Raw genomic sequence first — 72,089 nt, forward strand, 5'->3', positions numbered from 1 at the left:
GATCTTGGAGCCATCGCCACACACATGGTCATTGACTCCTGGGAGTGATAGATCCCTATGCCGTGGGAAGAGCCAAGGGTTACCACACCAATATGTTTGCGTGGAAGATGTGGTACTCTATCTTGGACCCTTGCTCTGTGTAGCTGTGGATGGCATAACCAGAGTCCAAAAGTTCCAGCAGGCAGATTATCACTTGGCAGTAGGTAGGACTTTTGCATGAATACAAATGCCCAGAAATGCATGGGTTCCTTGAAAGGTGGTGAGTTTCCTGTTATCAGATGTATTCAAGAAGAACTTCATGACCACTTGCCTGGGATCCTGTAGAAGGCATTCACGTGTTAGGTGGGATTGTTACCAAAGGGACTTCTAGATACCACCCTGGTCTGATTACTACAGTTACGAAATTGCCATTTTGGATGGAGGTGCCTATGTCAAGATCCTTATGTTCAGTTTGCTGTCTGTCTGGTCCTTTTACGACCTTTCCTTTCCAAGTCTGCATGGATTCCACAGTCCTCACATCTGCCATTCTCCTTCCTGAAACCCTAGTTCCCTTCTCCTCTGTCTCTACCTCGAGCCCAACACCTGGACAATTCTGCTCTTTTTCTTCTCTCCCTTTTATCAGGTGGCTGGATGCTGTTGGCAAAATTCCTCAAATCTTAAAAATGTGGCCTCTGTAAATGTATCATCCCTAGTCTCATCTGGGCCTGCAGGTTGGCTCCATAACTTTTCCCTGTGCCTGGTCGACATTTTCCGTCTCCTCTGTAGTCTGCCACATCTTCTTCCCTGTCTGCCAGAGGTCTCTCTTCTCCTTCTCAGAGAAAACACCAGGCATCAGATGAGAGTGCCCTCCATGTCCTGCCACCAGCTGTCTGGGATGCTGGCATCTGAAGCCCCCCTTGGCTCTATAGGACAAGATATGTGTTCTATCAGGTTTCCTGTCCCTGGGAACTTGAACTTCAGGAGTGTTTCTACCATTCCCTAACTGATAAGACTGACTCACTGTGAGTAAGTGTTTGAACAAAGTGTCAGTTATGCTATGTCTGTTTTCCTTCTGGGAGTCTGGAATTTCGGAATGTGCTAGGCAGGGGGTGCTTGCATGACCACCCCCCGATAAAAACATTGGGCACTGAGTCTCTAATGAACCTCCCTCACAGATAACACTCTACACATGTTGTCACAACTCATTGTTGGAGGAATGAAGTGCATCCTGCATGACTCCACGGGGCCAGGACTCTGGGGAGCTTGCACCTGGTTTCCTCCAGACATCACCCCACGCATCTTTTCCTTTTGCTGATTTGCTTTGTGTCCTTTCACTGGAATAAATCACAGCTGTGCGTGGACTCTGTGCTGAGTCCTGTGTGTCCTCCAGTAAACCATCGAATATAGGGTTGGTCTTGGGTTCCCCCAAGGCACTTTCCCTCCAGCATGTATATATGTTCAACTAATTCGTCTTAGTAAGTGAAGAAGCAAGCAAAGACCCCACATCTTCTCCTGGCCACTGCCCCACGACCTTCCATGCTGTTGACCAGTTGCTCTTCCTCCAGCGGCTGCGTTGGCCAGGGGTTCTGGAAGCTGCTTTGCAGCCTTCTCTGTGGGCTTGTTCTCTCAGCTGAAATTGACTGGGGTTCTGGTCTAGGTTAACTTCTCCGTCTCTACTTTGCACGTGTTGGTGGCTCTTGGTGGGCTGAGATGGGGAGATTGCATGGGGAATTTTGCAAGCTGCAGTACCCATTTCCTGCCTGACCAGAATCACTGGGGAGAAGAGCCTGCACAAAGCTTCCCAAGGAGTCTGGATCAGATTCTGCCCTTCAGTTGAGAGCTGTCGCCCTATGGGATGTCCGCTGCACCCAATACATTTACATGACAGGACTCCCCTCCTCTGTATCTGTGGCTGGGACTCCTCTTCTGAGATTTGAACCCAAATCAGAACAGATCCTACCTGCTCTTCTCCATCCCTGTTATTGCCGCCTTTGTCCAGGCTGGCATCTCTCGTACCCCATCCCCCTGTTCTCCTTTTTCCCACAAGGGGCCACAGTGACATTTTTACATAAGTGTAATCATGTCACCTCCCTGCATAAAACTCTGCAGCATCTCAGTGCACTCACACTGGGCCTGGAATTTAGTGGGTGCTTGTTTTGTTGAATGAATGAGTGAATGCATGAATGTGTAAGTGTTAGATTTTATTCAAGTGCCGAGTTAGCAACCCCGTGAGCCCTTTAGGCAGATAAAGAGCCAGGGCTGAGAATTAGAGCCAGTGAGCTGTTGAATTTATATTAGATCAATTTGCTGAAGACTCTGGAAAAGTCCAAAGGAGGAGGGAGAGGGATTGCAGAAATGGGCGCCACTTGCCTTTGTCTAAGAGGCTTAGAAAGGGAAAGTGGAGGGGATTGTTGAAAATAACCATGGCAAGGGGGAGGAGAGGCTTCTGATCCCACCTGGGACCCCTGGGTGCTCCACAGGACCCCTCCTTACTGGGAGAAGAGGAGCTCTTGCTACGGTCCCCCAGAACATGGGATTCTCCTTGGTTTGAATCCAACTCTGCCACCTGCAGGCTGTATGCTCCTGGCCAAGTTCTATGTGCCTCAGTTTACTTATTTGTAACATGGAGTTCCCAAAGCCTATCTCTAGTGGTAATCATGGAAGTCGCCGAGAAAATGTGAGTAAAGCTGGCCTGTGGCGATCCGGTGTGGTCTTTTGTTGCTGGTGTGGTGTAGGCAGCAATGGTGTCATCAGTGGTTGTGATCGCCCCCTAAGGCTCCATTGGGCACTGTACCTGCCACATAGAATTACTGCTTCTCTGGCCCCTCACATGGAATCTAGCACTTACTTCATGGGTACTCAAAGTCATTGAATGGATAATCATGGTCTGAATGCTAATTATTTAATGTAGGTCGGTTGACTGGCAGTATGTGCCATATGGTTGATATTCAACAAATTGTAGTTATTGCTCTTGTTATTTACCTGGAAATACAAAAGTGGTTGTGATGGGGTGTGTATTTCCTTTCATAGAGGGCAAGCAGCATGATTTCTTCTGGCCTTTAATGGAACCACATGTACTCACGTGCCTTTCTTTCATCAGGTAGAACTCTTTTCCTAGCAAGGACTCCTGGGGACTCACTCTCCTTTGGGAAGAAGGAGCGTTTAGTGCAAGACCCAGACCTGGCCATTTCCATGGGGGTCACAGAGAACACGCAGCTCTGCCCTCTTTAAAATTTCCCATCCTGACTGGGGTGCAGCCCTGTGTCCCATGGCCACACTTGTTCCGTTTCCCTTGAATGCCAGCTTATAGCCTTGGCCTTCTTTTGAGCCTCCTGCTCACATAGATCATTTTTATTTCAGTAATCAAGTCTTTTTAGAACTTGGGGCCCAATTCACTGTTTCAAGTCTTCTGCACACAGTCTTGGGCACTTCCAGGCCCCTGAGGCCTAGGCAAAATGTTGTTTGCTTTGAAGCCTTGCCACAGCCCTCTCTGCGTTGCTTCTGCCACCCCTGTGATGGCAAACGAGGGAGGGGAGGGCACGTGGAATTGAAATAATTTGCTCTGAGCACTGAGGTTAATCTTAAGTCTCTTGTACCCCATGGGGGGGTGCCCTTTCTTCTGTGCCACGGTGGCCTTGAGGACAGCCCTTCAGAGGCCCGCCACAGCTGGATCAAGGGTATCCAGATGCTCATTGTGGGATGACTTGGTGTTGGGGGTCTCTCCAGTGGTTGCTTTCGGTGGATCTTGTTTGAGGAAACGGTTCTAGGAATAAAGTCCATGTGAGTGAGAGCAGCTTGATATTATAAAGCCCTATACAAGTATCATTTAGGTTGGATGAGTCTCTAAACAGTTGATGTGGTCAGTTCTCCCCCTTATCTGCATCTGTGCCTTTGCATTATGACATTATGGCTCCTTCTATGAAGAAGTGGCATCTGTTTCTCTACCCTTGGAATCTGAACTTAGTTATGTGACTCCTTTTGACCAACGGGACAGGAGTAAATGTGACACTGGGCTGAGGTTTGAAAAGTACTTGTGCATTGAGGCATGTTCTCTTCTCCTGGGATCCCTGCTGATACCTCTGCGTGAGGAAGCCCACTAGCCTGCTGGATGATGACACACACATGACCCAGGTACCCCCATCGCCCCAGCTAATAACCAGCTAACTCTAGAAGCAGAGCCCCTGAGCAGCTGCTGATCATCAGCCTAGATCATTAGAAGAATCACCCAGATGAGCCTAGATCAAAGTACTGACCCACAGAATCATGAGGTAAACAAATGGTGGTTGTTTGAGGCCACTGAATTTGGGGGGTAGTCTGTTGCATAGCTAACTGATAGAGTTAAATTAATGGCCAGTGATTTTTTTTTATTATTAATCAAAAGGATTTAAGAAAAAAAATTACAAATGGATTTGCTACAGGATTTCTTAAGTTAACTCTTTATCAGGGGCTCTGAAATGTCATCCAGTTTATCAGACCAGTATTTGTACTAAAATTTTCCTGAATACCTGTGGCTTCTGAGTATGAATTTCCCAGTTTGCAGAGAATCTTTGGCCTGAGTGTGAGTCCTAATATGTGGCCTCACCAGACACGAGGATTAGTCGTGTCTGAGAATTCATGATCCAAGAAGAAATTTAGCCAGAAATGTTATCCTGAGCACAGCTCTGGCAGTTGGGAGTAATTGACTGAAAACTATAAACTGCTTGGATTCAGCATTGTAAAAGATAATTTCACACACGGTGGTTCTGTAAGGGTATTAAGCCTCAAAAAAGTAAACTGGATTAAGAAGGCCCAGCGAATATGAAACACTGAATGGGGGCATTAATAACCAAAAGCATGGATGAAATTGAGGAACAAGAGACCCAAAGAAAAGCAGAAGAATTGAAATAGGATGAGTTCCAATTTAGCTTTGATATTCTACAACCGGAAGATCTCATCCCATTAATACACACACACACACACACACACACACACACACAACACACACACACACACACACAGCCCTAGATAAGATTTGCTGACTCTTGTCCATTTAAAAGTAGTTCCACTTGTAGGATTTCCACCTGCTGCATCGTTGTGTGTGTGTGTGTGTGTGTGTGTGTGTGTGTGTGTGTGTGCGCGCGCGTGCGTGCTCACGTGCAGGAAATGTACATGCTAGGATATTCATTGCAGCTTTCCTCATACTTGCAAGAGACCGGACATAAAGGTAATTGACTATACTATGGAGTAAAATTAAAGAGAAAGAGCAAGATGTCTAAACATTAATATGGAACAATATCCAAGATTTATCAATTGAAAAAAGCAATGTATAGAACTTTGTCTAGTGGCTTATCAGTTGTGTAACAAAAGGACACACACAACACACATACACAGGTTTGTATATACATAACCTGCATAGATTACCACCAGAAGAAAACACAAGAAAGTGCTAATATTTCTCCAGGGGAGGAAACTAGGTGGCTGGTGGGCAGGTGTAGGAGAGAGATTTTATTGTATGCTCTTTTGCTTTACATTTCACTGTATTTCTGGATTATCTTTACAAAAATCTCCTAACGCATATTTAAAATGTTTCTTCTGTTCTTGTGAAGTCCCTTGAAGTCTTTTGTGTCCTCATCCTGCCCTGAGCATGTGAAAGGAGGAAGAGGAAAAAGCACCCCCCGTGGCAGAGGAATTGGCAACGCCCCTTTGGTGTCTTTTCTGGGTTCTTGGCCTGGTGTGGCCGTTTTCTAACTCCGGCCACCGTGAATGCTCAGCATTTGGGTTCCTCAGCAGTGAGTGGGCAAAGGACACCCACAACCCTTACAGGAACAGGGACGAATACAGTGCGTGGCTCGTTCTGGTTTGGTTCTAGGGCTCCCAAGGTGCCACCTCATGCCGCCACGTGGAAGTGGATGGGGGCCACTATGGGGGAGATCATGGTGGTGGGGACAAGCTCCCCTGGGTGGAGGCGTGCTCCATGCAGGGGGAATAAGCTCCCAAGTGGTGGGAATGAGCCCCCCCATGGTGCAGGGGTGTGTTCCACATGGTGGGGAATGAGCCCCACTGGCAGGGATGAGCGCCACAAGGCGGGGAGGAACCCCACATGGCTGGGGCATGCTCCACCTGTGGAAAACGAGCCCCACGTGGCGAGGACGAGCCCCACCTGGCTGGGGCGTGCTCCACATGGTGGAAAACAAGCTCCACGCGGTGGGAAACGAGCCCCACATGGTGGGGGCGTGCTCCACAGGGCGGGGAATGAGCCCCACGTGGTGGGCGTGCTCCACGGGAGGGAGACGAGACCCAAGAAGAGGGGGCGTGCACTCAGACGGCCGTGGCTCACTGGGGCTCCCGGCAGCGTGGCAGGGTGGCAGGGTGGCAGCGAGGCCTGGCGGGGCCCTGCAAGCCGGCACAGAGGCTGTGGAGTCCACACGCGAGGAAAGGCTCAGTAAGTGGTTCGGGGCAGCTGGGGTGGCGATGGGTTGGGGGGGGGGGGGTCGCCGCGGAGTCCATCAGCAGCGTTCTGGCGAGAAAGCTCCTGGCCGTTCGGCCACGGCTGTGGGCCAGGTGACGGGTTTACTTTGGTGGGAAGGGCGTGCGGTACTCAGGGCGGCCCTTCCATGGCGTCGGAGCCGCGCGTCTGCGGTGCTGGCGGGGAGGCACGGACGCGGTGGTTAACCGAGCCGAATCCGGCGTTTTCCGAAGTGAGTGTGTGCCCAGACCGGGTGAGCCGCTCCCCCGAAGCTGCAGGGGAAGGCTCGGGCCCCAGCGCGTCTGTGTTGCGTGACGGTGGCCTTGCGTCCTATGGTTGGGGCGGGTCTCATGTTGACATAACCGCGCAGAGAGCGGTGTTGATGGCAGGTGTCCCCCGAGGGTGTGTGGGGCTGCGCTGGGGACCGGCAGGGTGGGAGACTCGGGAAGGCAGGGCCTTCCGTGACTGAGGGGGGTGGTGGAAAGCAGGGTTAGTGCCCTAGTCACAAGCCAGGGCGCGTTGTGTCCAGGACAGAGAACCAGGGGTGGTCGGGTGGGCAGCACGTTTCCAGGTTGAGGTGTTATTGTTCTAAATGACAGCAGCAGCCCCGCCCCCCCCCCCCCCCCCCCCAGCGCAGTACAAAAGCCCTGAGGCATGGCATCGGCCAGAGTCTTCACAGAGACTATTGTCATCCCTAAAAGAGGAAACTGAGGCTTAGGGAGATCAGCTGGCGTCCCCAGGGCCACGTGGCTTGCATGTATCACGACCCGCCAGGGAAGGAGGAACTCAAATTGGCTTGACTCCAGTGCTGGCTTTCTGCCTAGTTGCCGAGTCCTCAATCCCTGTGTTCCAGGCCACACAGGGCAACCAGTTCCGGTCTGCTCGGTTGTCCTCTTGCTTTGCGTTTTTGAGCAATGCCCTTGGAACGGAAGAAGCCCGCTCCAGGCTCTGTGTGTCGGAGGCTCTTCTGGATACTGGAATCTTGCATGCGTTACCCTGTTGTCCACGTGTCCAAGGCAGTCCTCCCAGAGCTGCTCCCCAGTGCCCCGACTCAGCACCGTGTGGCAGGCACTGCATTCAGAACCCCATGCACATTGCCTCAGTAAATCCTTACTGCTGTTGGCCACCTTTAATTTCCTGGTGAAGAGCCATGGGCTCAGAGAAATAACTGCAGGTCTCCCAGAGGTGAGGGCTCTAGACAACACTTGAATCCAGACAGCCTGACCCCCGACCCCCAAAACCACGCTTTTTCTTATGAACTGGAAAAGGTTTCCTCACTGCAAACGTCCCATGTCTCTCTGCCTTTCCTGCCTTGGGGAATTGAGAGGCTCTTTTTTGTGCAGGCTGAAGTTAGTGTATTCCAAACCTACTTGTGGAGGCCACAGCACACTTGGAACTCATCATGTATGGGTCAGGGGGGAGGGGAATGTGTGTGGGAGCGTTGGCCCAGCAGCTAATGGTGCCGGACGGTGGGTGGGGCTTCGTCTCTGGAAGGGGTCTAGTAAAATGCTCTGGGTAGTGTGGGGGAAGAGGTGTTCGATGACTGGCTCTGTCCTGAGGAGTCCCTCATGTGCCTTTTTTGAGCTGCTCACGTTTTAGGAGACTGGCAAGGTGCTCACCTGGCATTTCACAGGGAGTCTTCATCTGCCTTTTCTCTCCTACTTCCTGTTCTTTTGAACTTTGTGTCGGAGAGGAGTCAACTTTTTCGATAAATGGGAAGGTAGTAAAAACTTTAGGCTTATACTTTGTAAAGTCTTTGTCATAGCTAGTCAATTCTTTTGTAATCCAAACTAGTCCTAGACCATATGGAAATGAGTGGGTATTGCTGTGTGCTAATAAAACTCGATAGAAGTAAAGGGCTGGGGCGCCTGAGTGCTCAGTTGGTTAAGCATCTGACTCTTGATTTCAGCTCAGGTCATGATCTCTCGGTTTATAAGCTCGAGCCACACATTGAGTTCTTCGCTGATAGCGAGGAGCCTGCTTGGGATTCTGTGTCTGCCTCCCTGTCTGCCCCTCCCCCACCAGTGCTCTGTTTCTCTCAAAATATTAACAAAAAAGGGCCAAATTTAGCCTACAAGGGTTGGTTTGCTGATTCCTGGAGAAAGAAAACTGGGCTTTTGGGGGTCAGGAAACCCTTGGTCACAGTCCCTGCACTGCTCCTCACCATGTTACCCTGGACATGCTGCTTCACATTCCTGGGCCTCAATTTCCTCTTCTGCTTCAGAGGAAGTTGGACTAGATCTCTAAGTGGGGGGGGGGAGGGTGGTTAGGAGAGGATTTGGGGTGACCTTGTGGGGATCCTGAGTGGATATCGGCAGGTCAGAAGACAGGAGTGGGAGGGTATTGTTGAGTTGACTATGATTCCAGAATCTGATGTTCATTCTCACACCAAACACTAGAGTGAATTGAGAAAATGGGAGTAGCAGAAAAATCTGTGGGCTGCTGAGGACCTGGAGAAGGCTGTAGGAATATGTTCAAACACACTCAGGAGCCTGTGTGGGCAAAATAAAGTCGGCAGCCAGAGGGAATTCAGAAGTGGCTATAGATGTAGATGTTACATCCGCTGCCTCATGAATTTTAACTCTGGAAATTAATTAGTTTTATTAGAACACCATGAGATTGTGCATAGACTGGCTGAGGCACTAGGAGTAAATGGGAGGTATCACCAGGGCTGAGGGTGTGGCAGAGTGTGTGTGCGTGTGTGTGTGTTGGGGAGGGGGGTACCGGGGATGGTGGGTGGGTCTGTTAACATCTTCGTTAATTCACTGGTGGTGAGAGTAAGTAGCGTGTTAAGGGAATCTGAGCCTGCTGATCATTCTGGCCACTTGGTAGTCCCAGAAATAATAGATCTTCCCTGAGAAGGCCAGATCTCAGGAAAAGGGAGGGAAACACGATTGAATTGTTTTTCAGCACTTACTTAGTGTGCATCTACTATGAACGAGGCCCTCTTCTAGGCACTAGGGACGTAGCATTGAAGAGGGCAACGTCTTTGTTTTTATGGGCTTCATCTTGTGGAAGGGAATGATCGTGAAAGTGGACATGATGATACAGCAGACCATGGGAGGGTTGAAGACAAGGCACTGAAATGTAGCCACACACTCTGGAAGGAATCCTAACATCTGGAAATCAGGCTCATGGTTATTTACTGGTGTCAGGGTCAGGCTGTAGCCACTTAGGTGAGCCAAACAAAGCAACAGGTGACTAAATAGCAAATAATTTGTTTGTTGAAAAGCAGAATAGCCAAAACCCTGCTACCCAGGACCTTTGGGGGCACGAATCCAGCTTAATAGCTGAGTTTTCCACTTGGCTCTGGATTTAAGCACCATCGTGATTATTTAAAAAAACAAAACAAAACAAAACAAAAAACCTTGAAACATTTGCCTGTCAGGGAAAATACCTTTTTTTTTTTTTTTTTTTTTTTTTTTTTTTGGTTTGAGAGCAGTCTTTCTAAAATGTATTTCATGTGACTGCCTTCTGAGACCGGGAGATCAAATGGAATTGTAGAGGCCCAAGGTCAGAATGAGGAAGCACCCCTTCCCCATCACACCCACAGATGTACATTCATGGATTTGCATGCTGTAATACACCATTTCCTTAGGGGCTTTAAGACCCTAAATTCAATGCCTCCCTGGTTGTATTTTTTGAGATCTTGTGTTTGCTTTGGATAGTCTTTTTCTTGCCTACATTGTGTCTCTATAACAATACTTTTCTTTATTAGTCTATTTGTTTATATTAAATATACATATTAGGTAGAAAGCTTTGAAAACTGCAGATTGGAAGAAAATGATTATCTACAGTTGCATTACTTGGGGACAGTTAACATAATGGATGCCTGTTCTCTCTGAGGATCTTTGTGTTCCATCAGAATGGGGTCACAGTGTTCACAATGCCTGGTGATCTGTTTTTTTTCCCCCCCACTTAATGTCATGAACATCTGTAAAAATTAAAAAATATTTCTACAGTATTTGTGCACATGTGTTCTTATAAAGCTTTTTATCAGGAGTATTCAAACGTACATTAAAGCCTAGAATAGAATAATGATACCCATGTACTTATCACCCAGCAATTGCCAAAGTTGTGTGATTCTAGCAACATCTCCCCTCCCTGTAGTTTGTTTGGAGTATTTTAAAATGAGGGGCGCCTGGGTGGCGCAGTCGGTTAAGCGTCCGACTTCAGCCAGGTCACGATCTCGCGGTCCGGGAGTTCGAGCCCCGCGTCAGGCTCTGGGCTGATGGCTCGGAGCCTGGAGCCTGTTTCCGATTCTGTGTCTCCCTCTCTCTCTGCCCCTCCCCCGTTCATGCTCTGTCTCTCTCTGTCCCAAATAAATAAATAAACGCTGAAAAAAAAAAAAATTAAAATGAAAAACCCAAACCTATCCCTTCACTTGCAAATTCTTCAGAAGACAAATCTATAAGTTTTCAGGGCAGTTTTGCCCTCCAGGAGACATGTGGCAGTGGCTGGAGACCTTTTCAGTTGTCACAACTGGGGGTGGTAATGGTGGTGGTTGCTGGTGGCCTTGAGCAGATAGAGGCCAGGGGTGCTGCTATCTGTCCTACATTGCACAGGACAGCCCTCCAAGACCAAGAATTGCCTAGCTTGAGATATTTTGTCAATAGTGCTGGGGTTAAAATAGAAGCATAATTCTATCACCATGTGTAACAAAACTGACACCAGTTCTTCCATAGCACCCTGTTTTCTTTGTCAGTGTTAAAAAAAAAAAAAAAGTTTGAATCCATACCCAAAAAGGACTTTTAGTTTCCTCTAATCCATGACTGTTCCCCCTTAGCTTTTCTTCATGACATTTATTTGTTGCAGACTCTGGGTCATTATTTTCTGTAGATTTCCCCATATGCTGGATTTGGTTGACTGTGTCTTTCTGGTATTGGGGTATCATGTCTCCTGATTCCCCCCACGTCCTGTAAATGGAAGTTGAGCTTGCTCGGTAAGTTTAGATGTTGTCCACGGGATTTTATCCATTGTAAATTTCCCCGTCAACCTTTTGTCTAATGTTGGTTTTCACAGTGTGGTTCCTTGTCCCTTAACTAGCAGCACCATTTTCAATTGGGAACTTGTAAGACCTGCTAATTATTGTGTCCTACCTCAGGTCTGTTGAATCAGAAACTCAGAGTAGGACCCAGCAATTTGTATTTCACCAACACACTCCTACTCTCTAGATACAGGTATTTATGAGAAAGAACTGGCTCGTGTAATTAGGGAGGCTGGCAGGCTGGAGAACCAGAGAGAGATGATTTTGCAGATGAAGCCCAAGGTAGCTGGCTACAGAGTTTGTCTTGTTTGGGGGGTTGGGGAGGATGGTCGGCCTTTTGTTATGTTCAGCCCTTCAGTGGACTGGATGAGGCCCACCCGTGTTATGGAGACCGTCTGCGTTATTTAGTCTTATTTTAATGTTAATCTCCTTCAAAAACACCCTTAGAGAAACACCCAGAATAACGTTGACCAAAAATATCCAGGTACGTTTTGGTCAGTTAAGTGTATACAAAATTAACCATTATACCAGGTGATTCTGATGCATGATGGAATTTGAGAACCACCACCCTAATGGTTTTAATAGCCATTGTTGGACATTTTCTAGACCAGTTATTTCATCAGCAGTTGCAAAACGACTTTTGTTCTTTTTGCATTTATTAACTTTTATGAGGAATATTCCCTCATAAGTCTTTGCTGATAAGTCTTTAGGAATGATAGGATAAATGCTTGATTTATTCCCTTTATTTTTCTATTAAGGTATAGCATGCACATGATATGCACAAATAATTACAGCTTAGTGAATTTTACATGTGCATACACCCATGCAGCCATTCTAGAGAATTTCCAGAATTTCCCCTTGTGCCCCCTTCTAACAGATGCCCACTCTTCCTTCACCAAAGTAAAACAGTTGTATTTAAAATGTATTTTTGCCGTTTCTTTGTGCACAGTTTTATTTTTTATATAATTAGCCATTCATTTTATTCAGTTTCTGGACTTGGGTTGGATAATGCCATTCTTAACATAAAACCAAGATAACGCCTTTTCCTGTAACCTTTATGTATATATATGCTCTGGATCCAAGTTTTCCAAATGACTAGCTAGTTCTAACATCATTGAATCCTTCCTATCCTCCTTACTGATCTGAAATGTCTCTTATCTTACATTAAATTTCCATGTAAATTTGCATCTATTGTTATGTTCGTCTCTTCTTGTACTATAGCATTATAGTATGTTTTACTATCTGGCAGGTTAACTCACCCCAAATCCTTAAAGTAATCACATTTTCAGATTTTTTTTTTTTCCCCTGACTATTCTTGCGAGTTCATTCTTCCAGATGAATTTTGGAGTCATGTTGTCAAAGTTCATAAATTGGAATTTTTCTCATTAGAATTACTTCTACAATATCACACAATTGGATATTACAGAGAACATAAGAACAACATATTTGGTGGATTCAGTAGTTCCTTTTCGTCCTCCAGTAAAACTTTCTTCCAGGGTTTTGTGTGTTTTTGTAAAATTCATCCTTACTTTGTTTTTCTTTTGAAGTATTTCTTCCTGTTCTTTCTATGTAGTTATTCTTAGCGTAAGAAGCTATTGGCTTTTTTTTTTTTTTAATCTTAGTAAAATTTTAGGTTTTTTGGATAGGCTTCTCAGTTGATGTTGGGTTTTTCAAGTATACAATCAGCTAAAAATAAAGAGGATTTTATCTCTTTTGATAGATACCACTTATTTTGTTCTTTAATTGCATTGAATAGCACTTAGAATACAATGTTAAGTAACAATGTGATAGTGGGCATTCTTGTTTTTTTTTTTTTCCTTTAATGGGAACACTTACAAGGTATCATCTTTGAGTGTTCTGCTGATTATGGTGTGGTGTGTGTGTGTGTGTTATGTGTGTTATCCTTGAATGTTCTGATTATTTTGTGGGGTGTGTGTGTGTGTGAGAGACATGTGTTATGTGTGTTAAGCTTTCATTGAATTAAGCCTGGGTTCTGCTTTACCAAGTTGTTTTTTTTTTTTTTTTTTTTTTTTTTTTTTTTTTTTCCTCCCCTCAAACTCAGGCCAGAGTGAGGAATTTGGTTAAATGCTTATTTGGTGTCTACTGAGTTCACAAAATGTTTGCTTTTTAGTGTGTTAACATAGTGATGATTTTTAATAGCCTCTGTTTTGGGGATGAAGTACATTAGGACAGTGTTATTTTAAAGGTTTTCTTTTGCTTAAGTACTTAATTAGGATTTTTGTTTATGTTCATAAGAGGTTGATCTCAGGTTTTTGTTTTTTTTTTGTTTTGTTTTGTTTTGTTTTTGGTCTTTGTCAAGTTCTGTTATCAGTCTTTTGCTGGCTTTGTTTAAAAAAACAAAACAAAACATAAAAGCTTGTTGGGTGCCTGTGGCTCAGTTGGTTAAGCATGTGACTTCTGTTCAGGTCATGATCTCACTGCTAGTGAGTTTGGGCTCTGTGCTGACCGCTCAGAGCCTGGAGCCTGCTTCAGATTCTGTCTTCCTCTCTCTCTGCCCCTCCCCCTCCTTGTGCTCTGTATCTCTCAAAAATAAACATTAAAAAAAAAAAAAAAAACTTGTCTAAATCAATCCACCTCTATATCTAGGCCTAAATGTTTCTTTGAGGGATAATTCCTTGACAAGATATTTTTACTTTAAATAGAAAATAAGTTACTTAAAAAAAATCGTGAAATTTCATTAAGGTAAATTGTTTCATTTTCTGTCAAGTTAGTTTTAAAAATTCTGTGGAAATGATTGCATAATCATAAGCCAATTTGAAAATTCCAAAAAAGTGGGAAGAATGTAAAAATCACTTTAATGTCCATAACATACGGACAAAAGCAGGGCAGCTCTGGAGCAAGCCTAACAGTGGAGGTGGGATAGAGGTGGTGTTTCCAATTTTGGCATGAAGAACAGATTTGTGGAGTTTGCTTCTGGATCCTGTAGAAGGTCTGTACCTGCAAGGTCCCTTGATGCTATTCTCTTCTTTGTTTTGCAGTATGTAAGAGATCCTGGTTTTCTTTCTTTTTTTTTTTTTTTTCCTTCCTCCATGAACAGGGTGCACTCTGTTCAGATACTATGTTAGTAAGAAATAGGAAGGGGCAAATACATTACCCATATGTGGTAGTTGAATGTTGTCTATGGTCCTGTGACTCTCAAATCTGTAGTTTTATTTTGTTAGTTTTTTTAAATGTCTTTATTTTTGAGAGAGAGCGAGATGGAGTGGGGGAGGGGCAATGAGACACACACACATACTCACCCCCACACAATCTGAAACAGGCTCCAGGATCCGAGCTGTCAGCACAGAGCCCGATGAGGGGCTTAAATCATTGACCTGAGCTGAAGTTGGATTCTTTAACTGAGTCACCCAGGTGCCCCTGTGGCTCGTTTTAAATCAATTCCCCTTGTACTGGTACCAGACTTTCAAAAAAACTTCTCCTACCTGATGTTCTTTATTCCAGGGGTGGGGTTGGGGTAAAGGAGAAGGTAGTCAATTCCTGTGTTTTCCTCTTTCCCCCAGTATCTGTCAGGTTTTCTGGGATTCACACTCTTTCTGGATCAGTGAAATATAACCCTTATAAACCTGTAAGGCCATGTGGTTCAGTCTCTGAATGACTTTGTGTTCTAGGAGCAAAGATCATTGAAGGACATTAAGTTATTTACATCTATTAGAAACTATTTATGGGAGTCCAAATACATCACAACTTTCTGTTCTCCTTTTTTTTTTTTTTTATTTATTTTTGGGACAGAGAGAGACAGAGCATGAACAGGGGAGGGGCAGAGAGAGAGGGAGACACAGAATCGGAAACAGGCTCCAGGCTCTGAGCCATCAGCCCAGAGCCTGACGCGGGGCTCGAACTCACGGACCGCGAGATCGTGACCTGGCTGAAGTCGGACGCTTAGCCGACTGCGCCACCCAGGCGCCCCACTGTTCTCCTTTTTCAACTGCCCTTGTCTTTAAACCTAGATCAGCTTTGTTTTTTGGCCTAAATTCTTTCCTTTTGTCTCTGGCCTCTCTATTTCTATCTCTGTGTTCCCTTGATTCTGTATCACAAAATCCTTAAAAAAGAACTCTTTGGAGTGAGGAAGGGGAAGTAGGGGTGGAGGAGAATAGCAGCTAAAGGCAGGGGAAGGGAGGAAGTTGGCAGAGAATCAGTGTCTTTTCCCCATCAGAGTAGAAAGATTATGGGGTCAGGAAAGGCATGTGGGCAGAGCTTGGCCAGCTATGTGGTTGTGAAAAGTAGAAAAAGGTGCTTCCCCTCTTGCGGCTGAGTACTTGGAGAGCGGGGGATTTCAGACTCCACTTTTGCAGGGCACCCTGTGAAGAATCACCTCCTCATGCACTGAGGATTAGACCCTATTTGAAAGGCTGGGGAAGCCACCTTGCCCTTCAACTGCTAAACCTTCCTCCTTGGCCAGATTCATTGAACTAACTCATGAACGACCTGGATAGGCTCAGGATGAGGTGGGAGTGAATAAGACAGATAAACAGGGTCCTCCTGGAGCTTACAGCTTTATAGGGTAGATGGACAGAAAATCTTGTATATACACATACATACTATGTATGTGCCTGTATAAATGTGTATACTATCAAATTATATGTATGTACATCTACATGTTTAAAAATATGTAAAATGAGGGTGAAGGGGAGCTTCTCCTGATATGCATAGTTTGAGAAGGTATTGGGGTACTTGTCCTAGGCTTACAGCATGGGAGCTTTGGCAGAAAGATACAACTCCCTAACTTTGAAAGTCCTACCCCAGCCAGGTGTGAATTTCAGCCCATGGGTTTATGGCTGGTAGGCTGCAATCTCTTTTTTGGTTTTCTTTCAAATGTCCTGGAGGCCAGCAAAGCCAAGGGCTTGGCATTTCCCTGGTCTTAAAGCCCAGATCCATTTATTCAAGTGTGGTAATAAAAATGGGGAGCCTAATGAGGACCTACATCCTTTACTTCTTAATAGAGCTGTCTCTTCTTGGTACTGGAACTTTCTTGTTTGGTGCCCTATCCAGTGAAGGATGCTGTTCTGCCTTCTGTCCTTCTCTTATTATGGTATCCCCCAAATGGTCATGCTGGGACAGGCTAGAAAGAGGGAGTTGGCAACCCAAAGATTGTCAGGAGCACAAATGTGTGCCTTGTAGGAGCTTGAACCTTGCAAAGCTCTTCATTTTTGTCATCTGACATAGGATAGGATAGCACTTGCTCCGAGATTAGACTAAATGCAGATCAGTCAACAACTGGTCATTTTTTGCATCTTTTTTATAAAAAAAATTCTGGCCCTTTTTGAATCTATTTTTTTTTTTTTTTTTTTTTTTTTTTTTTTTTTTTTTTTTTATAGCTAAGTGCCCTGTTGAACACCTCCTCGCCGGCCCAATGGAGGATGTGAGGCTGTCTTCATCTGCCTGTTCTAGGATTACCTGATCCAGACTTGTTCTGCTTCTCATGATTTAACAGTAGGCATCATTGTCTTCATACACACCCCTAACCTTGGCTTCCCATGGTCAATGCTTGAAAATACAGTATAATTCTAAGCAGGGCCCTCACCACTGCTGTGAAAGGGTGAAACCCCTCTTAAGCTCCTATTATTCCATGACTCTTGTCAGCATGGAAGTGCCAGCAATATTTTGAAGTACGAGATGTGTGGCTATTGGAAGAGCATTGGGGAAAGCAATCAAGGGGAGACTCCTCAAAAACCAACTGAGAGGTGGAGGTTAGTGCAAATCTGGCATACAAAGAAGGGGCTTCCTTTGCCATCAGAAACAGAGCAAGGCCCCAGGTTTTCTCTGTTCAGACCCTACACCCTTCCATGGGGAAATTCCCTTTGGAATGCCAAGCTGGAGGACATGTCCATGACCATCCACCCTGGACTCCTTGACCTCTGTGGCCTAAGTTGGCCATAGGAAGCCACATCTGCACTGAATTGCACCTTACTGTGATGGCTTGCTTGGGCTTTCACCTGTGCTTGTGGCTGTCGTAACATGGCTACAGGATGGCCAAGGACTGTGCTAGGGGTGATAAGCCCTCCAGGCTTCTTTGGCTTTTATTAATGCCGGTAGGTGCATTAGGGTGTTGATGTGTCCTGGCTGTGTTTTGTGATTAGCCTTTTTTGATTGCAATCTTTTTTTTTCCCATGTAGGGTTTGGGAAGAATCCAAAGGAGGGAGAAGTTGTTTGTAACCACAAGGAATTCGGCCCCACAGCTCACCCTTGCCATGTCTCTTTTCCTGTAGCATTGGGAAGAAGGAATGAAAATCATCATAGGTCTATTTTTGGTTCATGCAAAATCCAGTGCAGATGGTGCTGGTTGGGTGACTGTCCTGGGCAGCCCTCCTTCAAGTGATGATCCAGCTTGGAAGGTGCTCTCCATGTGGTTTACCACCTACTGTGTGTAGCATTCCTGCTCTGCCTGCTGCGCTTTGACTGTCACAGGATGCCTCTGTCACCTGCCTGCGAGTGGAAGGGAGATTTAGGAGGACTGAGGGGTTGGCGTCATTCTTAGAACCAAAGTTCATCTTTAAGTGTAGAAATAGTGGAGTGTTTCTAAAATGTGTGCTGTCACTTTTGAAACTTCTTTCCATATTGTTGAGAGATCTTAGCATCTCGGGTTGAAAAGGGGTAGCTCAGGAAAATGGCAGCATTCGTGTGAAATCTTCTTATGTGAACTCTTCCTTGGAACATTATAAACAGAAGGGTGATGGGGGGTTTGTCGCCAGGCAGGAGGTCCTGCCAGCGGGCAAGCCCTTTTTACAGTATAAACAAACTTCCTTTCCTTCACGTTTGGTCAGGTTCTACCAGATTTTCAGCTACTTTTCATCTTCAGGCATCATATAAATAGCAGGTACACCATTTTCAGTTGTTTAAATCTATTTTTGACAGACCTTCTAAACGCCATTCAGTTTTTAAATCAATTACTTTATCCAGAATGCCTCCCTAACCTATTTCATTAAATAACCATCTTTCTATGGCTTTCCTTTTTAACAACATAATTTACCTTTAATAATTAATATAAAAGAATTCTAAATGAAATCACTGAGCTCACTTGAAAGTTCTCTAATCAATTACCAGAATCTGTGGGTTTGTGACCGGAGTCTCCCCGAGGGTTTCAGTATCCCCTTTTACCAAGCTTCATTCCAATAGAAGCCAAATTTATAATGCATTCTCTTGTAGTTGGCTAGCTCTATGAAGACCAAGAAGGATTTTCAAATGAACAATGATCCACACAATTGCTTTTAAGTTTCTTTCAGAGTGAAAATAATGCTAGTGTTCATCATGTAGAAACTGAAACTTTGCTCAAGTTGAGTCTAGATTTAAGCATGGTGGATGCTGATCTGTGCAAGCCATCAGGTCTAGCTCCAGGGCATTTAATTGTCCTCTAGAGTCTCTGACATGGGGGGAGGATGCTTAATTACAAGGATTTCTGTTCTGTAGTCAGGGAGAAATGAGGTCAGGGTTGCTCGTGTAAGGTTGGCCATTTACCCACCCGTTTAGTGTTGGTGAGAGGAAGAGGTTAGAGTTTGGAATCTGAATTCAGATCTCGATTTGAAGTTGGTTTCTGAGTTTGAACAAGTTACTTCTCTTTGAAGTATAATTTCCTTGTTTATAAAATTAGAGTAATACTTACAAATCTCTTCATGGCATTTATGGCTTTCTAACACTGTCAGCTCATGAATCTCCCATCCTTTATTTCTAAAAGCCTGTTGATGTTCAGCCCGGTTTAATTTAATTATGTTGATTTATTGTTCATTGCTGCTTATTCTCACCTTCTAGGAGGGCAGGTATCTTTGTTTTCTATGCTGATGTGCCTGGCATGTAGTAGGTACTCAATAACTACTTGTTGGATGCTCTATTTCCCACCCATTGTGGAGTGTCTCTTTGAGTTGGCTTGTGAGGTTTTCCTTCCAGGTGACTTATCTTCTGAATTAGGTTTTGTGTGAGCACTCATTAAGTATAGTCTTGGTACAACCTGACTGATGGGTGAACTGGGGGGTCCAGATGCGTGGCTGGGGGAAGCCAATCTGGGACTTATCTCCGGCTTCGGTTACTCCTTAGAAGTGGCAAAGCATGTGTGGAGATGTTGCCAGATTGTTGTGCGTGCAGAATCTAATTTATAGTTGTCCAGGGTCTCCTGAGAACAACGTGCATTTATATCATTACTAAACAGTAATTGATTACAAAGCTCAGTTGTGAAATTTACAATTATTGAATTACTCTGTTAGCTCATAAATCTCAAATCTTTATTTCTAAAAGTCAACTGATATTCAGCCCAATAAATATTTAATTTAGATGCAATAATGGTGTAGGGACAAAATTAAATTCTCATTTGGAAAATAAAGAATCACCTGGATGGGGTTGGGAGAGATGACCTGGCAGAGATGAGCAGAGAACACGTTGGTCTGATTAAGTCCTGTCTTCTTAATTAGAAGAGACTTTTCATACATGGCTTTCTTCGATTTCATTTTCTCTTTAAAAAAGGATCTTGTTTATAGGAAATAAGTCATGTATAGATCTGTAGAGCTTTATATTTCATCAAGCATATCTGCACTAGGTAATATTTGTATCTCACAAAAGCCTTTTGAAGTAATTACAACATGTTTTTCTTCCTATTTTACAGATGGGGAAACTGAAGTGACTCGGTTAGAACATAAGAGAGTAGGGCTAAGGGCCTACTGACATCTATGTACTAGATAGTACCTAATAACCATGGCTGAAATAAGATGAAAGTTGTAAGAGCTGCAGAGGAGGCAATCTAGCTGGTCTAGTGATACTATTGGTAATATTCAAAGAGTCCTAGGCTCCTTCCAGTTTACCCCTCTATCACCCCCCCCCCCAACCTCATGGTCCAAGATGGCTGCTTGAGTTCCAGCCATTGCATCTGAAGTAGCAGGATGGAGGGAGGGGATCAAGAACATAGTTCTTCATTTCAAGGTAACTCTTTGGAAGGTCTACTTCTACTTGTTTTTTATTCAGAACTCAATCATGTAGGTATATCAAAATGGAATGGAGGCTGAAAAATCGTCTTTTTATTTGGGTAACAGTGCTTGGCTAAAAACTGGGATGATGTTACCCATTGAGAAAGAGAAGAATGGATTTGAGGGGGCAACTGACCAGTTCTCCCACATCACACATTCTAAAAGACCTAGTGTAGAAAGTGCACTAAGCAAGGGTGTGGGCTTGTTTGCTTGAATATAGTCAATTGGGACTGTCTCCACTTACTGGCAACCCCCTGGGTACTGGAGGCACTGAATACCCAATGGCTTCAATGCCTGGGAACAATGTGCAATCCAGGAAACTGGTTCACTCTTCTCATGTGGATTTATCTATATTGATTAAAAGGAGATGGGAGGGGGAGGATCTGTGAAATCACTCCCTTCACGTTTGTGGACAGGCGTTTTTCTGGAACAGAGCCTCTTATTGCCCTTCTCTTTGCTCTCACCAAGTCAGAGGGCCCATGGTGTTCACTCACGTTAGTCTCTAGCATCCTGAGAGGCCTGGCTTCCTGGGCCGTAGGGGAATAGGAATCATTCAGTGATCATTGATGGTCTGGGCCTGCCAGTTTTTGTCATCCCCCTTGTTTTAACTAAGACCCATAGAAGGGATAGGTGTTGAAACAAGGTTTTTTTGTTTTTTTTTTTTTTTTAATCGAGCAGGGCTTGTAAATAGGATGGGATTCATGTACATCTGTGCTCTTGGTGGCGAGTGGGGCAGGGGTGGTTCCGAACATTTGAAGACCCTTGCTTCAGCCTTTTGCTTTATTTTTTTTTTAATGTTTGTTTATTTTTGAACAAGAGAGCACACGTGGGGGAGGGGCAGAGAGCGAGAGGGAGAGAATCCTTAGCAGGCTTCAGGCTCTGAGCTGTTAGCACAGAGCTCAATACGGTGCTTGAACTCCTGAACTGTGAGATCATGACCTGAGCTGAAGTCAGACACTTAACCCCACTTCAGCCTTTTAAAGACCAGAGATAAAAGTCCAGCTTTATGTTGGCACTTGCTGTTAAAAGTTGTGCGTAGGATTTTCCCTTGAACTCAGACAATGGAATGGTGCCTTTTAAAATTTTCATTTATGATCAACTTCCCTGTAAGAAAAAGAATAGAAGAGAGAATAGAAATTAGGGATAAGTCACTTACACTATCTGATTGTAAAACCCAAATATGTATACTGAATATAAGTATATTGAATAAAGTTTTTAGCAAAACCAAAAAAGTTCAAAGAATAAAATTGCCCGCAGTCCTCTTACCAGGGAGGAGAGCCAAATGATCATACAGAGCATTTCCTTTCGGAGCTTTTAATATATATAATATCCTTGCTAAAACAGTGGGATCATGGTTTAGCCACTGTGTTGCTTTCTGGTTTTTTTATTTGACATTGTGAACATTTTCCAAGATCATTACACAGTCTTATGAACATTATTTTCAATAGCTACATCATAATTTGTTCACCTTCCCTTTTAATATTGGACATTTTAGACTGTTTCCAATTTGGTAGTATTGTAAAAAGGGCTTTAATGAACATGTACATTTGAGTTCATCACTGATGATTTTCTTTAGAATAAAACTGGCATTTTCTGATCATAACAACTTTAGTCTCTGTGTGTAATGGTGACACCTATTATGATGCTGGAAAATCACTGACCCAGAATTAACATGGACTTGGTGGGAGTCTTGACTTTTACCACATACTACTTACGTGATCTTGGGTGGGTCACTAAGCTTGGTGAGCCTCAGATATCTTCATCTGTAAAATGGGAGTATAGTTTTTCATCTTCTCAGTCTATAAGGAAGATTAATTGCATACCCTAGGGATTTATTCCTTAAGTAAGACTCTACCAAAGAATGATTGACATTTTATACAGTTTCTTTGTTGTCTTGGAGATATTGGCCAACTTTCTAGAATTTTAGCCAAAAATATTCTCATCCTTCTAGATAAAATGACACATGGGCTGAAGTCTTTTCACTTCCTGTTTTTTGTGAATAAAGTTTTATTGGAACACAACCATGCTTATGTATAGTCTGGTGGCTTTCATGCTACAGCAGTAGAGATGAAAGTATTATCTGGCTTCTTACAGAAGAGCTTTTCCTGACTTCTGACCAACCACAGAATGTTTCTGAAGTCATGGTAAATAAGTGCATTTTACCTGTAAAATCAAAATTTTTCTGTGGTAAGGATAGACCCAAGCTATCAATGGCTAGGCTAACTCTGTTGAATGTAGATGTTACCTGCTTACCAAAGGAGCAAGATTTGGGCCTCTAATTTTGATTGAAAGACACAGCTTTTTAGATCTCCCTGGGGAACATTCCAGGTTGACCTCAAACGAGAGTAAGGTGCTTTTTACTTAGGTTGTCTGTGGTTTATAGCAAAACCTGGTGTTAACCAACTTAAAGCTTCATCTGCAATGTTTTGGAAACATTTGTCATAAGAGTGCAGGATGGGCTCTCTGCTCTTGCCACAAAAATGACCTATTTTTCTGAAATAGATTCTGGGTCAGAATGCCTTGGACTAAGTTCACAGAATGTCTAACAGGTTCTATCACCCTGTCCCTTTGCTGTGGATGGGGATTGAGCTTGGTGACGTGGCTCAGTTCTTGAGGCTGGCCCTTGGCTCTTTCTCCCACCTCTATTTGTCACACTATTTCCAAAATACTATAGAAATTAAGTTTGGGATGGAAAGACAATTGGAGTAGGGCCTCAGAGATTGTATCTTCTACCTGTATTTGGTGGGTTTGGGGTTAGACCTTGGTTTATGTACATCCCTACTCCTCTCTGCTTATGTGACCTTGGGCCAGTTGATAACCCTAACCAGCACAGTGTTGAATACTATAATGGGATAACATAGGCACTAACTCCTGATGATGGGGTTTGGGATAAATATTCCATAAATGCACATGGACTCTAGAAGTATGTTAAAAAAAAAAAAAACAACAAAACTAGCCCCCTCCTTTTGATGCAAGTGTTCTCAAATTAGACTAGATTCCCCTGCCCAATTTTTAATCCCATCTTCTGTATGATTTTTGCCCTTCCTCCTAGCAGAAATGTAGTTTATTTCTTCACCCAGGGAGGTTGGCATCCTCTGTATGGCTTGATTAAGCCAGTAAAATCTAGGTGGAAGTGTCTGTGCCTAAGCTCAAGAAGTAGCATGTGTTTCTTTTGCCTCTCCTGCGTTTGGTCATTGCCATGAGAGGAACGTGGGTGGCTTGTCCACTGGTCCAAGGAGGATGAGAGTCCTGTGGAACAGACCTGGACTTGACCTGAAGCCCTAGCTAAGCCCAGGTGATCCTTGCCTGGTCAGTTGTACCCCCAGACAACCTACAGATGTGTGTGCACAGACTGATTTTTTTTTTTTTTTTTTTTTTTTTTTTTTTTTTTTGCTTTAAACCACTGAGTTTAGGGCCAGTATTTTTGTGGCAGGAGATATCTATAACAGCTGTGTTTCAGCCCACATGAAATCCACAGTTGGTGGCCATTCAGCCATGGCATGTAGCAGCCCTGTGCCACATGTAGCAAACATGGACACTAACAAAGATATATTCTCTGCCATGAAGAGCCCACAAACTTGTGGTGGAAAGAGAGACCCTTGGAGTAAAGCAGGAGAGCCGTTGTGGTGGTAAGCCCAGCTAATACCAGAACACAGGGGCAGCTGGGCCTGGGGGTGGGAGCCATCAAGTAGGGCTTCCTGGAGGAGATCATGTGTCAACTAAGAAGTGTGCGTAGGCATCACCTGAGTAAAGCAGATGGGCGAACATTGCCATTCTTCATTATCACACACATAAGTCTGGTAAGTGAGTGTTAGGCTTTCACATCCTCCTAATCTGCCATTAAGTTGATGTGAATATGGTGTTAGCATGATACAGTATGATATGATACAATAGGATTTAATGAACACTAAGGCAAGGCCTTGAGTGTTAGCTTTGTCTCATTTACAACTCCCCCCAGCCACCACCTGTGTGTTCTGGTTTATAATCCCCATTAAGACATGATGGCCTAGTGGGGATATTTGGGAGTCACTGGTTCTGTATGGAAGTTGAGACTCCTGATTCCCGAGAGCTGATCCTGCGGTGGATGTACTTGGATTGTGTTGATTCAGCTGCTGAGTGTTACCAAATGGAACAGCTATTGTATCTTTGGCCAATTGCGTAGATTATGTGATGCTAATGGGGGCCAAAGTCATGAGCTCCTTCCCCTGCAAGGATCAGTTAGATTTACTGTTTGGAACTCGTTGCCCAAAGGTAAGGTTTTCAGCTAGTACCTAGAGTTGATATTGATACAAAAGAGACGGCATGATTTCTTTGAGGACAAACCCAGGAGGATAATAGCTGTAGTTTGCTGAGTTTGAAGTGCTGTGCTAGGCTATTTTCAAATGACTATCAGGCTTCTGTTTTGTAGATCAGCAAGAGGAGGCTCAGTGAGTGTTACTTGCCCAAGGCTGTTTGACTGCTCCTGATAGAGCCATGGCCAGGCCTGTCTGGATCCAGAGCTATGTTATTCGTAAGCCACTTGAAGGCAGGGTTTCTCATCCTTAAATTGGAAACTAGATTGTTGTTTTTGGCTGGGCAGCCCTTTGCTTTGGTGCAGTTCTGTGCCTTGTAGGATGTTTAGCAGCATCCCTGATCTCTCCCCACTAGATGCCGGTAGGAACTTTTCATTACCCAGGAAACAAGTGAAAATGTTTCTAGATATTGCTAAGAGTTTCCTGGGGGGGGGACAAAATCACCCCCGAATGAGAACCACCCCTGAGTATCATTGATGGGGTAACCAAGGAAACCAGGATTTCTGATTGGGGAATATGGACAGAGTGGAGAACCCCTTGCCCCCTCCTCCCCCCAGATGACCTGTGAGGGGGGCTTTGGATTTAAATGGCCTGTGTGTTCTCTGACCTGACAAATTGGATATTCATGTCCGTGGGAAGACCTTGGCCTCCAGCTTAAAGGCTAAACCAGGTTTCATTCATCTGTCTGGTACCCTCTGGGTCCTGGGGATGTTCTCAGCTCCTTGCTGCTTGATCTTCTAAGGCGGGGATATTGGAATTCGGCATCTCTTCCCAGATGTCTTGCTCAGGGCACTGGCTACAGGGGGTGAAAAGGGACATGATGAGAGAAGTAATCCAGAGAGGAGAGGTGCACCCGTCTTCACGTGAATGAGGTGGTGCATGTAACCTGCTGAGCAATGTAGTGCCTGGCATATGGGTAGTGCCTAGCATATGGGTAGTGCCTAATAAATGCTGGCTATTATTACTCTTATTAATACTACTTATAACTATGAATCTTTTTTGTAAAATAAATAGTTTCCGGAACACACTCCCCCAGGCTTCCTGCTCCATTAATATTCAACTTATTTAAATTTAATTTTTTTCAAGGTCCTGTGTTTAATTTTTAAAAAACCTAGTGAATTATTAGCATTTTAATGAATAATGACATTTAATAAATAATCCTAGTGAGGGCTCAGAATGTAAACCACTTAATTTAACACCCCTACCTATGTTTTCTCAAAAAAACCAGAAAAATAATGTCTATGAGATCTGTGCTATGACCAAATGTTCTCTGTAATTTGAGCTTCTGGCTTTTTTTTTGTTTGTTTTTAAACTGTGGTTACCAGTGAGATAATGGCCTTGCAGTGTTCCCAACTCTATATATTTTATAAGAAGTGCTTAACTAGAGTTAATCTTATTTAGAAATAACAGTATATACTTTGTACCAGGTGTTGTTCTAAGAGCTTTAGAGATACTAATTCATTTAATCTTAACCCTGTGAAGTAGATTCTATTATTGTTCCTATTTGTTTTGATGAGTAAACTGAGGCACAGAGAGGTTCAGTAACTTGCCCAACGGCACACAGTAAGAGCCCAGACAGGCTCTAGATTCTGTTTTCTTAAACATGCATATTCCTTCTTTGTGCACCAAGGAGGAGAGGTGGGAGATGGTATAGGAACCAGTCGATTATACCTCCTCGGATGTTAGGAGAAAGCTAGTGACAGCTAGTAGGATCTGCTACTTCCTTCCTCAGCTCTTTGTCCAGATATTTCTCGACAGCAATACTAACTGTGAAATAAGTTTCTGTCACATAATGGTCTTGGAGAAGCAGAGTAGCACGTTGACAATAATCCCTTATATTTTATACAGAAGAGTAAAGCCTGTGTGTAAACACCTTTTATATGGAATTTGTATATGTGTGGGTATTTACCTGATCCATAGTTGGGAGTAGATGGCCCCTTACATCCTGTATATATCCATATAAACTAACGAATACAGAAATGCAGATCATAAAGTGTACTTGTAAAAGATCATGTAGTAATTTTGCATTTTACTGTATTTTGCATTTTACTGGTTATAGTACCGATTCTACACAGGGATGCAGCGTGATTCCATGTGTGTTGTTTCTTCAGAGGCTCAGGAGTGCTCTGTGTTGCATCAGTTAGGAAAATTACATTCCTACAGAGGTCTGATATGTTTCCCTCCCCACCACATCCAACCCCACCAGTAACCCCAAGCCCTCAGTCTTTGTGCTTCAAGCTTTACGTACACCTTGATTCATACTTGAATTTTGTCTCCTATTTGAGAATGACCTCAGAAGGACAGAGCTCCCCTTCCCCATAAGCTTATCCTTTGGAGGGTCTTTCAAGGACAGGAGGGTGCACAGACCTGGCCATGTGGCCAACTCAGGGTACTATTTCTGGACTTTTCAGTGGTGATGGTTCTAAACCCCATCACGCAGAAATGGGAGAAGAGTGAGAGCAGTTAATAAAAATGTTATTGAATTAAAAACCAAGCAGGATCCAATGTGAGCCCTTCTATAAATAACTTATGAAAAGTGAAAAGATATTTCTGTTAGCAAATTTAAAATAATCGTTAGAATCCTTCAACAGATTGCTGCTAATTAGATTGAGAATTAAGCAGCTTTGTATGAGTGTAGAGTTAATTAATAGCTCATTACTTTTTTAATAAGCCAAATTCATTTGGAAACAGAAAAGAGACAGCAGAGTTCATCATGGATGAGATGTTAGATTGGGATTATTTTTTCCTTCCCTTGGTAAGTAGAAGGGGTTTAATTAAAAGCAGGAGACAACATTTGTCTTGTGAATGAGTTGTACAAAAACCTGAACACCCAGAGGCGGAGAAGAAAGCACCTGTCCTTATTTTGCTCATTTGGGCCATATGGGGTTAATAAGAGCTGTGCATGAATCTCCCTAATTCAGTATTTAAGTTCCAGGTCCCTTTTGAAATAATCCTTTTTGAAGCTGCATCCATAGATTCATCCAAACCAGCGGAACTTCCTGGTACTCTATATTGATCTTATTTTCATTCCGGACACCCTAAGATCTTTCTTTGAAAGCAGCCCCCCCTTTTCCTGCCCTTTTTTTTTTATGCTTGCTTATTTTGAGAGAGCATGTGTGTGCAGAAGAGGGGCAGAGAGAGAGGGAGAGCAAGAATCCCAAGTAGGCCCTGTGCTGTCAGTGCAGAGCCTGATGTGGGGCTCCAACTTCTAAACCATGAGATCATGACCTGAGCCAAAACCAAGAGTCTGACACTTAACCTACTGAGCCACCCAGGTGCCCTTTCCTGCCCATTTCTTCTCACCTCTATCTTTTCTTTTCCAAATGACCTCAGATTTCATAATTTCTTCATCTGGTTTCCTGACCCTTGCATTCCCTTTGTATATAACATTGGAACAGAATAGTGTCAGAAGAAATAAACAACTTCTGATTTAAAAAAACAATTTTTTTTTAATGTTTGTTTTTGAGAGGGAGAAGGAGGGGGTGGGGAGAGAGCGCGTGAGAGAGCTTCGGAATCCAAAGCAGCCTCCAGGCTCTGAGCTGTCAGCACAAATCCGACGCAGGGCTCAAACTCACGAACCATGAGATCATGACCTGAGCCAAAGTCTGACGCTTAACTGACTGACCACCCAGACTCCCTACAACTTCCTGATTTTTAAGGCAAGTATGTTCTTGTTACCCCATAGGAAATTCTCTCTCCAGTTTGCAAGCATGGAGGAGCCCCATTTCTGCACCACAGTCTCCCACCAATAGTTGTTGGCACCTTTTGGCATCAGATAGATTGAATTTGTCTTTTCAGACAGGTGCGTGTTCGTTGAAGTGGGGCTTGCAAGTGTTGGCATCATTTTGCCTTCTAGCCTTGAATCAAATAAAACTCATCTACACTCCTGTTGTAAGAGATGTTAGGTGTTGCCTGGTCATCTGCTACTGGAATGCGGTGGTCCTCTGTTATCAGTGTAGGTCTAGTTTCTGCTAAATCAATAGATGTCATTTGAATTTCTTGGTTGTATCCTCCTCTGCATATGAGGACATATTTCCATTCAAGTGGATTGGGGGCCTCCCACCTGGGTTGGGAGGGAGGTCAGAAGAGAATGTCTTTTTCAGGGAGATGTTAAATGTCCTGCCTGCTGATGAGCTCAGGTGCCCCTTGGCACTGAACAGTGACCTGCACGGGAGTTTTTATTTTTTAAACAGATGCTGTGGCTGACTCAGCTAAGCATGAAAGTCCGATAGCTAGGAACTCACTTGAAGAGCTGTTTGCCCAACTCCAGGAATAATTAGCATGACCTGTTTCTTTTTTTTTTTTTTTTTAATTTTTTTTTCAACGTTTTTTATTTATTTTTGGGACAGAGAGAGACAGAGCATGAACGGGGGAGGGGCAGAGAGAGAGGGAGACACAGAATCGGAAACAGGCTCCAGGCTCTGAGCCATCAGCCCAGAGCCCGACGCGGGGCTCGAACTCACAGACCGCGAGATCGTGACCTGGCTGAAGTCGGACGCTTAACCGACTGCGCCACCCAGGCGCCCCATGACCTGTTTCTTAAAAGGTGATTAATTCTCAGACTAATAATCTATCATACAAATTTCTTTCAAGATCAGTTTGTTCCTTCCCTTCCCTTTCCAAACGAGGACTTGGGCTCTCCAGCTCTCTGCTTACGAGATTATTCCCTTTTCTTTAAATAGTTCATTTTTTTTGAAGCAGAACTCAGATCTTCAGCAAAAAACAAAACAAAACCCTGAAAGATGTGGATATATAAATCTCTAGCAAAGAGCTAAAGAAGTCCTCATTGTAAGGCTGTTCCCAAGGTCCCAAACAAATAGAGTATGTGAACAGGGACTTTGTCCTGTGGCTTGTGTGGAGACTTTCTGTGCCCAGACTGGACTGAGGGCCTCAGCTGCCTCCGAGCATCTGGTGGGCTGTTCCTCTACTCCTTACTCGTACCTCACCCCTGTCCACACTCTAACTCATGCTCCCCTATCCTTCCCAGCGTCCCATCTTGTCTTGCCAGCCATTCCTAGCAACTGAAACTTAGTAGATGCTTCCTAAATATTTGATGGGTTCATTATTGTTGGATAAATATCTGTGTCATTGGAATTTCTCCCTTTCTCCCACCTTGGACTTGATCTGGGTGGTGCCACCCATCACCGAGGTGGGACTCGAGTCCCTGGGGCCGGTTCAGGAATGGAATGACTTTCCCAGATGCTGAGATGTGAGGTTAGAAACGATGCTTGCCGCATCTGAAGGCAGGTGTCTCTGACTCCTTCTGTTTATTGTCTCTTCCACTGCTCCCAGCTTCACCCAGATCACCTTTGTCTCTCTCTCCCAGGTGTCTACCTGGCTTTCCTAACCAACTTTCCCATCTAGATCTTTGTCCTCTAAAATCCATTTCCTGGGAGAAGCCCAAGTGATTTTTAGTAAACGTTTTATTAAAATGTGCCATATAGGGGTGCCTTGGTGGCTTACTCGGTTAAGCATCTGACTTTTGATTTTTCGCTCGGGTCATGGTCTCACGGTTCATGAGTCCGAGTCCTGCATTGGGCTCTCGGCTGTCAGCATGGAGCCATCTTCAGATCCTCTGTCCCCTTTGCTCTCTTCCCCCCCCCACTGTTCATTTTCTCTCTCTCTCTCCTCTCTCTCTCTCTCTCTCTCTCTCTCTCTCTCTCTCTCTCTCAAAAAAAAAAATACAAAAATAACCGCTGTCCTAACTCTGGGGAGATTTTTAAAAAAAATTTTTTTTTAACGTTTTTATTTATTTTTGAGACAGAGACCGAGCATGAACAGGGGAGGGGCAGAGAGAGAAGGAGACACAGAATCGGAAGCAGGCTCCAGGCTCTGAGCCATCAGCCCAGAGCCCGATGCGGGGCTCGAACTCACAGACCGTGAGATCGTGACCTGAGCCGAAGTCGGATGCTTAACCGACTGAGCCACCCAGGCGCCCCATCTGGGGAGATTTTTAAAATCATCAACCCAGTTTATTAGATTTTCCTACTTAAAACTCCCAGTAGTCCCATTGCATCTGAGCTAAGTCAAACTTGTCACCATTCTGTCAAACCCTTCCCTTCATTGTCAGCTCCTCTTTCCCCTCCCCACTCCCTTCTTCTCTATTACCTGGCCACATTGGCCCCCCCCTTAACTTCCTAGAACATGGCCAAGTTCCTTTTTGGCCTCAGGACCTTTGCACATGCTGAGCTTTCTGCCTGGAATGCTGTTTTCTCCAAATCCCTTTTCTTAGGCCTTAGCTTAAATGCTAACATGTCATGGAGGTCTTTTTCTGCCACCTAAACCAAACTGGCCTTTCTGATCTAGTCCTACTCTGTCATATCTCCTTCCCCCCCCCCCCCCCCATTGACTTACTGTCTTTCTGTGTTGGTTTGTTTTGCTTGTTACTTGTCTTCTCCACTCTAATGTCTAAGTGAAGAGAGGGATCGTGTCTGACTCATTCATCGCCATGTCCTCTGCCTCTAGCACTGTTGGTGCTAAATGAATTTTGGATGAAAGAATGAACACAAAGTATACGGAGTTTAAATGTCAAATCTTTAGGGACCAAAGGCAGGGAGTGAAGTCAGGTCCTACAGCTGAGAGCTCATAGTTGAGAATAGGCTGATATCCTGTCCTGGTGGGTGCCTGTAGTTGCTAAGCTCTGGGGGTACTTGAGACCTTTCTATCTGGCAAATTTTGAATAGCTTGGGCTACTGCTTTCCATCCAAGCCATCAGCAGGAGGCCTGGGCCCCAAGTCCATTTTGTTGTATGGGAGGTTCATCTGGCTACAGTCTGCTGTGTGTATCCACTTCCTTTCGCTGATGAACTCTGGGCCCTTGACCATACTGTCCTGATACAACCATTCACATGACTCTGCTCCCAGCATAGCGACACTTGCTTCCTACCCATTGCTTTATTGTGTACTGGAGAGTAAGGAAAAGAGAGAAAGGGTGGGGGGAAGCAAAGAAAACAGGACAACTCTGTAAAGGCTTGACCTCCTTAGCCAGCTCCTCAGGTATGGCCCTCTAGTTACTGTGCGGGTAGTGGGGTCTGGTCTTGCAGTTTAAGGGACTTTATCCTAGATTGGTGCCAGAGGCAATGCATTTGGCTAATGCATTTCTTATTACTTTAAAGGCTTAAAGAGGATAGGTTATTTGTATTTTTAAAAGCCTTTTTAGGTTTCAGACCTCAAAAACTCAGTTTTGATTGTCCCATTGCATGGCTCAGAGCAGTGATTTTAGCACCCTTAAAATGGTGTGTCTGGTAAGGTGGTTTTTTTTTTTTTTTTTTTTTTTTTTTTTGGGTCTCTTACATAGTTGGCTTCAAGTACTCTACTCCCACTGGAATGTTGGGGATTTGCTGTGCTGTTTTGAAGAGGTCCTCATAGCAGATAAGCGGAGCTCTGGTAGAAGACCCTTAAGAGAGCAGATTGTTTATCTGCCCGCAAGTCCCCACTCCAACTCTGTTGTCACACATTTTGGTTATCGCTGTGTTAGGAATGCCCCCCAAATTTGGTGACTTCACAGCAGTTATTCTTCTGGCGCTGTGGGTTGACTGGACTCAGCTGGGCAGTCCCTTCTTCGGGTCTGTTAGATTATGGACCGATGTGGGGCGCCTGGGTGGCGCAGTCGGTTAGGCGTCCGACTTCAGCCAGGTCACGATCTCGCGGTCCGTGAGTTCGAGCCCCGCGTCGGGCTCTGGGCTGATGGCTCGGAGCCTGGAGCCTGTTTCCGATTCTGTGTCTCCCTCTCTCTCTGCCCCTCCCCCGTTCATGCTCTGTCTCTCTCTGTCCCAAAAATAAATAAAAAACGTTGAAAAAAAAATTAAAAAAAAAAAAAAGATTATGGACCGATGTGTTGGGACCGCAATATGGCTTCCTCACATCAGTGGTAGTTGACATTGGGTATCCACTTTGGGTCAAACCGTGCCCAGCTTCTCTGGGGGACTTGAGCTTCTCACAGTATGGCAGCTGAGAAGACCAGTGTTCCGAGAGGCAGGAAACCCAGATGCCAGGCTAGTTAAGAGCTATGCCTGGACCCAGCACAACGTTACTTCTGCCACATTCTCTTGGTCTGTGTCCTCAGAGGGCCCACCTGGACTCCAGGGGGTGGACGTAAAGACTCTACCTCTTCTCGAAGGTTGTCAGGACCACATTGCAGAAAAACGTGTGTGGGAGAGATTGCGGCAGCCATCTTCGGAAAATGTAGTCTGCCTTTTTTTTTTTTTTTTTTTTTTTTTTTTTTAATTTCTTCAGCTTTCCCTGCCTGCTGTTATTCCCAAAGTCCGTATGCTTTGGGAATGATTCCCTATATGGAGCCATGGCCCAACATTAATTCACTAATGACCTGTGATATTTTTAAGGTATTTACATAAACAAATATAAAAGATGTCAGATCAAGATGCCATTTCTTCCCATAATGTCTGGAGTCTTAGATCCACCATGAAGGAGCTGAGTTCCTGGAGATCCTTCCCCTCCCTTCTTGTGTTTAGATAACCCTTGTTGAGTAAACATGTTTTAATTTCTGCTGGCATTGTGTAATTGGGATATTGATCCTTTAGGTTGAGAGCAGAGTGCCTGCTACTGAAGTGGACTCCGTCTGTCTGTGGAGACATTGGCCACGGAGCCTGAACTTGGTATTAAATGTCCTTTTAAAACTTCTTCTGTTCACATCATTTATTCCAACTTAGAAAAAATATTGGAAGGTACTATTTTGTTCTTTTAACCAGAGGACATAAAATTCTTCAAATTGTATTTCCATGTTTTCAAGTGGGATTAGTCAAGTGCATTGGTAAATGCATGTTTTTCTTTTTCTCTTGATGCCTTTTCTTAGAGCAAACTTTACTAAAGGTGATGAATAGCTGGGAAGATGAAATGCCCACCCTGTGTAAACTAGCTGTCTCCCTAACACCCCTCGGTGCATATCCGTCTGAGACCTCCCCCACCACCCCCGGACTCTGCTTGAGGGTTTTTAGTCCTATTTGGCTTCTTCATTTCACCTGAAATTTTTTGAAAGCAGTCTGCATCACTTTCCCCCCTTAAATGGAAATAGAGAAGTTAAATTTTTTTTATTTTAGAGTACTAGCCAAGGAGAGGGACAGAGAGAGAGAAAGAGAATCTTAAACAGGCCTTCACGCTCAGCATGGAGCTGGATGTAGGACTCGATTCCACAACTGTGCAAGATCATGACCTGAGCCAAAATCAAGAGTCTGATGCTCAACCTACTGAGCCACCCAATTAAATTTTTTTCCCGTTTCTCCACGTGTCTCGTTCCAAACTGGAAGTAATATGGGTGGAGGAACATTAACCCTTTACGTTCTTTTTGATGTTTTTACTGAACTTTTAGACTCGGGTACATGGATCTGGAAGGGATCTGGGGACAACCAGTCTCTACCTTGATTTTATTGATGAGTCCCAGAGAGAGCAGGTGGTTTGCTTAGGGTGGCCAAACAGGTTAGTGGCTGCCATAGTGTTCCTGCTTCACAAGGCTACTGTGGTTGGCTGCTATCTGGTCTCTTGTCTGGGGCAGCCTTTGCTTATCCATCCCCATGCTGCCTGGAATGGCCTCCCCCTGGGCTTGTCGTATCCTTGTGGATGTAAGAGCCTCAGTGCCCACCCTGCCTTGGACCATTGGAAGCTAGTGCCTGGTGTATTGAAGGATGCATTTCCTTGAGACTCAGTTTTCTCAACCACCCAAGAATGAAGCACTTTCTTTCCACCAAGGGTCAAAGGAGAAAGGAACAGTTGAGTTGAAATCCTGCCATGAGCCATGGTTAATATGCTGTCTTCTATAATATTCACTTTGTCCCTTTGCATTACTTAAAGGATACAGATGTGGAGAATTTGGTGTCCTGGCAGCCCATGAGAAAGGGCAGAGAAGAGAATGAATTACAATGGTCAGTTAAGCTGTTGGCCCTCTTAAAGCAGGAAGGTGGGGAGAGACCTAAAGGTAGATCCCCTTAATTTCCTTTGTATCATCCAGGGGCACAAACTTTGCATTGGAAACATCTGGAGGGTTTGTGAAAGCAGTTTGTTGGGCCCCACTTACCAGCTTCCTGACTCCTCTGTAGGCTTGAGGTGGAGCCTGAAAATGTTCATTTCTCTCCTGCTTTTACTGTAGCCCTGGGTGTAAAGCCCCTTACCCCTGGCCTTGACGTTACTTTGCCTTCTTCTGGTCTTCTGGCCATGTTCCCAGGCCTCAGAGGCCCAGATGAGAGTCCAGCTTCTCTCGTGAAGCCTGATTTTGTTCTCAACAAGAAGGCCTTGGAAACCAGGGGCCCCTTTGATATTTTGTACCCCTGAATGGGCAGGTACTTGAAAACAGTGTTCTGTGTGAGAAATAGAGGACAATTTGAAATAGCATGTAATTAAGTCTGGGGCAGCCATCATACTCATAATTGGGTATCTGCTGTGTATGTTACGTGCATTATGCATTTAATACACCAGCCCTGCATGGTAGATGTTATGTTACCCACGGTTTACAGAAATGGAAAATCTGCGAAGAATCTACATTAATCAGTTATGGGGCTGGGATGAGACTTCGTCTGCCATGTCCTGCTTTTCAGGGACACCATGTTACTGTTTGAGAAGTCTTAGAGAGTAAAGACCTACCCAGAGTTAGTGACCTTAGCAATAATAGCAACTCCCACCTCCTGAGTGCCGGCTCTATGGCCTGACGCTAAGCTAACACTAAGCATTTTACATAACTGACTGTTTAAACCATAACCTTATTGCTCAAGGAAGGTAGCTATTGTTTCTGTTCTGCAGGGGAGTATGGTAGCTCGGGAAGGTTAATAGCTTGCTGGAGTTGGCAAGTGGAAGAGCTGGACTTTGAACCTTGGGTGTAGCAGATTTCAAAGCCTGGACCCTGAGCTGTTCTCATTACTGGCTGCGTCACATGGACCCTAAGATTCTCACCTGGGGCCTTTAGGGAATGGTTGATGTAGCTGGTGACCCTGGGGGTTTGGGAAATACTAAGTTTGGAGGCGAGATGGACCCCATTTGGACGTGCTGAGGTGAAGGAAATTCACCAACACCTTGTCAAAGGCCCTGCTGCAGCATGTCCTAGGAACTGCATTTGAGGGGATGGTGGGAAAGGGCAGGACAACCCATGTTGACCCAGAACAAGTCTTCTACACAACAGACGTTAGAATTGACTTCAAAATTAGGATCCTCTTTATTTCCACTGCCTCACTGTGTAGAGGAGTGGAGATGAAGATAATCTCTGGAATTTAAGAAAAGTTACAAAGTGCAATTAGATGTGGTCAACGTAGGTGCTGTTAAAGTATATTCTTCATAGGATATTAGAGGAGAGCTGTAACTTACATTCTTCCTGAGGTGGATGTTATTTCCTAGAAGGAGTTGAAAATGAATCCAGAATAAGGATTTCATCATTATGTCGGTGTTCCTTAAGCTTTTTCCCCATAAACACTCTCCTAAGGAACTGCCTTACGTTTTTTTTTCCTTAGTAATTACCTCCTCTGTTAAGTTAAATGGAATAAAATTTTGCCAGATAGGGTGGAGCCACAAACGCTTATTATATGTACCATTATTTTTCCCCACTCCCCCCGAACCATTTTTCCCCCCTTTTGGGAGAGGGTATATGCCTCCTTGGAAAATCTAGGATTCTTAAAAATTTCTGTAAAGTCTGAGAATGGTGTCCAAGTTGGGGTCTTGGGGACTTCCTTTCCCTCGGCCTTTGGTTTTGTCCTAAAAGCCTCTCCGCAAGGTTTTTAAAATTTGCCTGTTGCTGTCTTCTGCAACAGCACATGTTTTGGGAGAGAGCTTTGTCCTGGCCAGGGTGTCTTTATCAAGAGTGTAGGTTGCTGTAGCACCTGAACTCTGGGAGTGCCTAGTCTCACAGGGTCAGATGTCTGACCCAGAGTCTCCACCAGGGGTGTTGGAGGAGGGTGGGGCAGGTCTGGATGGTGAGAGCTGTGGGGCCAGACTCTGTTCTATGCAGTGGCTGGTGGACCCAGTGACCCAAGAGGCCATTGTTGACCACCACCAGTAGACCAAGGGATGTGTGAGCCTTTGGAGGGATGAATGAATTTATGGGCTGGGCTGCCTGCCAGACTGGGACAGGAGGTCAGGTGAAGTGGGGTGGTTGTAACTAGGGACCACTTGGTTGAGGAAGTAGACATTTTTTGTCTGGTATTTTTCCCCTCTCAGTCCTAATCCTACCTCCTTTTTCTCTCCAGGTTTACCTTCCCATCAGTTGTTTTCTTCCTCTTGGTTTCATTCCTTCTTTCCATATTATTCTCCTGTTTTTCTCACTGGGTCTTAGTTTTCGTTCCACTACACAGCACAACTTGAGATCAGGATTTGTGTGTAGGCAGTTTATTATAAAGGTTTATTGCCAGGATGCACCTGTTAGAAGGGGTGTAGGACAGGAAAGTGAGGAAAACCTATGAAGAGTGGTTAACAAGCAGGTTGCTACTATGGGCAGCTGGGATGCAATCCTGCTGGGGACCTTCTCAGATCCTGTGTCAGACACCAAGCAGCAAGGAAGTTTAACTAGCAGTCTTCTGTGCCCCCATGGCCAGCAAATGCCCTTCCTTGGAGATGCAGGTTGTCTTTGGTGTCAGCAGGAGATTGCTGCAAGCAGGGGCCTTTTGGGGAGCAGTGAAGAGATGGGGGTGGCTTACCGACGTGGTCTGTCTGCCATACTGTTTCTCTCTCTCTCCTCTCTCTCTCTCTCTCTCTCTCTCTCTCTCTCTCTCTCCACAACTTCATGTTGAAATGGAGTAAATATGTTGTTGGATTTTGCTGAAAATACACTTATGTCTCCTATTCCCAATGTAAAAATTAGGTCAGCTGAATATTTCATTTCTCAACACTAGTAAACATATCTTAAAATTGTCTGGGGTCTCCTGTGTGTGGTGTGGTGTGTGTGTGTGTGTGTGTGTGTGTGTCTCTGTGACCTCCAATGAAAATTTTGTTTTATTCCAAATTTAAGTACATTAGAAAAACGGAGACCTTGAACCCACAACTGATCTTTTTTTTCCTTTCCTGAGAATTGCCTGTACTCCCATGTCCCTGCCAGGCTATCAGGGACGACTGTCACCCAGGTCAAGCCCATGTAGGCAGTCATTTTGGATAATCCTGAATCTGAATTGTTAAAATTTTTTTTAATGCTTATTTTTGAGAGAGTGAGACAGTGTGAGTGGGTGAGGGGCATAGAGAGAGAGGGAGACACAGAATCCAAAGCAGGCTCCACGCTCTGAGCTGTCAGCACAGAACCCAATAGGGCTTGAACTCCTAAACCATGAGATTATGACCAGAGCTGAAGTGGACACTTAATCGACTAAGCCACCCAGGTGCCCTGAATCTGAATTCTTAAGCTTTCTCCTATCATACCCTCCCCCTGCTTCCAACACCTGGGAATCCATGGATATGCAGATTATGAACCCCATTTCCTCAACCACTTTTGAAATAGGCAAAATAATGGACAAAAGTAACATACTACTAGTAATGCTTTATTGAGCATATACTTCTTGCCTTGTGGTGTTTCTGCATATTACCTCATTTATCTTTGGAGCTGGAGCTGGGATTTGAACCCACATTTGCAGACTCCAGTCTATGTACTCACCCATAAGGGTACTGGTTCCCAACTCTGTGGTTTTCATTGCAAGGAGTGTTTTTCGTACCTTATCTCATAGAATCTATCCCCAGTAGATTCCACGAGGTCTGCATTTTATCCTGGTACTATTGGTGAGAAAAGTGAGGTTCAGAGAACTTAAATGCTCTTATCTTTGTATCTTTGAGAAGTAAGGATCTGTAAATGAACTTCAGCTTGGTAATGGGGGTGTGTGTGTGTGTGTGTGTGTGTGTGTGTGTGTGTGTGTCTCTATGTGTGTCTACATGACATCAAAAGCGTTCTGATAAAATGGAAAAGTTAGCCACGTATTTTGTCTCTGGCACCAGAAATTCCTTTGACCATACTTAATATCTGAACAATTATTTGGATAAGTGGTTGAATATTTAGCTTTTCTTAGGAATTTTAGTATTGTACTACGTAATACTTGCTACTAATTGCATCCCAACACACACACAGTCTTTTTCATATTTATATTTGCAATGGAAAGGACCTCTTGATATTTGGCCCATTTTCTGTCTGGACACGTTGTTTTTTGCTACCGTGGCTGCCCGGACATGCCCCAGTGGAGTGTTTTTATATTTATCATTGTCTGGTTGTGTATTTTTTCCCCCACTATGCTGTGAGGTTCATCTCGGCAGGGCCTAGGATAAGAATCCCTTCGGTCCCTGACCCTAACTGAGGAATAAAAAAGAACTTTTGTGATGGTTTTGGAATGAAAATCTGTCAATGCAGCCCCATGGCCTTGGGGGGACTTTCAGTTCTATTTTAAGGCCTAATGTTTTGATGATGCTTATGCTTGCCTCCTTGGTGACTTTTCTTTCACAGTCAGATTTGGGTATTGCCGGAGTTTAAGGCAACTTTACACTGACCCAGTGCAATGACTTGACATTCTGTCCATATTCTTGACATTCTAAAAGGGGCTGTTCTTGCACAGTTAAACCCCTCTCTATGTAATATGAGTAGTCCTTCCTTTCAGGATTAATGTAACTGATACATAGACAGTCCCTGCTGTGTACCAGGCACCGTGTAAGGCCTGTTCTGTAGCAAACACACCATGGTTCCTGCCCTCCAGGTGCCTCTAGCCTAACGGAAGTCCCAAGACCAGAAGTGAAGACGCAATGAGGAAGAATCCAGTGCTGTGGGATATGGAGAGGGGTGGCATCTCCTGTAGCTGCTGCTGGCTGGATGGGGCGGCCATAGTGTTCTCAGTGAAGAGCTGTTTGAGTTGGCCTGGTAGAATTGGATTTGGAAGAATGTGAATGAGACCATTAGAAAGAGGCAGTGCCCCAGAGGTGCTGGGGGCAGGTGGGGGTTGAGAATATCTGTAGAGGGGAAGGTTGGGAGGCAGGGATGGAAAACTTGTGTGGGCAGGTTCAGAGCTCTGAAGGGGTGGGGGAGGCAAGTTGTCTTATCAGCTAGTCCTCCAGGTGCCATCAGGAAATAAACCCAGAGCAAGGAGGGAAAAAGGCCATGAGGGGCATCAGGCTGGGTTAGGCAGACTAATGTTGGAGTGATCCTTTTTTCCCCACCTTGCTGTGTGTCTTTGACAAAACTGCTTTCCCTCTCTGATCCATAGCTCCTTCATCTGGTTAGCAGAACATCACTCCTGACCTACTGATCATACTGGGTGCCATGGCATTCAAAGCACATTAGTAGGTCTGAAGTCATTTTGTGAAGTGTAAGATTCCATTTGCATATAGGAGATCGTTAGTACTCTTTTTTTTTTTTTTTTTTTTTTTGGTCTTGGAGTATAGGGGGTAGCTTTAGTCACACTTGCCTCGTGGTGTAAAGATTTGTCATTACTATTATGGAGAAATGCCCGAGTGTATGTGCATATGTGTGTGTGTAGTGGTGGGGTGACAAGGGTGCCGTCAGGCTGCCTTCACCCAGGACAGACATGACGTGAAGAAAAGGTTTGCACTGATTCAGAGATTTTTGGCAAGGCTGATAAAAATAATGCTTTTACCAGAGCCAAGCCCAGCCAGGGATACTGCATGGCGGAATGTTTGTGGGTGGCAAGAGAAAGAGATGTCAGGATGGATGTAGCCAGTTCACACAATAGGCAGGCCATTGGGTAGATGAGGGAAATCAAAATAGGAAACCATTTAAAAGTTTCTGAAAGCTGGATATGCAATTACTGAGTGTCTAATGTGCTGCTAGACCCAGGGGCCCAGAGTGCGAGTACTTAAAACATGGCCTTTGTAAACCATTGCTGTGCTTAGCCTTTATCCTTAGAGTAATTTTTTTGCTTAAATGTATAATTTGGTTTCCTTCAAACTATGGGGTCAGCTTCCAGCAGTATTAAGTTCAGTTCTTCATCCTTGTAAGGACCTATTCTATCAAGTTAGGGACAGATGCTGATGCTTGGGCACAGTCTTTGAAGATCTCACCCCACAGGGTAAGGGAGCCCTCCGAAAAGGAAGAAGTCACTTTTTTCTGGAGTGGGCTGGCAGATCATGGAGAGCTTTCTATTGAACATTTATGCAGTACCTACTGGGGTGGGGGGTGATCAGGCAATATTCTGTGTACCCCATTCCTATGAATCCACATAGGTTCAAAATGATCCTCTGAAGTAGGTGCAGTTGTGTTCATTTTACAGATGAGGAAATTGAGACAGAGGCTGACCGGTATGGCCAGGGTTTTCCAGTCTTGACTGGAACCCAGGAGGTCTGGCCTCCGGGGTCTGTGTTTTTAACCATTAGGCTTTGTTGTATCTCTGTGCCTTTCAGCAAAGGGGGATCTTTAACTGCAGATTGAATAGTTGATACTGGTAATCATGGTTCTGTGATAAAGTTGTGAACTTAAGTTCTCATCAGGCCCCTTGGGGCTGCTTTCCATCACTGGGGATGGGTGGGCTGGCTGGCTCTGCCCCCAGAGTCCGAATCCTGGAGGGACCCCGCTGTCTGGACCTGCCTCATGTGGCTGGTGGGCAGGGGACAGGCTGGCTGTGGAGGACAGCCTTGGGGGGTGGTCCTCTTCAGAAGCTTTACTTGGCTTACCCCTGTGGCTGCGCTACATCTTGCGTGTGGATTCGTGTGAACGGATTCTCATGTAAGAAGAGCGATTTTTGGGGCTGTCCAAGCCACACAGAAGACACTTGGGGATTACACAGTCCCGTGCTTTTTGCCCTGAGGCGCAGTGGACGAGTTCCGCTCTTTCATCACTGTCTGGCGGTGTGCCTGCACTGTTCGCTTGCACTTTGGGCTTGGATGTCTCTCTCTTCAAAATGAATGTGGGGGAAAATGATCCTTGTTTTCTTTCCGGCTCTCAAATTCCAGGAGTCAAGGGAGTGAGGTATTTACCATCCTAGAGGCACCTGGCTGCTTGGGTTTGAATCCTAGCACCATCCGTGACCAGCTGTGTGACCTTGGGCAAATTACTCAGCCTCTCTGTGCCTCTACTTTTCCAACCTCAAACATAGCTCTAATGGCATCTTGTAGAACTGTCACGAAGACTGAAACAATGAAGAGTGCCTGGCGCAGAGTGAGTGCCCTGTGTTAGCTCTCATTAATGTTCTGTGTCCATTACTTTTACTTTCCCGTATCTTCATCAGGTATGTTGTCATGGCTACCATTTTTTTTTTTAAATTTTTTTTCACTTTTTTTTTAAATTTATTTTGGGACAGAGAGAGACAGCATGAACGGGGGAGGGGCAGAGAGAGATGGGAGACACAGAATCGGAAACAGGCTCCGGCTCTGAGCCATCAGCCCAGAGCCCGACGCAGGGCTCGAACTTACGGAGCGCGAGATCGTGACCTGGCTGAAGTCGGACGCTTACTGACTGCGCCACCCAGGCGCCCCCATGGCTACCATTTTTGAGCGGTGCTTGTCGGGGAGGTACTTGCAATGACTGCAAGGTCCCTTTGAGCCCATTTTCTGAGCTAGGAGAGAGCTCTTAGGTGACCTGCCTGAGGCCACACTGCCTCAAAGTCACAGACCTGGAATTTGAGGTGGACTTACTCTGACCCCCACAGCCCACACACCCCCTCTTCACTGCCGCCCATTCCTGGCTCTCTTACCAGGCCTTGCTTGGGTGCCCTTGCCGAGGCTAGTGCTCATCAGTAACTTAGGGAAAGCTGCGTTGCCCAGTGTTGTGTGTGCTCCTTTACAGGTGGATTTATGGTTGCCAGGCCTCCTGGTGCCTGGAAGCTTCGACTTTTAATTTAATCTCCTCCAAACTTATCTTGGGTCTTTGTGCTCGCAGTTGCCCGCCTGTGTGCTGGGCAGCAGGGAACTGTGAAGCCATATCAACTGATTTATGCCATCTGGAAGGGGAGCCGGGGGCCTCCAGCCTCCTCAGCCAGCAGCCTTTTGCCCTCATCCCTGTCCCATGGGAGCAGGGGCCTCCTCTGGTCCCTGCATACCAGCCGAACCATGATGAGCTGGCTCGCCCCATTGATGCACTGGATTCCAGCCCTGTCCAGCCAGCCCCTGGGGCTGTGAGGGATTGTCTGGCTTCCTCTGCGCATCTGGAAGGGCCCTTGTTAGTATTCTGGGCAGGCAGAGCTGTGGATGGGGAGTCTGCTGGGCCGGGAGCTGGCCAAGAGTGTAGGAAGCCTTCTGTCCAGAGCTCTTGCAAGAAGGAATGGGAGCACACTCCTGCATTGAGGATTAGGCCTCTGTTACCATGAGGCTCTTCTCACGGAGCTGGCTCCTCAGGGCTTTTCCTGTGCTTCTGGGGTTAACAGCCTCTGCTCCTCTAGGGACTTGACAAGCCTTGCAGTTCTGATGGTGTCAAGAAGAGAAGGCAGTGATCTGATTGCCTGTCTGAAGGCGGGCGGTTGGATGTTTTCAATCTAAAGAGCCAAATAGGTTTGGAGAGAGTGGAAGGGAGAGGGAGAAAAAAAAGGGAGAAAGGAAGAGGGGAGGCGAAAGGGGGAGAAGTGAAAACCGTGACGGCCAGGAGGATTTTCAGGGGGTGCCAGTGGGGGGCCACATGGACACATCCAGACTCCACAGGCCCTTATGGCCTGAGTGCCCAGAAATGTGAAGGCTGTATGCGACCACAGGTGCTGAATTCTAATCTTGTCTGGCTGATTCTGGCATTTAATCTGCACAGTTCTCTGTTCTCAGCTGTAAAGCTGAAAATAATAACAGTGATTTCCCTCTCAGAGCTGGTGGGAGAGATTACTAATGGCAGGTGATGGAGTAAAAGTACAAGGTGTCACTGGATGTAGAACTGCTTGAAAACAGGCCAGCCAGTAGGCCTAGAACCTGAGCCTCTGGTGCATGGGCCTGGTCCCCTTTCTGAAATGGTCTTTGTCCCTCTGAAGGCCCAGGTGGCCAGTGTGAATGCTCTTCCCAGGTCCTAAGTGGGGGTGGGACTTAATCTCCAAAATGCAGAGAGACGGTGTATCTGGGTCTCTGGGCACCCCGTCTCCCCCCATGCACTTGGTCTGTATCCACCCTGCAAGCTCACTCAGGTTGCCGGGCCCTCTGCCCACCTGTTCTCTAACTGCTGACCATCCCTTCAAGCTCAGCTGCAGCTTCATCTTCTAGAATCTTCTAGAAGTCTCCTCCAGTGGTGACCCGCTTGCATCTTTCTCTGTGCTTGGTGTGCACGTCTCTTTGTCTTTTCACAGACAAGTACGTGGCCTGTAATGTTCATTAGACAAGTAATATACTTTTTTTTTTGGATGGGCCCTGTTTGAAATGCTGGAGGTGCAACCAGGAACCAGACAAAGACCTCTGGCAACACACTTAAATGGGTAAATGTGCAAAGGAAACAGGATTGTGGCGAATCCTCTGAAGGAAAGGAACTGAATGATGAGTGATGGGATGGGCTCACTCTGGATGCTGGTGTTTGTGGAAAGGGTTCCCTAAGGAAGTGGCGTTTAGGGTGAATCCTGAAAAATGAACAGGAGGCCTTGCCAAGAACTCTGAGAAGTAGCATTGCAAGAGGGAGGAACAGCAAGCCTGGGGGCCCTGGGGTGGACGAATAGTTGGGTTTGTTCACGGACCAAAGGACAGCTCATCATGGTTGGTGTTTCACGGGTCAGCGAAGGAGTAGAACAGCGAACCTTGTATGCTGTGGTCGGGAGCTTAGATTTCATTCCTTAGGTGCCGTGGGAAGGGAATGTCACATGAACTGATAACACTTTCTAAGAGGGAAGTTACGTGAACTGATGAACTTTTTAAGGATCACTGGCCACGGTTTGGCAAACAGAGGATCATGAAAGAAAGTGGATGACTGGCCCCAGAACTGATAAGAAACTGATCTGTCATGTGGGTGTGCGTGGGTGTGAGCATGCATGAGCACATCCGCAAGTCCTCGTATCGGAGTTCTGGAAACTGGATTTCTTAATTTCTATTAACGTTTGAGAGAGACAGCATGCGAGCAGGGGAGGGGCAGAGAGAGAGAGAGAGAGAGAGGGAGGGAGGGAGGGAGGAGGAGAGGGAGATGGAGACACAGAATCCTAAGCAGGCTCCAGGCTCTGAGCTGTCAGCACAAACCTGACATGGGGCTCGAACCTCACAAACCACGAGATCATGGTCTGAGCCGAAGTGGGATGCTTAAACCGACTGAGCCACCCAGGTGCCCCTAGAAACTGGATTTTTTAAGAGCCTTTTCTCTTTGGGGAAAGATACTCTCTATTAGCAAAATCTGTACAAGTTCTTGGAGTAGTTGGATAATAAGGAGTAGAAATAGCTCAAGGTATCTGAAAACCTTAATGAAAGACTTTAAAAATCTACATATTCTAGTGCTGAAATAAAATTCTGAGCATTTAAGACCTACTAGTCCTGATATTTGAAAAGAGATTTGTATATTTTATGAGGTGGAAAAGGTACAGGAATTTTCATGATAAGCACACAGCAGAAATGTCCCGCCCACTAGCTTACCGTCCTAGATCCAGCATTTTTACTCGCTTGGGTTTTGTCTTCTACACTGAATACATACTTATGTGTAAAATTTAAACCTAGAGAATGTAAGAAGAACTTTTCTTGGAGCTCTCTTAATTGGGCAGAAACACTATTAGCGCTTCATGTGTTGGCATCTCTTATGTATAGGTTTATTTTTACATATGGTGTAATCTGGTAACATTTTGTTGAATGGTTTCTCTTGCAACGTTATAAGGCATTACTTGTATCAGTCAGGATGGGCTAGGTTAGGCTGCAGTAACAATCTCCAGGTCTCCATGGCTTTAAACAAAAGGTTATTTCTCTTCTACTCTCATGCCTATTAGGGTGGGTTGAAGCCTCTGTGCTAGGTGCTCTTTACTCCATGACTTGTGGAAATGGAGTAACTATTATCTGCAACGTTGTTCACTACAACAGATGGAAAGAAAGCTCTGGACTGTCTACGTTAGCATTTAAATGTCCTGAATAGAAGTGGGCTATCACTCCTGCTTCAGTTCATTGGCCAGAGCTAATCACGTGGTCCCACTCAACCACAAGGGGCCCAGAGTGTGAGTTCGTTATATGCTGTGAAAGCTGAGAATCAAAAATATTTGGTGAGCAGTGCTAATGTCTGCATGCTATTTGTGTCTCATTTACATAGTCATTATCATGAAATATTACACACACAGAGAAAATACAATTTTACATTGTACACTGTGTTTCTCACTTTCTGTCCTGGGACTTTCCTGCTGCAGCATCTGGGAAGACTCCTGCTTAGCCATTCTGATGTGTACACCTCTGGAAATGCCAGGCCCCCAGGGCAGACCTGATCAATGGAGGGTGGAAGCCAGTGAGTAATATTCCCATGTTCTTTCCCCAGGCAGGTAATTTCCACAGGGTTCCTAGTCGGGTGGGTAGACTCTGGGTTGCTCCTAGTGGAGATGAGCTCTATAGTGTATGCTTGGATTGACTTTCCCTCTTTCGCTGTCCTGTCCTACTCTTCCCAGGCCTCCACTCCTGTCACCTGGGAACACTGCCCAAAATAAACTACCTCCTTACATGCCTCTGTCTTGGGCTTTGCATTTTGGGCAAGAGAGGCACAAATGCCTCTGCAATTAGAACTGTGCCCTTCAGGCACCAGGGTCAACAGAGTTTGCTTTCTTTACCATTCCGTGAGTTGCTAGAATCATGGCGTGTCAAATTTCAACTGTGCTGGAATCTTTCTTGTACAGCTTTTTGCTTTTTAATCGTCTTTCATTTTTTCTCGTTGGTGGAGGAAATGGCTTCATCATTGCCTCCCTACTGCATCCCAACTGTTCAGTCACACTTGTTGTGATGTGCTGCCTCTCGTGTGTTCTTCCATCTTTCTGGGGTGTCTGCTGCTTGCTCTCCTGGAATGCATCTCTTTCTGGAATTCCCTGTCGTCTTTGTTCCTTTTCTTGTTTCACTATTATTTCTAAGTAACTGTTTGTAAACGGATGGGTACATGGAACACGTGTTTTGAGAATTGAAAAAAAAATAAAAACTTTGTCCTTGTGTTTCAAAACATGTTCAGTTTTCTCTAATTTTCAGTAGATTTTGTAATTTGGCTAGTTAGCTTGACACTTAAAATTCTAATTTTTTTATGGATAATCTTATGTCCATATACCACCTCTAACATTCACACCCCTGGAAGATTTTAGGCTATTTTCTTCATGGTATTTACTATTTATCCTACTTGCTTCTTGATGCCCTTTCCATCTTATTTCTTTAATTCTGTGAAATTTAAAAATTTTTGTGAGAATTTCTCTCTACACTTGTCTCTCTAGGATCTCCTAGTAGATGGATATTTACTTCATGGACTGGTCTTCCAAGTCCCTTTCATTTTTCAGATATTTCTCTTTGCTTTATATTCTGAGAGATTTCCTTAAATTTTCTGTTTTTTTCTCCTTCCACCCGCTCCCCTTGTTTGTTTTAGCTGGCATTTTCTTAATTTCCATAAACTTATTTCTTTTGGTTCTTTGCCTTTTTTTTTTTTTTAAATTTTTTTTTTCAACATTTATTTATTTTTGGGACAGAGAGAGAGAGACAGAGCATGAACGGGGGAGGGGCAGAGAGAGGGAGACACAGAATCGGAAACAGGCTCCAGGCTCCGAGCCATCAGCCCAGAGCCTGACGCGGGGCTCGAACTCACGGACCGTGAGATCGTGACCTGGCTGAAGTCGGACGCTTAACCGACTGCGCCACCCAGGCGCCCCTCTTTGCCTTTTTTTAAGTAGTCACCTGTTCATTCTTTTGTGTGTATAGTATCTTTTTTTTTTCAGTATCTTTGAAGATATTAAGGATACAGCGAAAGTTCTTAATCTGTTTCTGGTGTTCTATTTGGAGCGTGTTCTAGTGGTTGAGCTCACTTGTCCGTAGTATTGGTTTTGTCCCCCAACTGTTTGATGATTTTAGTTTATTCGTTATGGGAATGTAAGACTGGAGGTGTTGCTACAGATAGTTGGAGTGGGTTTGTCCATCACCAAGTACCTGGGCAGCTGAGTGGGTTGGCAGGCTTCACTTAGACTTTTATAGGACAAGCGGACAGGCTGGGCCACTCCCTCCCCATCATGCTTAGGCAAAAAGGGATGCACTCTGGGATGATGCTCCTCATTCCGGAAGCAGCCCCTTGGGAGATGAAGTATCTTTAAAAACTATATTTGCTGTTATTTGGGCCTGGGAAAGCTCATTTGTTGCTCTCTTGGGGAAAGAGATGAGGGGTGATGGGTGAGTTGATGGCGATGGTCAAACATGTAATATTCTTGCAGTTTTGACTCATTCCAACCCTTCATCCACTGCTGCTGTCCATATCTTATCACACTTCTATGATGGGAGACAGCCTCTCTGTCCTTATTACTGGCTCCTCCTTCCCTTCTCTTTGTGCCCTGGTTCTGCTACCAGCACCACCACACCTGTCCTCTGTCCTCATAAGTTCACAAAAGGTTCTCCAATGTTTTTATGACCTTGTCCTATTTATATTTCTTTTTTTTTTTTTTTTTAAATTTTTTTTTCAACGTTTATTTATTTTTGGGACAGAGAGAGACAGAGCATGAACGGGGGAGGGGCAGAGAGAGAGGGAGACACAGAATTGGAAACAGGCTCCAGGCTCCGAGCCATCAGCCCAGAGCCTGACGTGGGGCTCGAACTCTCGGACCACGGGATCGTGACCTGGCTGAAGTCGGACGCCTAACCGACTGCGCCACCCAGCGCCCCTAGATTTCTTTATTGTAATATCAGTGGGCTTTAGGGAAAGGGGGGAGGTGAACACATATCTTCAGTTGACCTCCATAAATTATTCATTGTAATGATATAGAACCCTGCGGATTTATGTTGCGATACCTGGTTGTTGGATTTTTTCTTTTCTTCTGATTTTTCTTCTCTCAACCATGAGTAACATCTTTATGAAACTTTTAACCAGTATTTTTCTCTGGGACTGATGGCCAGTAGTGGAACAAGGTTAAATGTGTAGTGGTCAAGAGAAAGTTTATATCCTCACTATATCACTTACCGCAAGTGGTTTTGAGCAAGTTGCTTAGCATGTCTGAGCTTATTTTCCTACTTTGTTAGTTGGGGATAAGATATTCTTCTCAGATTGGTTGCAGGGATTAAAATCAATATGAAAGTAATGTATATTCCATGGCAAATGCTTTCAATTAATATCTGCTGTTATTATGCATTATTTAATCTGTGCAGCAAGGAGGGATTATTAACTCTATGGATGAGAAAAATCAGATTTTGAAAATTTGTCACTTTGCCAAGCTCTACTCTTCTTATATAGGAGAAAGATATGTGATTGTTGTAGAATCTAGACTGCTTTAGAGAAAGATGTTCTTTCCCTAGGTAATACGAGTTCCAGAACCAAGTTGTTGTTCAGAGGTGAAATTTTGTCAGGAGATGGTTGGAAGTCCCCCTCCTCCCCCACCCCACCCCAGAATGCGCCTGGCTCAGAGAGATGGGCATAGCAGCGTATGCCTGAATGGGGTTGGCAAAGTGAATGCCTGGTTGGAACATGTTGGTCATCAGGCTTTGTCTGGGTGACCGTGCTAGGGAGTGCTGAGAGGACTGCAAGGCCAGGGTTAAAGGACCGAAAGGAGGAATTTGAACTCTGCACCATTGCGATTGAGAGTCTGTATTTTCTGGCTGGCCGCATAGGGGTTAAATCACTCCTGATGAGTTTGGTGTAGTCACTAGGGGGGGCCCTCAGTAAATATTGTAGCATATGTGGGTGTAGCAGTGAGTACACAATGATGGAAAGAAAGACTCTAGAATGAGCTATTGGGTGGTGAGGGGAAGCACCTGGTTATTTCTGCTGGAAACTTCGGCCCCTCTTTCCATTAACCTGGGAAGGGGACAAGTAACCATCTGAACAGATTCCTCCTGACTGTATATTTCTGTCTCCCTTATCAGAATCCTTGTTGGCCTTCAAGAGTTACATTAGGCTCCTGCTCACACATTCAAAAAGTACTGCCTTTGCTCAGGGATCTTTTGAAAGTTCACTTTTGGAAATGTTTCAGGGTCAATTTTAAACACACAACAGGGGCGCCTGGGTGGCGCGAGTCGGTTAAGCGTCCGACTTCAGCCAGGTCACGATCTCGCGGTCCGTGAGTTCGAGCCCCGCGTCGGGCTCTGGGCTGATGGCTCAGAGCCTGGAGCCTGTTTCCGATTCTGTGTCTCCCTCTCTCTCTGCCCCTCCCCCGTTCATGCTCTGTCTCTCTGTCCCAAAAATAAATAAACGTTGAAAAAAAATTAAAAAAAAAAACACACCACACACAACAAAGTAAAACTGCTTTCTTTTCCCTGAAAATTACCCAATATGATTGTTTTATTTTGGAAACTAAATAGCATTATCTAGGTTGACCACTGGTTATACTGCCATTCAGGTGAGTTTAATCAGTGCGTTTTATGTCCCTGCTGTGCTGCAGTCACTGAGTTCCATAGGCCAGAGTTGGTATCCTTGAACAAAAGCTCATGGCTTAGAACTGTGCTCTTCGAAAATATTGCACTGCTCTCAAAATACGAAGGTCCGCTTTTAATATTCGAAGAAGGTATCAGGTTGTATAGAGTCCCCCTGAAATGAGTTTTTACACCTTATGAACAATGACAAAGAACTTGGTGTGAGGCCATCAGTGCTCATGTGGATGTTCCTAGTCTACTTTAGCTGAAAAAACAATATTAATGCAACAATATAGAGAACTCTGAAAAGATTATACTAAGTGAAAGAAGCCAGACTCAAAAGTTGGGTCCTGCACTCCATTTATATGACAGTCCTCAAAAAGACAAACAGGAATAGAAATTAGATTTTGGTTGCCAGGGACTAAGGAAAGAGGTAGGGGTTCACCATAAAAGGACATGAAAGAATTTTGGGAGGATGATGAAAAAATATTCTATATCTTGTTCATAGCAGTGATCATGCGATGAGGTAAATTTGTTACAGATTTATAGAGGGGCACCTGAGTGCTCAGTTGGTTAAGTGTCCAACTTTCTATCTTGGCTCTGGTTATGATCTCATGGTTTGTAGGATCAAACCCTGTGTTGGGCTTTGTGCTGATAGCATGGAGCCTGCTTGGGATTCCACCTCCTCCTCTCTCCCTCCCCCACCCTTGCATGCTTGCTTGCTCTCAAACATTAAAAAATTGCTAGAACTATGCACCTATAAAGGGTGAATTTTGTCATATGCAATAAACCTGGAAAAAATTAAAGCAAAATCAGTGACATTCTTTAATAGGCACATGCTCTATACCCAGTTCTGGTGTATACCTGCATTTATTAGAAGAGCAATTCTTTTTTATCTTGGAACAGGAGGATTAGTAAACTCTAAGCCTGCTGGGTTTTATTGAATAACTTTGTATGGATGTGACAGCCTAGAGTCGTGGTCCTTATTCACAAATTTAAAGCATCCCAGGCATTTGGAGTCCTCAAAGGAAGATTATGTGTGGAATAGTTTTAAGTTTGAATGTACTTTATTATTATTATTATTATTATTATTATTATATTATTTTATTTTTTTTGTCTTCTGAAAATTAGTAATTCACTCTTGGTGGCTTGGATGACTCCCTGTTACTGAGCGCAAATTATTCATCAGGCCAAAAAACGCAATTCCTCTAGTTGAAGGTTTTGCTTTGGCTCTTGATGTTAAAGTCATTTGTGAAATTACTCAGCAAAGTATGTCTTTAGCATAAAAGGGTGGCATATGATGTTAAATCGTTCTTTTGTTCAAATGTTCTATTCTTAAAAGGTGTAGAGCTTCTAAGTGCCCTGTCATGATGTAGCATAAACACAAACTCTGGTGGGACTTTCGGGATTTTCTCTTTTGGACAAGTTGAATTAGGGCGCCCCTGCCTGGCTGCCTTAGGACTTGCAGTTGCCCAAGGCATTCATTTATTGCAGGGGAGACTCCATATGGGTGTCTGCAAGGGGACACAAGGCACTTGGTGGTGATGGGGATTGAAGAACGGGGTAGAAACTTTGAGAGGGAAACTGGGTGCAGGGAAGGAGGAATTCTTTCTTTGCTCTTGGCTCCTAAGTACTTGTCTCGGGCCATCATGTAATTTCTGGACCTGGGGGTTCCATACTCAGCTGACACCCCAAATTCACTGGTGGCTTTTCCTGAAAACCCCTTTCATCTCACAGCTAGAAAAAGAAAGATCCCTTTTCCAGACTCCTGATAGATCCTCTGTGTGTTTGTCCCTTAGGATCCTTAATGCCCTGTACTTTGAAAGGTACATGGTTGATTATTAGATTGTAAACTCAAGGGGATGCAGCAAGATAGGTGTCTTATGCCTAGTTGGGGCTCGGTTAATACTTGACGGATGCATGAACTTCAGCGAGATTTCCAGTCCACGTGCGAAGAAGTAGCATTTGCATTTAGGTATGATGAGGCAACCTTTGTGATCTCTGGCGAACACAGAGGTACTTGAATACCAGGCGTCCTCTGGAGTTTGGTGTCCAGGCCAGATGTGGGAGGGGAGAGCCTAGACTATCGCAGGATGCTTGTAAAGGAGTGCGGTATTTCTAGGTAGCTGAGGGCCCTGATGCTGGCACAGAAAGCATTAGGGGGGATGCAGCAGTGGCTGTGCACCCAGGCCTCTTAGCCGACTAGGAGAGGGCCTTGGCACCTCTAGAGTTCTCTGGAGCTTCATAAAACAGCTACTCTTCAAGTTAATCTGTAGGTTGTAGGTAAAGTTCGATATCTTACTGTCACTGTTGGGAAATGTTGAGTAGGAAAAATAAGGTTATGTTACTGTAAAACACCTCAAGATATTTATTAAAGTTAATTTTTCATTATGAAAGTAAATACCTGTTGCTTATAAGAAGAAAGATGCAGGAAAGTAGAAGAAACACCCATAACCCTGTCATCCTGAGGCAGTCATAATTTACTGTTTTGGCATATTTCTGTTTGGCTCTCCTTCTGCCCCTTAACTTCATAGGGAGATCATAGGACATAGACCTAATTTTGCATATACTTTTTTTTTTTTAATGTTTGTTTTTGAGAGACTGAGCGTGGGCTGGGCAGGGGCAGAGAGTGGAAGACACAGAATCCAAAGCAGACTCCAGGCTCCAAGCTGTCAGTACAGAGCCTGACGCAGGGCTCGAACTCTGCGTAGAACCGTGAGGTCATGACTTGAGCTGAACTCGGACGCTTAACCAACTGAGCCAGCCAGGTGCCCCTTCAAAAACCATTCTAGGTGCCTTTTTTTTCTAACCATAAAAACAATGTCACCATAGACTGAGTGTAACAAAAAAAAAGACACAACAGCAAGTGTTGGAAAGGATGCGAAGAAACTAGAACCCTCCTACTTGGCTGGTGGGAATGTAAAAGGGTATAGCTAGTTTGGAAAAAGCAGTCTGTTTCTTATAAAAAGCTAAACATGAATTTAGCATATGACCCAACAATTCCATTCCTAAGTGCCTAACCAAGAGGAAGGAAACCTGTGTCCATAAAAAGATTTTAATATGAAAATGTTCATGGGAACATTATTCAGAATAGCGAAAATAAAACGGAAACAATTGAAATGTCCAAAAACTGGGACATGGATAAAAATGTGGCTCAAGCTTACCATACCTAAGTACTCAGCACTGAAATGAAGTGTACTGATAGATGCAACAACAGGGATGAGCCTCCAAGACCTTAGGCTAAGGGAAACAAGCCAGACAGAAAAGACCACAAATCAGATGATTACATTCATATGAAATTTGCAGAAAATGGCAACTCATTGGGTACCGAAAGTAAATCAGTGGCTGTCTGGGGCTGAAGGTGTGAGACCAGGATTGAGTGGAAAGAGGCATGAGGGGTTTTTGGGGGGGGGGGGCGATGGAAAGGTTTAAAAACAGTGTAATGGTGGTTGTAAAACAGTAAAACGTAATCCTAATCATTGAATCACACACTTATAGTGGGTGAATTTTATGGTATGTAAATTATACCTTAGTAAAGCTGTTAAGAATATCCATAGAAGCACTATTATGAATCACCCACAGAAAATAATAAATGAGCAGGAGAATTCCAGTTCTAATCGATGTGGTAAAGTATGGTCTGCTGGCTTCTTCCTTTGCTCAGAGTTTTGGATACGCCAGGAACAATAGCGGCAGGGGGACCCATAACCAACATGGAACTAAATTTCCAGACAATGTCAATAAGAGAAATGAACTATGCAAGAGTATGTGTGACGAAAGATCGGGGTTGGGGGTGGAGGCAGTATAGGGGTTTGTCTTACTGTGGGGAGGACATGGTCGTCGATAACTTAGGATATTAAGAGGAAAAAAGTATATATATGGGTCTTCATGAGTTAGGGACAACCAAGAAATAATACAAAAATATATTTCAACTAGCAGTAAGAAAAAGAAAACTGGGTCGATTTAGCAAGAGATAGCAAAGCAGAAAAAGTTCAGTAAATAGAAAACAAAAAGGATGAAGAAATCAATCCTACAGTATCATTGATTACATTATAAGCAGGTTAATCTCACTGATTAAGACACGGGGACTCTTAGATGGAGTTAGAAAAAAGATCCTGCAATGAGTGGTTTTAAGAGAATCGCATAAATAAAAAAGCACAGAGCAAGGTTGAAACCCATGGCATAAAAATGGCATTCTAGGAAGATAACCAAAATAACACTAGGCTCGAGGTTTCAGTATCAGAAAAAGTAGACTTTAAGGTGAACAACAGGAAGAGATGAAAAATGATTTGTTCAAGTGCCATAGTATTCCAAGAAGATGTAGTAGTCATGAACAAATATAGCCAAAAGTACAGCCTTAGGCTACATACAGAAATAATTGTCAGAATTATAGTAATACATAGATAAATCTACCATTGTAGAGAGAGATTTAAATGTACTCTTCTTGGAAACAGATCAAATGGACAAAAATAATGAAGAGTATAAAAGATTTGGATAACATGACTAATAGGCTTGTACTCAAACCCTATTTTTGGGCATACATGGAATTTTCACAAAAATAGATCCCATTATGGACCTGAAAGTCAATCTCCAGTTCCTAAGAATTAACATTATTCTGACCACAGTCTGTGACCCAATGAAATCAGAAGGATTGAAATAATAAGGTAGGGTAGAAATCCATACAAGGGGATGGAAAAATAATGATTCACAAAGCCAAATATTTTTTGAAAGAATTAGAAAAAAGGACAAGTCTCTAGTGGGATTCAGCAAGGATAAAAAGAGAAGGTATGCATAAAATACAGATGTAGCTTAGATACGGTAAGTGAATTGGATGAACAACTACACAAATGTGAAATCCCATATGAAATGAATAGATTTTATAGCAAGAATGAGATTTCAAAGTTGGCCAATTGATTAATGGAAAACCGACTAGAACAATTACTGCCGAAGAAATTAGAATAGAGGTGAAAACTTCCTCCCCTTCAAAAAATCCCGAGGCCTACACAATTAAATATGGATATAGTTTAGCCTTGTGGGTATTGTTCCAGAGACAAAGAGGAAAACTGCTCCTGTGGTTTTCTGAAGCTTAATCCCAGTATCAAAACTGAAGATAGTACCAGAGAAAGGGAGCTTACACATCTGTTTCAGTTAAAGTCTGAAATGAAATGGTAACGTTCTGAATCTCACATCCTATTAAAAAAATACGTGGTTGGATTTATTCCTGGAGTACGAAGATGGTGTATAGGGGAGTAACGTTAGCTACTCTTAACAAATACTCCTCCTTACACAACAGGTTTCTTTCTGGCTCAGAAAATGATACAGTTGTTGGCAGGTGATTCAAGGACCCAGGCTCCCTCCATCTTGTGGTTCAACCACGCACTAAGGCCTCAGGATCCCAAGAGCGTATGTGAGTGCATTGGGCTTGCAAGTGATAGAGCCTTTCTTTGGGCAAGGACTGGCTATGTGGCCACACCTGGATGCTGGTAAGCGTACCTGTAGGCTGGGCAGCCATCTCCCAGTGACACTGCCATACTGTGGAAGGAGCAGCCCTCATTTTTATGACAGACGGATAATAGCTGTGCGGGTTTACAGCCCTCTCGTGAGCTTCCCAGGTGCAATGTGAAACTGGACCCTGTACTCAAGGCAGGGAGAGACTGAAGAAAGAGGCAGGTCACTCCAGGTTGGTAGATGGCAATATATTTTTGAGAGTGAGTGAGCAAGAGAGCGTTGATGTATGTGCAAGTGAGGAAGGGGCAGAGAGAGAGAGAGAGAGAGAGACAGACAGACAGACAGACAGACAGACTGACTGACTGACTGACTGACTTAAGCAGGCTCCATTCTTAACTTCAACCCCATATAGGGTTTGACCTCAAAATTGTGAAATCATGACCTGAGCCAAAATCAAGAGTCAGATACTTAACCAACGGAGCCACCCAGGTGCCCCTGGGAGCCACTTAAGCAATTTTAATAATAGTCGAGGGAAGTTAACATATGAGGCTTGTCTTGGATAGTGGCAAGACTCCTAGATCCCTGCACCTGCTTACCAAATGTTAAGCATTCAGGAAGAGGCCCTAACTGGGCTCAGTCACCTATACTGTGCTTGAATTTTCCTTCCTACATCACCATGTCAAGGCTGTGTCCTTGGAGCAGCTTCTGGGGGTAGGAAAGGCAAGTGGAACCCACATTCTATGGACGGGGAGGGAGTAAGGAGACTGCCCAGATCCAGCTCACAGGTCATTCTGCAGTAATGTCGTCTTTGTGATATTCTCCAGTAGTCTGCTACAGATTTAATCTCAGAAAACATATCAGTAGAAATCATTACATTAACAAAGGAAAATAATTTTGTGACCTCATAGGATGTAGTAAAGGACCTGTTGATGACAAAATCTCAGAGACAAATAGGAATAGATGATATATCCATCGACTTTGGCTAAGTCTCGCTGTAGTAACAACCCCCAAATGTCAGTGGTTTATGACCAGAAAGGTTGATTTTCTATTTGTTATCTGTGGGCTGCAAGTTGGCAGTGTCTCTGCTCTCTGTAGTCTTCATTCCGGAATGCAGGCTGGAGGAAAGGCCCCTTTCTGGAATGTGGTGATTCAGTAGTAGCGGGGGTGGGGTAGGGAGAAGAGCTGTGGAAGCACTGGATGGTTGCAAGTGTCACCTTGAATGTGGCATTGGTCAAAGAAATAATCCGTTGGTCAGAGAAACTCCTGTGGTCAAGCCTGATGTCATGTGATGGGATCTATGGTTTGCCCAAAGGAAAGAGGCCCAGTGGAGATGGGCCTGGTAGAGAGGGGGCAGCAAATAATTAGGAACAACAGTCCAGCCTTTGTAGAAAGGAATCCCCTTAATTGGATAAAGGCTTTCCTACAAAAGCCTGTTGCAGATACTATGTTTAATGGATAAATTTTAGAAACATTCTTTTTTAAGGTTAGAAGTAAGGGTACCATGATTATTGCTGTTACAGGCCAAAGATTTGGGGGGGCAATACTATAAGAAAGGTAAAAAGAAAGTCCTAAGGATTGGAAGGGAAAAGACTATTGTCGTTTTTTTTTTTTTTTTTTTTGCATGTAATATTTACTTGAAGAAAAGAAACAATTACCAGACGAATCACTAGTAGTAATGAATTCATTAAATTTGTTCGATGATATAAACACACAAATATTAATAGTTTTCCTCAGTACCACAAAAATAAGAATATAAGATACCATTCCTAATAGCAACAACTATAATTGTACCTAGGAATTAATCTATTCCAAGAGTGTGTTATATTTACCTGGAGAAACTCTGAAGGGCATGAAACAAGACCTAAGTAAGTGGAGAGGTGTATTTTTATGGATTGAAAGGAAGGCTCAAAGTGGTTTAAGATGTCAGTCATTTCATATTTATAAACTTAATGTAAATACAGTAACATCATAGTCTTTCCAGAGGTGATTGGTCAAACACATCTCACCATTTGCGTGGAAGGAAAAATACTCATTAGTAGCTATTTAAGGAAAAAGAACAGAAGATGTGGGCATTTGTCCTTAGTGTTGCTTGGACATGCTTGTGAATTAGTAGTTCATGGATTCCCAAGTCTGCTTCATTTATTAGAAATTTCTCATAGTAAACAAAACCCTACTTGCTATGCATTAATTGTTTACTTAGGGCCAACCATTGGGCAAATAGGAACAAAGTTTGGACTCTGATTTCCAGGGATTCACAGTTCAAGAGGCAAGGCATAGCACAGATGTACTTAGCACGATTGATTCTAGACTACCTGCAGAGGAGAGGGGGAGAGAGAGAAAAGGAAGCTGTAAGAAACCAGAGGTGGCAGGTGTGCTTAAGAAGGACTCTTAATTTCTAGGGGAGGTCTGTGCAAAGTGTACAAAAATGGCACAGAGTGAAAAATGGGCCCAGAACGGAACCGCAGAACACTCTGCAATGATGGAAATATGATGTGGGGGAAGCAAAGTGGCATGTGTATTTATGTGTGTCTGGTGCGAGCAGCAGGATGGCGGGAGAGCCGCCAGTGAGAAGAGCAGCTTTCCTTCGATCATTTGGAAGCATAGTTTATTTCCCGATTGTTGGCTCTGCCTTTTCTCTGCCACTCAAACTTTATTGGGAAATGGATTCTCTTGCCAAAAGAGTGTGATTAATACTGCAACTGGTTGTGGGCTTAACAACAGATTGATGGTTATATTTTTAAAGGGGCAGCCTGCTTACGGTTTCTGTCGCCATGGTGTGTTGCATTGATCATCCCTAAGTGGAAGAGGCTTGCTTGAGTTAGATTTTCATTTTTTTCACTTGGCGTTTGTTGTTCCCTGGCCCTGCCTGCCACCTTGGTTTTGTTACTGGGTTTCAGAGAGAATGCATGAAACAGGAGCCATCATACCAAATTTTATGTGTGTGTAGCCATGTCTGCAAATAATGCCAACATAATTTTCTGGGCGTTGGAAATAAGATGGGAGTATTACGGGCAAGGGCTGTGTGCATCCCCAAGCTGGGCACTGGTCCAATTCCTCATCTTCACAGGCCCCCAGACTCATTTACTCAGCGTCTCCAGAGAGGTCAGTTTCAGGGAGACTGGTTCATTGATCATGTTCACAAGACACTGGTGCTAAAACCAGATGCTGTACTTACTGATTCATAAAAACAGGTGTTACTGTTAGAAATTTCAAAGTTTTTATCCATTATTTTTCCAGAATTGAGCATTTACTATAAGGTTTATCCAAGTTAGAAAGTTGCAACAGCCATTTAATTAGGCCAAAGGGTGGGCGTTGAGCTGTGCAGGAAGCAAGAACCATGTGGGCTCAGAGGTCTCCTGCCTCATAGGCGTTTTCAAATGAGTAGGTTTCTCAGTTGGGATGGGAATGGTGCTTGGTGAGCATGGGCTGTCCACAGAGTTAGTGGGACATGGAACGCTTCAGTGTACTTTGCACTGGGTACATATTTGGGAATGATTGGGAGAGGCCATGGCAGTAGGTGGATTTTACTTACTAAAGAATTGTTTGAATGTTTATTTTTGAGAGAGACCGTACGAGCACGGGAGGAGCAGAAAGAGAGGGAGATACAGAATCTGAATCAGGCTCCAGGCTTCGAGCTGTCAGCACAGAGCCTGACGTGGGGCTGGAACCCACAAACTGCGAGATCATGATCTGAGCTGAAGTCGGATACTTAACCGACTAAGACACCCAGGTGCCCCTGGAGTAGGTGGATTTTAGGTGGCATGCGTGAGTTGGGCCTGGTCTCTTCTACTTGAATTGGTACTCAGACTTCCTGATGTTTTCTAGACCCTGTCAAAACCAAACTCTAAGCTTCCGCAAGGGGCTCTCTCTCTTACACATTTAAGGGGGTTAGCTGAAGTGGGTATCATAAGCACTGCTTGATGGTTATTTGCAATGCCATTTTTTAATTTTATTTTTTAAAAAGATTTTAATGTTTATTTTTGAGAAAGAGACAGGGCACGAGCAGGGAAGGGGAAGAGAGAGAGGGAGACACAGAACCCGAAGCAGGCTCCGGGCTCTGGCCTCTGAGCTGTCAGCACAGAGCCCGACGTGGGGCTCGAACCTACAAACTGGGAGATCATAACCTGAGTCAAAGTCGGGGGCTTAATGGACTGAGCCGCCCAGGTGCCCCTGCAATGCTATTTTAATCCACACCACCAGGTTGAGGTGACCTAGACCATCAGTATGGACACCATATGGGAGGCACTGTGGCATAGTGAAGAAGGACATGGGCTCTGTCATCTCTGCTTGGGTCGAGCTTCTGCCTGTGCTACTTAATGAGCTGTGCAGCCACTTTCCTGACTGACAAATGGAGTAAATAATAATATCTGCCTTCTTGTTGAGAAGATTGAGCTAATGCACATAAAGTATTTGGTACCACTTCCCAGAGTAAGCATTTCATAGAGTTGGATGTACCTGCTATCATTATTTTTCCTTTTCTGCATTATGTAAACCTGTTTGTTCATCAAGTTCCACTGGACCTTACCATTAATTGAGTAAGGGTGGAATCAGAAGGTGGGCGGGGGCTGGCTCACATTGGCCCTCATAGTCCTGTTTGTTATTCTGAATCTCATCTTTTGGCAGTGGGGGGTCCAGCCCTTGTTTTCCAAGCAGGGGCTGATGTGATCCCATTTTGTGGTTCAGAACCGCCACTGTGGGAACACTTGGGAGGGAGGATCTGAAGTCCCATTGGGAAGCTGTTGGAAATCCAGCTGAGAGGTACAGAGGGCCTGAGTGAAGACCGTGGCTTGAGGAGAGGAGGGGAAGGGATGGTGTCTAGAAATGTTGAGGGGGTATTGTCATGGAGACTCAAGTGATGTTATTGGGAAATGAGGGAAAGGAGTCAGAACTGTCCCCAGGACTTGTGTCTTGGGTGACCAGGCTGAGGGGACACCATCATGGAGTGAAGAGAGGTAAGTGGGTAGAGGTGGTAGTGATGGGTGCTGTGTATTTTGTCTCCTTTTCACCTCAATTGGCAGGTTGCTCAGGGGTTCTGGGGCTGGGAATGTGGTCCTTGGGATCTTTTGACAGAGTGCAGGCTGGGGGGGGGTGGCGCATGTGAGAAGACTGTGGAGAATATTTTCTCTTCTCCAATTAAGGACCACCTATCTATAGTAAAAGGTCAGCTGAAGATCACATCAAAGCAGCCTCATTAGTGGCCTTTTCTGAGAGTACTTTTGTTTAATTTGGTTTGTATTTAAAACCAAGTAAAATGAGACACAATCCTAATAAATATTAAATCTATCACATGGTAACATTTTCATTTTAACTTTATGTTGTGTGTAGTTAAATAGACTTGTATCCCAGATGAATCTGAGAACATAATGCTAGACCCCAAGACTCTTGGCACTGGACCCTCACAATGAAACTGGGAAGGTAATGATTTTCTTGGAAAAACATGAGGGAAAGATAATGCACAGAAGTCAAAGGCATTAGCTACCTACCCAGCAGGAGAAAGAATTTAGTTATATTGTGGTTACTGTTAGGTTAAAAAAAAAGTCTCTTCGTAATTAAAATAGTGGAAATAATTTTTAAACAGGGGATTTAAGACCCCAACAGACAAGAGATGTTTGGGAAACTTGCTGAGGGACAGGTGAAATCAAGCCTCTGGGCAGAGGTTCTTGAATTCTGTAATTTATGGGATTCTGCAGTTCTGGTAAGTGAAAAAGTGGTTTCAACCCTTTGAGACCTGGAGACTCCCATTTCCTGCCTTGAAAGTGAACATAAAGTTCTCAGTACTGCATTATGCAAAGACTTGCAGGATTCTAACCGTGCATGCACCTGTTCTGATAGCAGTATAGGTTCTGCCATATTTATTTTTTTCCTTCTACGTTCAAAGACCTGCTTTCCATTTCAATTATTATTTGCTATTCCGTCTTTCTAGAGTCTATGCAGACTTTAGGCCACGACATGGCTATAGATTAGGGGAATGGCCCAAGTTGCCTGACCAAAGTCAGGGAGGACTTATTCTGCTTTTACCTCTAGATGGAGGAATAATTGATGGAGGAACAACATGAAATCAGAATAATTTCCAGTAGGGCAGCACATTTTATGTGGGAGGCAGCACATATTACGTGGGAGGCTGCAGGGCATGACCACACAGGGATCCCAGCTCCATCCATCACAGAGAAAAAAACATGTAGGACAGGACTGGACAAATATTTATTCGAGTGTAGCCTGGCTGCATAATGAGTCTCAGAAGAAATGTGACTGGCTGTCCAGCCTATGTATGTGCACATAGCCTTCCAGCCCTCTGTGGAGCTCCCAACGTCTGGCTGCACATCTCGATAGGAGAGCCCTCTTCATGGTGCCAGATCAGAAAGACGGAGTGAATCATATGCACTTGAAAATGGTGCCCTCCAAGGATACCTTCTAAAATGTGTGCTCTCAGCTTAGGGATGCTTGCACATTGGTGAGGAATCCCATGAGGGCTCCTACTTTTTAAAACTTCGTTTTAATTAGACAGTGGTCTTATGCTGGTGGGTCTCTGTAGTTTAGTGCTAAAAAGGAGGACAATGGCCTGGAGAAAAAAAAACACACTATTCATTAAGGGCTTGATGTTTATCTTCATCTATGCGGAGCTGTCCCCAGAGGCTCAGCACTGGGAATGAGCCTGAGAAAAAGCCCTGGGAAGGGGCAGAATGGGATGTATATTTTCAGAGTTGAAGTCAGCACATCCTTTCTGGAGGGCATATTGCTTCCAAAATGTGGTAGAGGAAAGGAAACTACTCTTCCATTTCCTAGGGTTTGACGACAGCCCTAAGACTTAGCCACTTGATGATGTGATTGTATGGAAGCCGAGAACTGCAAGCCCCACTTAGAAGTCTAGTCCAACTCTGTCATTTTGCAGGTGAGGAACTGAGTTCTAGAAAGTTGCAAGAGTGACCTCCCTGCGGTTCTGGGGGAGTGTGGAAAGAAGACTGATTTTAGGACCAGATCTGGGTTCTGCCTCAAACAAATGTGTAATTTCAAGCAAGAACCTAAATAACAGTTTGAATAAATGCACAAACTTCGTGGTGTTCTGCTGAGGATGATGTGAGGGCTTAAATTCAGTGTTCCTTTCCTTCCTGCCAAGTCCAGTTGAATGATGGACATACGGAACTTGGGAATGCCAGTGCACAGGTTGCCAACAAGCAGACTGATTTCATTTTTCCTGCTTTAATGACTCAGATTGTTGGAGATCCAAACCATAGGGAAACAGATCTTTTACTCTGAAAAAGAACATATGGTCATTAACAGACGTTATAAAAGTTTGTTTAGTTTTTGCTTTTATTTAACAGTCTAATATCAAGCAATAGCTTAAGTGTGTGTTGGCAAGTTTTTATTGAAAGGATTGGTTAATTATATTACCGTCCTCGACTGTAAAGTTTCTCAGCCTTTTTTCATGATTGTCCTCTCAAGGAGTCTTCTGGACATTTCCCTCCCCTAATTGCCATTTCCCCATAAAATTTTGATACTCCAGGTCTGTATGTTGATATATTTGTGCTTAATATGTAAAAAGAATGAGATAATCCACACCCCATCTGGTATCCCTCCCCAAGATTTGAGAATATGTGATATGGAGGAAACAGCCCAGTAGGTTCTGAAGGCAGCCTCACCAAGTTCTTAAATTCACTGGAATAAGAGACCCATACAGATTTGAATAATACAGGAAAATGTTACACTAAATGGAGAGAAAGGGATACAGAGTATGATCTACAATATAATATATCCCTTGTATATTCAGCATTTAAAAAAGTGAAAGTCTTTGTTAAAAATGGAAGGGTTTGCTATCACTGGGTAGCTGATTTTTTTTTTCTTCCTTTATATTCTGTATTGTCCTCCAGTTTTTCTGCAGTGAGCACGGATTCCCTTTACAATAAAGACAAGTATTATTTTGCAAAGTAAGCAAGCGCTGTTTGCTCCTGCCCTCTTTGTGGACTTGAAAAGACCCTTCCTTGGTGGCAAGAAAGGCTGCCTGGGATGTAACTGTGGGCTGTTGCCTTTTTGAACACACAGATGGTCTTTTATTCCTCTTGACTTCTTCAAATCCGCGTCTGCCTTGATCTTATGGTAGGGGACCACACCTGGACCATTTTTTGAGCTTGGTGGAAACTTAAAAGGATGTGGGCTTAAGAAGATACAAATTCCAGAATTAAGTACTAATTAAGTTCTTGGACACAAATCACTTCACACACTCCACTTAGAGGATTTGTTTAATTGACTGAGGAAATAGTTTGAAGGGGAAGAGCATTTCTTTTCATTAGTGTTCAAATGAAGTGCAAATTATAGAACTTGGGCTCCATATTTCCTAAAGATAGAAGCTTTGGAGAAAGGAAGAAAAATTAGGAACGGAACTTAGTTGAAAATCAGAAACAAATGCAGTTTGGGAAGAAAAGTTTGGGCAATTTTCTACATGGATAATTTGAGAGCAGCCGGCTAGTGTTGGGTTGGAAATGACTTTTCTTCTTTTTCTTTTCCTTTTTTTCTTTTTAATTCCAGAGTTCCGGTTTGTAGCTGGATTTTATTCTGTGTTTTTATTTCACATGGAGCTTGATTCTGTAATAATAAAAAAAAAGTCCCTTTAGGCTAAGGAGACCATATGAATATTTGAACCGTGTGTCAGGCCTGTAAACCTGCTTTGAGGAATGAGGTGTTAAATGAGTAGAGGTGGCACCTGCAGTTACACGGACTGGGATCAAATGACAAGGGTTATTAATCTGTAGGCTTCGGTGTTTAGGATGATGACCAGGTGAAGCAGCAACCAATTTCTCCCGCATCTCACACCCTTGCACAATTATAGCCAATGTGTAACTATAATGTCTAGAGGTCAGTATATTAATTTGTGGGTGGGGGGTTGTTTCTTGGGCTCTTAACTGCATGAATTTTGCCTCTGAGTCTCAGAAATATTGGCCAGTTTCAACAGTCTGGGTTGGTTCAGCTCACCTTAACTCAGTTGAAATACATGAGTGCCAGCTATGTGCTGAGGCCTCGAGGATACAGAGATGAGAAAGACGAGCCCCGATCTAGGGGAGCTTACAGTCTGGAGAGCTAGACCAAATGTCCAGACTGGCCCACACTAGGCCGGGCCAGGATGCGTGAGAGAGGTTGGGTGGAATCCATGGAAGCTGTTCCAATGGGGCAGCAGTCCTTCTGGGTCAAGCTGATAGCTTCCCTTTGGGAAAGAAGCAATTTTCCTTTTTTTTTTTTTTTAAGTAACAAGTAAATTTTTCTGTAATTTTTATTTCAATCCAAGTTAGTTAAAATATAGTGTAATAATGGTTTCAGGAGTAGAATTTAATTATCACTTTACATAGAACTCCCAGTGCTCATCCCAACAAGTGCCCTTTTTTTTTTTTTGTAATTTTTTAAAAGTTTGTTTTTGAGGGGGGGGTGGGGAGGGGCAGAGAGAGGGAGACACAGAATCTGAAGCAAGCTCCAGATTGTGAGCTGTCAGCACAGAGCCTGATGCGGGGCTCAAACTCCTGAACCGTGAGATTGTGACCTGAGCTGAAGTCCCGACTGAGCCACCCAGGCACCCTCCGGCAAGTGCCCTCCTTAATGTCCATCCCCCATCCAACCTATCCACCACCCCTGAACACAACCCCTCCAGCAACCCTGTTTGTTCTCTGTATTTAGGAGTCTCTTCTGGTTTGCCTCCCGTTTTTTTTTTTTTTTAATTTTTTTTTTTTTTAATTTTTTTTTTCAACATTTATTTATTTTTGGGACAGAGAGAGACAGAGCATGAATGGGCGAGGGGCAGAGAGAGAGGGAGACACAGAATCGGAAACAGGCTCCAGGCTCCGAGCCATCAGCCCAGAGCCCGACGCAGGGCTCGAACTCACGGACCGCGAGATCGTGACCTGGCTGAAGTCGGACGCTTAACCGACTGCGCCACCCAGGCGCCCCAGCCTCCCGTTTTTATATTTATTTCCTTCCTTTCCCCTATGTTCATCTGTTAAATTCCATAAATGAGTGAAATCCTAGATTTGTCTTTCTCTGACTTATTTTGCTTGGCATAATACACTCTAGTTCCATCCATGTTGTGACAAATGGTAAGATTTCATTCATTTTGATGGCTGAGTAATATTCTGTGTGTGTGTGTGTGTATGTATATACACACGTACACAAACACCACATCATTTTTTTTTTTAATTTTTTTTTCAACGTTTTTATTTATTTTTGGGACAGAGAGAGACAGAGCATGAACGGGGGAGGGGCAGAGAGAGAGGGAGACACAGAATCAGAAGCAGGCTTCAGGCTCTGAGCCATCAGCCCAGAGCCCGACGCAGGGCTCGAACTCACGGACCGCGAGATCGTGACCTGGCTGAAGTCGGACGCTTAACCGACTGCGCCACCCAGGCGCCCCCACCACATCATCTTTATCCATTCGTTAGTCGATGGACATTTGGGTGAGAAAGAAGCAATTTTCAAGAGGAGCTGGAAAGAGCAGATTTGTCAGGTGTGAACTTCGCTTGTAGGGGTTGAGTCCTCTGGAGGCAAAATCAGAATTGGGGGCCTGTGTGAAAGTGTGTCATTTAACTAAGGGAGGACTCTGAGGGTCTGTTCTCAAACTGCAGCACACAGGACTCACTCAGGTGGCTTGTTTAAACACAAATTACTGGGCCCTATTCCTAGCGTTTCTGATCTAGAAAGTCTCCAGTGGGTCTTGGGATTTGCATATCTAACAGGTTCCCAGGAGAAGCCAGTGTCCTCTTGCCGTTTGGGGACCAGTCTTTGAGAGCTACTGCTCTGAGAAGGGAGGGAAAGGAAGCAGGGGTGGGAGCTAAGCAAGGATGGCACCTTGGCCGGTGTCCCAGTGCACCTGAACGGAAGGGGGCCCTGTAGTGTGAATTGCACCACATTGGCCCCACCTTGAGGCACGGCAGGGAGGATTTTTGTCCCCTGTACGTGCTTGTGTTCATAGTCATTGGTCACTGCTCTGTGGTAGAGGTGGGTGTTCCTGGTTTGGTTGAGGGCAATTGTTTTTTTTTTTTCCCCTTAATTTTTTTTTAATGTTTATTTTTGAGAACCAGGGTGTGAGTTGGAGGGAGGGAAGAGAGAGAGAGAGAGAGAGAGAGAGAGAGATAGAGAGAGAGAGAGAGAGAGAGAGAGAGAGAGAGAGAGAGAGAGAGAGAGAGAAAGAGAAAGAGAAAGAGAAAGAGAAAGAGAAAGAGAAAGAGAAAGAGAAAGAGAAAGAGAAAGAGAAAGAGAAAGAGAAAGAGAATCCAGAAATTCAAAGCAGGCTCCGAGCTGTCAGCACAGAGCCCGATGTGGGGCTCAAACTCCCAGACCACGAGATTACGACTTGAGCCGAAGTCGGATGCTTGACCGACTGAGCCACCCAGGCGCCCCTGTTGAGGGCCATTCTTTAGAGGAGAGGGCAGCTGTGAGCGATTCACATTTAGGGAATGGTCATCACCTGATGAAGATCTGGGGCTGTGAGCCAGCAGCATCCACTACATCTTTTTGGTTTGAAGTGTTGGGAACAGGTTCAGATACTAAAAACAAGAAACCACAAGGAAACAGGCAGGGCCATTAAAACACATCTGTAGGCCAAATTTGGCTCAGAGGCTGCCTGTTTGTCACTTCTGGGCTGAAGGCTTTCCTGAAACCTTTTCTAAGAAGGCATATGCTGGGGCTTCTGGATTTCTTCCAAATAGCTACCTGAAGTTAGCTTGATGTGTTCACCTTAGGAGCCCACAATGAGCTTGCTTCTCCAGAACATTTTCCTTGGCAAAAATAGGATGCTTTTCCAGCTGATATTGTATAAATCACAGGGATGCTGTCCAGAGTCTCCCAAACTGGAGTAACCATTAGGCAAGCTGTCATACATGACTAACCCATTATTACAAGCCCAGAAAAGCTGAGGGACTCCCACCTCATTTTTGGGGGAGCCCATTTCACACCTGAACAGTTCTTATTTAAAGAAAGTCAGCCTGATACTTATTACAAACTTGCCTTTGCTAACAGACATCCTACTGCTTTTTGTTAAGCATCCCCCTCCCCCCAACAAAGTCCCTTCCTTGTCATACCAGAAATAATTCTTGCTCCTCCATGGTGCTTACCTCTTTAGTTAATAGTATAAAGGAGAGATCAAGGGTGAATAAATAGAATGTGGTTACATTATTTATTATAGCCTTTTTGGATTCCCACTTATGGTAATAATGGCAAGTCAAATTCATTCTGTTTCTAAGGAATCAATTTGCTATTATACACCGAATGTCATCATTTTGGAGTTAATGTAATATTGTAGGGGATTTATGGCTGCAAATAGAGGTAGGTATAGCACTGTCCAGCCGGTAGCTACTGATGACAGAAGGCTGTGGGTAGTGGTTATATTGAGCCATGATTGTAAAGTATACCAGCTGGATTGACCCGTTCACACTGGGGCCTGAGGCACATCAAGTGAGCCTCTGCTCTGGGAGTGAGCTCAACCTTGGAGCAAGTATGTGTTGGAAGCTGCTTGTGTCATCCTTCCAAGCATGGGGATGACAGAGGCTCTGGGAGGGCAGAGCTCACAGCTTTGGAATCTTACTTCCTTTTGGGTACTAAGCTGCATAGTCCATGTTTATCCTTATGGATGCCCCCACTTATCCAGCAGCCTCGGATTCTCAGAGGAAAAATCAAGAACCAGGTGATAGATTTTGGACTTGATTGCTGTCTTAGAAGTCTAGTGACTTCTCACTAGCCTCCATGGTTCCTTCTTACCTGGCCTTCTGATCCTCTGTCTACCCCTTCTTTAATGTTATTTCTGGCTGAGCTTTATCTCTCTGCCTTGTAAACCTAAGGATTCCCATTAGTTGCCCCAGTCCTCCCTCCTCTCCCCTCCTCTCCCCTCCGGCAATAGTAGAGCCTTAAGGATGAGTTCTGCATCCTTTCTCTGGCCTTGATCTTGCCCTTAAATCCCAGTTTAGCATCAATAACTTCCTGTTCTCCTTCAGTTGTCCCACAGGTGTACAAACTCAACAGGTGGCAAACTGAGCTCCTCCTTTCCTAATGTGCTTTTTCTCCTTTTATTTTTTGTTAATGGTGGCATCCTCTTAGACACCCAGGAGTAGTCCAAGGACTTCCCCATTTGTAAGTATTGCAAGGTTCTTGCCTGAGGTGTATCTCAGATGGTTATCACTTCCCTATTCCCAATACCCAGAGATTGACACCTTAAAAAATTACTTTTTTTGAGTTATAAAAAATTTGTTGAGGTGAAAATTCACAAAATCTTAAATAACCATATTAAAATGAGCCCAGGGGTGGCATTTAGTACATTCACGGTGTTGTACAACCACCACCTCTGTGTAGTTCCCAAATCTTTTCATCGCCCCGAAAGGAAATCCTGTTCCCTTTAAGCAGTTTCACCTTATTCTTCACCCCCCACCCCAGCCCCTGGCAACCACCGTTCTGCACTGTCTCCAAGAATCTACCTCTTCTAGATATTTCCTATAAACAGAACCTTACAATGTGTCTGATTTATTCTAACGTAGTGTGTGTTTGAAGTTGACCCACATTGTAGCCTGTATCAATCAGTACATGATTTCCTTTTATGGCCGAATAACTCTCCAATGTATGCATATACCACAGTTCATGTATCCATTTATTCTTTGGGCATTCGGGCTGTCCCCGCTTTTTGGTGTTTGTGAATAGTACTATGGACATGTGTATGCATGTTTGAGACGGATTATGCTCTGCAACACAATTTTTAGAAGTGCTTATTTTGGGAGATGAGGGGGGGGGGTGCAGAAAGAGACAGAGAATCCCAAGCAGGCTCTGCGCCGTCAGCACAGAGCCCAACACGGGGCTTGATGTCACAAACTGTGAGGTCATGACCCAAGCTGAAATCAAGAGGCAGACGCTTAACCAATTGAGCCATCCAGGCACCTCTGTACAACTCAATTTTATAGCTTAAAAAATATTTCTGTAAAGGGCCAGATAGTAAATATCTTCGGTTTTTGTGGGCCATATGGTCTCTGTCCCAACTGCTGAACTCTGCCATTGTAGCACAAGAGTAGTCATAGAAAATGTGTAAACAAATGGACTTGGCTGTGTTCCAATAAAACTTTATAAAAAGATATGATGGGCCAGATATGGTCCATGGGTCATAGTTTTCTAACCTGCTGTAGAGCAAAATGAAGCCCCTCTCCCTAGAATTCAACCTCTTTCCTGATTGTGCCACCCTCCCTGACTTGCCACCATTCTTTGCCATGTCTCACAGATGACAGAGGGTAGAGGTGACCACAGGCATGGAGGGTGGAAATTGGAGCTGTGTGGAGAAGAGGAAGTGTGATTCGGTTGGAGTAGGAGGGAGAGAAGCCAAAAATGACACTGGGGAGAAAACTCGGATTTCCTAGCCCCTGTGGGCTTGAATGCTAGGTTGATAAAGTCTTAAGAATTGTGCCCGTCTGCCATCCTTATTCGAAGAAAGCTTGGGCTTCCAAACTTCCTCAGATTTAGAAAAAGGGGGAGGTATTCCCACACCATTGTTAAAGAAACACTTATCATTGGAAGCCTTTCATGGAGACTCTGCAATGTTCTTGGGTTAATCTCATTTTAAAAGATGGAAGGAAGGAAGTTCATTGTCTGGAACATACCCTCTAAAAGAGTTGTAATTCACAGAGCTTGCAGAGAAGTGCTCTTGTAGGTGACAGGAAGCCCTCTGGGGACAAATAAAGAAACCTTTATGGATGAAAACTGAGCTGAGTCCTTCTTGCATGAGCAGGAAGCCATCTGGGTGACATAGACTGTGGTGAGTATGTGAGTGTCCTTGTGCCTCACACAGGCACCTGCCATTTGTACATTTATGTAACTTTGGAAAGAGAGACTTCGGAGACACAAAATGCCTGGATGGGAAACCCGTTTCCAGAAATCTTTGGTCTGAGAGAGGGATACACAACACAAGTGACATGGTGGACTGGGAATGATAGAATCAGGGAGCAGAGCTCCAGTCCTGGCTTTCCTGCTGGCTGGACGTGCAGCTTGCAAACTGCTGTACCTGTCTGGACAGCTCCACTTCCCCATCTATGAAATGAGAGGTCTCCGCTGAGCCCCCTTGGCTAGCTAGCTATGGAAGCATGAATCTTCGTGTCCCAGCCAGCATGAATCTAGGACACAAATGCATGCTTTTCCCCCTCTTAGGATCTTCCTGGCCTGTCTCGCGCACACCCAAATCTTACATTTCTGATACTTGGCTCCCAACTTACATTGGCCTCAGGCTGGCATGCATTATCCTGGTTATTTTGTGAAGGTTAACCTCTCTATATAGTTGTGGGAATTTTAATTTTTAAGTTTATTTTGAGAGAATGAGAACATGAGTGGGGGCAGGGGGGCGGGGAGCGGAAAAAATCCCAAGTAGGCTCCATGCCGTCAGTGCAGAGCTGAATGCAGGGCTTGATCTCATGAACCACGAAATCATGACCTGAGCTTAAATCAAGAGTCTGATGTGTAACCAACTGAGCCACCCAGGTGCCCCATTGAGAAATTTCATTTTTTGACCAACAGATCTTTGAATACAGTCCTTGAAAGCTGGCCAACATGCTTCTGGGAGACCTTCTTTGCCCCCACTGGGTCATACAGAACTATGGGCTCGCCAAAATCCATTTCTCCTTTCCATCTGAGCCATAGTGAGAATACACTCCTAGATCTTCTTGTCAGATGTGGTCTATATTGGATTCTGGTCAGGGGAATGTGGGTGACTGTGGTGATGATGTATGTATACTACTATTAGGCCTGTAAATCTCTACCATGTGTGGTGTTTCCCTTGTCTTGACTTCAGAAGACTTTGAGGCTGTAGGGTTTGGTGGAACTATGGGAGCATTTGTTTACTTTTTGTCCATACATCTATGTTGGGCTGTTGTGTGAGTGCATAGAAAACATTCATTGTTTGAAGCCATCAAAGTGTTGATACTATTTGGTATAGCAGCTAGCCCGTGCTAACTAGTGCACCTACCTACTGTGTGCTTAGGGCTGGGGATGTAGAAGGGAAGAGGATGGTTTCTCCCTTTGGAGATGCTTCCAGTCTAGAGTGTAGCTCTTCAGAAGCATGGCCTGGAGGAGAGGAAATTTTGGCCATGGGTGGAAGGATCATCTTCAGCAGTGAGGACAAGCTGTATTGACATGAGAGGAAGGAAAATCTGAAGGCAGGAGGGTACCAGGATGATACATGCTAGCTTTCAGAACCATGACTGAGTCTAGAAATAACTTCTTCTATTTTCTCAACTGAGGGCTGGGACTTTCCTGCCTATTGGATCTTGACACTTCCCATTAACCTTTTCTTTGGGAGACAGTGGAAAAAGCTGTACTGAGAACCTCATGATAAGCAGGTGGTGGTTAATTGAAGTGTTACCAGTGGCAGCTTGAGGCATGTGGGCTTCCTGTTTGACACCAGCCAGCTCCTGTCAGCTCTTAACTTAGGGGAAGACTTACTTGAACTTGATCGTTGTGGAAGGAAGGGATAAGGATGCCTGTAGACAGTTCAGAGTTTGAAGCGGGCTGACTTACAGTGGGTTTTGATAAATATTTGTCCTGCGTAAGCTAGATGTTGGCATCCCTTTGCTGTTTTTCTATTTGAAATCATTTTGTAGAGGTTTTTGTTTTTTGTTTTTAAAATTTACTTGAGAGTGAGAGTGTGCACACAAA

This window comes from Lynx canadensis, chromosome A3 (genome assembly GCF_007474595.2).
Source record: "Lynx canadensis isolate LIC74 chromosome A3, mLynCan4.pri.v2, whole genome shotgun sequence".
Lineage (NCBI taxonomy): Eukaryota > Metazoa > Chordata > Mammalia > Carnivora > Felidae > Lynx > Lynx canadensis.